Below are 68898 nucleotides of genomic sequence, written 5' to 3' on the forward strand. Positions count from 1 at the left end.
GCTCCGGGCCATCCCCTGGCAGGGGGACAGCAGGCCTGGCAGAAGAACACAAGGGAATTAGCAGGGTTAAGAGGCTGTGCTGGAAAAGCCTCAGTGCCAAGGAGCCAGAGCCTGCTGCTTGCACAAGCTGAGCCAGGTTGGGAGGTGAGGGATGCCGGCTACTGCCTGGTGGCAGCAGTTGCTCACCTTTCCTCCCTGTGGCTTGGGCACAGTTCAGCCTAAAGCATGCCAAGGGTTTGATCGAAGCCGGCACCTTCGTCCCCTCTCTGTGTTTGACCAGAGGGAGCCGTCGCTCCGGCACACGGCAACATCCTGCGCCTTGGGTGGGTCTGACGGGAAAACACAGACCAGAGAGAAGCCTTGAAGGTGGAATGGGTCACTGCATCCTAATTCTCTCTTCCATGCTCAAAGGCTTGGGCTCCTCATCACCACAGCAAGGTCCCAACTTCATTCCCCACCCAGAAAAATCCCTGTTGGAGATCCCATTCTTGTTTAAGACCCTGGCAAACAGACATTTAGCCTCAAGCTCCTGCACCATCTCAAACTGAAGCTTACAAAGCTGGCAGAGGGAATTTGGATGATGCCAGAAGGAGGGTCAAGAAAGAAGCCCTCGCTCCGGCAGCGATATCCATCAGCAGCAGCGTTGGAAGAGTTTTCCCCGAGGGAATGGGGGAGGTGGAAGCGCTTGCCGGGGGTAGCTGGGAGCGTAACCAGCTCATGTGCTGGCATTCCCCAGTTCCGCGACGTATTGGGGTAGGACACGTGTGTGTGTATGTGTATATTTGGGTGCCCTCACACTCAGGCAAGAGTTCCCTCCTGGCTACATGCTGCTCTGGCAGGATTCTGAAGCAGCTGGCTGCACGGTACATCCCTGGATCACCGGGCACAGCCGGCAGCTACTCCACAACTCCTCCCGTGTGTTGTACAACCCCCGCCTGCTCCGAGTGTTCATCTGCATGAACCAGACCCCCCACCCCGTGCCTGTTCAGCTCTGCTTGCACCTTTTAGGGACGCTGGAAAAACAGACAGCCCTCACCCGTACCCATCTAATATTAAATCAGCTCCTGCTTTCCGTGGCTGCTGCTCCAGCAGCCCCTGCCCCACTCAACCTGCAGGAAGGGGGTGAGCCTGACTGCACACCTGGGAGCCAGCCCCGCAAAAGCTCCCTGCTACAGACCCTGTGCCCTGCTGTGAGCATCTTCCAGGGAGCTGCCCACAGAGCAGCAGCCTCAGCTTCCCCACAGCTCTCCAAAGCCAGGTGAGTGCTCCCAGGGCTGCCCTGTTCCACACTGGGGTGCTGAGCACAGCCACAGCTCCCCAATTTACTGGTTGCACCCATAGCAGCAGGGGAGCCAGAAGTGACAGAGCATCACAGGGGCTGTGGGTGTTCCCCCCAAATCTCCCAGGTCATGTGCCAAGAGGTCCAGGCTGTGTCCCTGCACTTCTGCTGCTGCCAGGTGGGCAAGTGCCAGGATCTCCCAGGCAGAAATTTCCACCTGACAGACAATTCATATTTTGCTTCTTCCACCCAAAGACCAGGCCCAGCCTGAGCCCTCTGCATCTTTTGAGGGATGGATGGCAGAAACATGCAGCTGCTTATTCCTTCAGCTCCCAGCTCTGCAGGAGCAGGATGTGAACAGCCCAACTCCAGTGGGATCCCAGGGGCAGCTGCATCACTGGGTTTGCTCAGGTCCTCAAGGATGGACCACAGAGTCACCGGAGCATGGACCACGTCCCCCCCTGCCCCATGTCCCCATGCCATCTGTCCCTGGGCAGGCTGCAGAGGCAGCTTGCTGTGGGGTTTGTCCCAGTTGTCTTGCTCCCGTGACAGCCACCGCTGTGGGACCAGCGGCTCTGTAGCTGCTGGGAGTCCATGCAGGCTCCAGTGGATCTACAGGCAGCTGTGGGCTCTGAAAGACCTTCCAGGACTTCTTGGCCCCCCAAACTGCCGAGGAGTTTGGCGACTTGCAGGGTCACCAGTGGAATATGTCTGGTGGGAAGGGACACAGCCTTCCTCTCACTGGGAATACACACACCAATCCCTGAATGCACATCTCCACTCTGATCTTCTCCAAGCCATTCACAGGTCCCAGACCCTTTCTCTACCTTGTTCACTGCCTGCACATCCAAGTGACACCAAACACAGGCACTTACCTGCTGCTTGCCCCATTGGAACTGGAAGGACAGTGGGACAAAGCCCTTAGGACAGGGCAGAGCTGGTCTTTCTTCCCCAACAAGGTGAGGAGGACAGCTCCTCTCCTCTTGCCCGCTCCCTCAGCATGCACTGTGGCTCCTGGCATCACTCAGGGCCCCTCAGGGCTTGGTCGTGGTGGGTTTTGGGTGCATGACATGGCACCATCTCTCAGGGTCCCCCTGATGAGGACCACAGCAAGGACAAGGTTTATTCCAGGGAGCTGGCATAGAAGGAAGGCAGATGCCCAGTGGTGGGCATCTTCTGAGGTGGTCTGGGAATGCCAGCTGGCAAGGGATGAAGATGCTGTAGACCCCCACATCTCCCAGGCAGGAGCATCCCAGCCCCTTCATGCAAGGAGGGACCTGCCACCTCAGGGGGTTTGTTGTCCCAGGGATCGTTCTGTTGTTCTGTCCAAGCTGGGGGCACCCTTCCAGGCTTTGGATTTCCAGGGGTCCCTTCAGGCTGCAGCCCTGAATACTGCCAGCAGCATTTGGGGCTGCAGCCCACCGGGGTCCCCAGAGGGACGGGGGGGCACGGAGCGCAGCCTTACCTTGGAGGAGCCGCTACAGGGAAGGGATACGGGACCCAGCTTGGGACACCCCGGTCCCGGGAGAGCTGCAGTGCTGGAGGCAGGGGATGCAGGGATGAGGTGAGACGGACGGGATGGGATGCGGTGGGTGGATGGATGGGTGGGTGGGTGGATGGATGGATGGGTGGATGGATGGTTCGGGGGCTGCAGGTTTCCCCGCTCTCAGGTGCGGAGACAATAGCCAGGGCTCCTGTTGCAGCTGCAGACTGTCTCTTTAAACCCCTCACCAGCCCACAGGTGGCCCTGTCACCACCGTGGTCATCCATGACGTCATCGGGAGGGAGGGAAGGGGAGGAGGAGGAGGAGGGGGGAGAAACGCGATTCCCCTCCACAGCAAAAGTCCCCGAGCGCCCATGGCAACAGATTGCAAATGTCACTGCGCATCAGCCGGGAGGAGGCTGCCGGGCTGCCCCCCCACGGGGGACACGGCGGGGGGACGGGGCTGTCACGCCACGGGAGACACGGGGCTGTCACCCCCTCGGATGGCACGGGGGTGGGCAGAGCTGTCACGCCGTGATGGGTGTGTTGTAGGGGACAGGGTTGTCACCCCGCGGTGGCACGGCGGGGACAGGATGTCTCTCCCGTGGCTGGTGTATGGCAGGGGACAGGGCTGTTCCCCACGCAGGGACCTGGCTCTGGGTTAAGCAGGTGGACAGCTCCAGCTCTCACCACGGGGTGTGGAGCACCTGGGGGCCTCCCCAGCCCGGACACCCTGCAGCAGGGGTAGGTGCTGCTGTGCTCCTGCCCAGCAGGTGCTGGCCACGGCTTGTCCCCTGATCCCCTGAGATCCTGATCCCTCATCCCCAGCAGTGACACCCACCCCCAGCCATCCCCTGGGCACCCCGAGAGGACCAGACATCCCAGTGAGCCCCCATCTCCTGCCCCTCTGGTCCTGCCTGTGCTCTGCCCCTGCAAGGAGCTGTTTTGCAAAAGCCAGGAAAATTTTGGAAGGTTTTTCAAGCAGATCTTGCCTTCAGGCAGAGACAAGACAACTGGTGTGTTGGAGCAAGAAAAGGGGGCCCAGCCCTGAACCCACAGACCCCAGACTCGTGGACCACATCCCAGTGGTGGTGATTCCATTAACAGCCTCTAAAATTTGTCCCATTTCACTCCAAAATGAGCCTCTGACACCAGTTAAAACCAGAGGGCCAAGGGACGTTTTGATGACAAAGGAAGGTTTCCTTAGAGCTGTGAAGCTCCACCAGAGCTGCGTCCTGCAATCTTGGCTTTGGTGGAGCCTCGTCCCACTGAGACCTGCCCAGTGTGGGGAGAGGGGCTGCAGCTCCCATGGGCAGGGGGAGCCCTGGCTGTGCTGGATAGGACCTGTTCACCCCTTCATGAAAATGTGTGAATGTGCACATGAATCCCCCTGCAACGGGAGCCCCAAACTCTGCAAATGTGCATAAAGCCACTCCTCAGGCTTGGGGAAGAATCAAATATTTAATTACAGCCTTGTTTTTTGGGAGAGATGAGGTACACCCAAGGACTCCATTTCCTTTGGTCTTTTCTCCAGATGGTTTCTGTAATGATCTTGAGGATGCTACACCCTAAAAAGGAGCCCATGGAGGCAGCCAGTTCCCACAGAACAGCCTCACTTGTCCCTGCATACCCTGGGGTCTGGGGAGCACCTCAGGGCTGCAGCATTCCTTCTTCACACCAGGATCCTGTAAAAACTTTACCCTCTTATTTCACATATTACAAAATAAAAAAAAAAAAAGAGGTCATTTTCTTTTCCCCTGCCCTCAGCTGGTTGAAGAAGTCGGCAGCCACCAAGCCCAGTGGCCATGAGAGGTGGTTGGCTCAGGACCTGGAGTGTTTTCTTCTTCCACAAGCATCCCTGTGAGGAGATGGAACATATTTTCCCACAGGAATTTTGTGCTGGGGGTTGTATCTGGCTGGGGGCAGCCAGGATGGGAGCAGCCCACCCCTGTGACATCCCCAGCGCTGTTCTCCTCACACGCCCTCTCCAATCCTGGGAAAGCAGCCGCGGGATCCAGGGCTGGGAAGCTCTTGATAAACAGCCAAAGCAACAACAGCAGAAGGGTCCTTGCTTCAGGAACAGGAAAAAAACATCCAAAGCAGCCCAAATGAGCTGCATTATATTCTTTTCTTCTTTTTTTAACCCATCAGCTGGCTCTGGAGAAACCAGCTGGAGGTGGATGTGGCACTGGCAGGGCGCTGGTGAGGCTGGTGATGGCACAAAGGCAGGGAGCATCTCTTTCCTTGGCACACTGCTGAAGGGACTTCCACCAAAACCAGCCAGTGGCATCCAAAGCCATGGACCCACAGTGACTCTGCAATGCTGGAGGAGCCCTGCAGCCCCCTGGGCCAGCCCCAGGAATACCCATATGAGTACCAGTAACCCTCAAGCCACCAGCAGCATCCATGCCAGCCCCAGGATCAGAGCTCTGGGCGTCAGGCTGGGCTTGCCCTGTTCCTCTGGCCAGGGAAGTGCAGAGGGACACCCCACCTGTGTCCCAGCACATGAGGATGGGGACAGCCATGTGACCCCTGTTCTGGACCACAAGGGGCGGCACAGAATGCTGTGGGAGGTGGGAAATGTCCCAGGAGTCCTGAGCCCTCAGCAACCACCTGGGGGTCTGGCACTGTGACCCCACATCTCCTGCCTACCCCCAGGCCAAGATAAACCCGGACTAAATTTGTCCCCAGCCTTGTGCCTGCGCTGAGATTTACTGCACAAGATTCAAACCCCTGCCAGTGGCTGGAACCGCCCCAGTGAGGGTCTTCTGACCCCTGCCCAGCTGTGAGCAGGTTGCTGGGATGAAGTTCTTTGCTCTGGGAGCACCAATTGCTGCTGTAGTAGCGGCTCCTTTGTCCGGTGAGCTGCCTTTTGGTGGTGCCTGTGTGCCAGGCCAGTTGTTTTCATGCCAGCTGCTGTGTGCTTGGATGTTCTTCGGTATTTAGCTTGATCCTATTAAGGTGGATCCCAATTAATTAGGCAGGAGGCAGAGAGACAAAGAGGGATGCCGGGGCCATTCATTTTAGTCTTGTCATCACGCCTTCCGCACTGGGCAGGCAGTGGGAGAGCGGGAAGGGACAGGGTAAGGCTGCTGGGCACGAAACCACTGGGAGATGGGAACAGGGAACAGTGGGGTGGCAGTGGGGTCATCCAGAGGGTCCCCCAGGATCCCTTGCCTGCTGCTCAGGGATACCAGGCAGGCTGACATCCCCCATCCCCACAAGAAGGCACCTGGGGCCACACATTGCCCCCGGGGCAGTGGGGTCCTACTCTGTCCCACTGCTAGTGGGACCCTAAAGCATCCCACAAAACACATGAAGGATCCCTGGGGATTCAGCGATGTGAGCTTTGGGGCAGCAGGAGCATCCCCCTTCCATCCAGATGACACTGGCTGGGTGCTGCTGTCGCATCCCTGTGGTTCCACCTGCCCCGCAGGCATTGGGAACGCCCCGTGGGCTCTCCAGCACCCCGGTCTGAGCATCCTGCCCTGCGCCCCCGCTCCCAGCTCCCACGCCTGCCGGTGGAGTGGCTCCAAGAGCCGGTGTGTCGGCTCAGCCTCGGCAAGAGGCCAGCAAATGGATCTCAAGGGCCCCCTGACATTCCTCCTTCCCTCCCTTTGAAGGAGAAGTGCCCCTCAGAGCTGCCCTCGACGCTAATGCACGGGGAGGGAGGGGGTGCTGCTAAAAGCCAAGGCGAGCAAAAGGCTTTCAAACTCCTTGTAAAGGCCAAAGAGGTGCCCGGGGGTGACCCCAATCTCTGCTGTTGGTGTTGGGGTGTACCCCAAAATGCTGGAGGGAGGTGGGGTGGCCCCTGCCGAGTCCTCGTGCTGGGACTCGGGGTACAGGGGGTGCAGGGAGTGATGGGGCCATGCCAGACCCTTCCTGGGGATGGAGGAGCCTGGGATGCTGCAGGCAGGGAGGGGTTCAGGGGGCGGTCAGGTGCAGGGAGGAGGTGAGGGTTACTGTAGGGAACTTGGGGATGGCTGGATGGGGTTTGCAGAGCATGCTGGGATGAGATGGCTGGGGTGGAAGAGGGGTGCAGGACGGGCCTAGGGTGGGTACAGGATGGGTGCAGGGCGGGTTCTGGGGTGCAGAGGGGGTGCTCGGGATCCGGGATGGGCGCGGGGCGGTGCGGGGGTTCTCCCCGCCGCCAGGGGGCGCGCTAGGCCGTTGTGGGCGGTCTGGCCCGTCCGGCCCCGTCTCGCTGCTCCGGCGGCCGGAAGCGGAAGTGCGGTGCCGCCCTCGCGCCGCTGTGCCGTGGCGGAAAGATGGCGGCGGCCATGGCAGGAACGGGACCCGGCGCGGCCCCAGCGATCAGCGCGGCCGCGACCCCTCCCCGGTCCTAAAGCGGCGCGGAGACCACTGCGGCCCCCGGTGCCCCGTGTCCCTTCACCCCTCGGGCCAGCGGGAGAGTATCTGGGCTCCCCGATACCTTTGGCGGGCGGGCCCTCAGCTGTCCCCGGGCTTCCCTGGAGCTCAGTCCCTCCTTAGCCCGGGGGAGCGGAGCTCTTCGTTTCCCTCTCGGCAGGTGGGCCCGGATACATTGCAGGCGATCCCTCCTGTGCTCCCTCGCCCTCAGCTCTCTCCGTTATTTCCAGGCTGTACCCTGTGCCTGCTGCTTGTCAGGTCTGCATTTATCCCTGGCTTCCTGCACTCCCTTCCCCGTGTATGGAGGCTCCCTTTATTCCTTTGGTGTCCACCTGTGCCTGCCCCACTTCCTGGCTCCCTGCTTACCCTCCTGGGGCCCCGCTGTCTCTGTTCAGCAGGCAAGACTGCTCTGGATGCGTCTCTGGACTGCCCTTGTTTTCCTGGTGCATCCCACTGAGTTCTTCCTCCCAGTCTCTCCACCTGCTCCCCGTGTCCTCCCTTGTTATTTTCCCCACTTCTTCTGCCCCCTTTAGCCAGCACCCTGGGGTGTTGTGGGTCCATGTGAGCAGGTTCCCTGCACCCTGAATTCCACCCCGGTCCCAGGGCATGTGTGCTCTCCCCGCAGGATGAAGATGAAGTAGAGCTCTGACCATGGACCATGAGGCCCCCACCATCAGGCCCCGGCGCATCCAGAACCAGAACGTCATCCACCGCCTGGAGCGCCGCCGCATCAGCTCGGGCAAGGCCGGCACCCACTGGCACCAAGTCCGAGTCTTCCACCAGAATGTCTTCCCCAACTTCACCGTGGTCAACGTGGAGAAGCCGCCCTGCTTCCTGCGCAAGTTCTCCCCCGACGGCCGCTACTTCATCGCCTTCTCCTCCGACCAGACCTCGCTGGAGATCTACGAGTACCAGGGCTGCCAGGCGGCCGAGGACCTCCTGCAGGGCTACGAGGGGGAGATCCTGGCCAACGGCAACGACCAGAGGTCAGTCAACATCCGGGGGCGGCTCTTTGAGCGCTTCTTCGTGCTGCTGCACATCACCAACGTGGCCTCCAACGGGGAGCACCTGAACCGGGAGTGCAGCCTGTTCACGGACGACTGCCGCTACGTGATCGTGGGCTCGGCCGCGTACCTGCCCGAGGAGCCGCACCCGCCCTTCTTCGAGGTGTACCGCAACAGCGAGTCCGTGACCCCCAACCCCCGCTCCCCGCTGGAGGACTACTCCCTGCACATCATAGACCTCCACACGGGCAGGCTGTGCGACACGCGGACCTTCAAGTGCGACAAAGTCATCCTGTCTCACAACCAGGGGCTGTACCTGTACAAGAACATCCTGGCCATTCTCTCCGTGCAGCAGCAGACCATTCACGTCTTTCAGGTGACGCCCGAGGGGACGTTCATCGACGTGCGGACCATCGGCCGCTTCTGCTACGAGGACGATCTCCTGACGCTGTCTGCCGTGTACCCCGAGGTGCAGCGGGACACTCAGACAGGAATGGCCAACCCTTACAAAGAGCCCTTCATAAACTCCCTGAAGCACAGGCTGCTGGTGTACCTGTGGAGAAGGGCCGAGCAGGATGGAAGTGCTATAGCAAAAAGAAGGTTCTTCCAGTACTTTGACCAGCTGAGGCAGCTCCGCATGTGGAAGATGCAGCTCTTGGATGAGAACCATCTGTTTATCAAATACACAAGTGAGGATGTGGTCACACTGCGGGTGACAGATCCTTCCCAGGTATAGAATCATGGAATGCTTTGGGTTGGAAGGGGCCTTAAATATCACCTAATTCCAACTGGCCTGCTAGGGGTCCACTAGACCAGGTGGCTCAGATACTGCCTCCCTCTTGAGGCTGCTTGTTGCTTTGGGACCGGTGCTAAAGCATTGCAGTGCTGTGAGCTGTTCCTTAAGGAGCCTGTAAAGATTGTTTAGGATCTGCAGTACCTGAGTCTTGTGTGAACATTTGATGTCTCTGATATTGGATAACTATTGTATCTTTTGTTTTAATTTCATTGCTTCCTTCCTTCTCACCTGCACAATGAGAAAGATCTGATGTAAGTCCCTTTCTCCAGGGATTGTTCCCCATGCTCACAGATGCTGTTCAGTCCTCTTTCCCTCCCCAGATCCCCAGCTGAATTTATTTTCAGCTGATACTTTATATAGTCCATTTAAGTTATAGAGGTAGTCTCTCTCTTTTCTCATGTATCTTCAAGCATGTTTTTCAAATATAATCGTCTTCATTTTCCCTGGTACAATTACCATTTCTGTTCTGCCTACATACTTAGTCTTTCAAGCTTCAGTAAGAGGTAGTATTTATGATCTCTCCAAATTGGAGTAGCAGCTTTTAGATCAGACTAATGGGCCAATTGCTTCTCTTTTCAATTTAGTACTAAAGAAGTGGAATTAGAGCAAATGTAGTCAGTTCTGGGTCCCTCCAGATGTTTCACAACCCTGCATGTTGATCATCTCTTTTTACTGCTCTTAGAGTGGTTGGTCACGTTTTGAGCCCTGTGAAACTAAGAGATTTTCTTTTAGTTAATTTTTATTCTTTTAATCAGCTTGGTTTTATTCTGTTGAAACTATTTAGCAAGAATTTGTACTAAATCTCCAATGCAGCATGTAGGTCTGATTGTTCCCCAGAGGTTTGTTTTCTCTCACGCACTTCTCTTCCCCACATATTTGCCAGATCCAGGACTTAGGCCCTCAAAGAAATAGACAGTAGCTCTTCTCTTGTTGCCTTTGTCCAGTTCTTCCTGGGAGATGTCTCTGTTTTGTCTTGTTTTACTTTCCTCTTCTGTGGCATTTGTTTGGGGGAGTTGCTTTGGGAAAAATAGGTACGGCTTTATCTAATCCATTTTCCCCATTGGTGTAAAGCTGAATGTCTGTCTCAGAAATATAAAGGCTCTGTGAAAGTGGCCTGCAGGGTTCTGCTCGTTGCTGGTGCCTGGAATGAGCTCCTGACCCTGATGTAAACGTTTGTGGCAGGCTCAGCTCTGCTCTCTGCTGTGGTTAGTAGGGCTTTTGTGCCTGGTTTGCTGCAGGGAGCTCTCGACTCTCTTCACTCCAGGGTTACTTTAAGATGCAGTTTGTGGTTTGTTTGCAGTGTGCCTCGGGCACTGGGTTTTGTGCTGGAGGAAAAGCATCTCATTTCTCAGTTCTTCCAGAAGATAATTCCAGATGTGGAGCAGTCTCCACAGACCTGTCTGAAGGTAGGCGTTGTGTCAGGACTTCCTGAATAAAACTTGGCTCTCAAAATAACTACAGGTCCCATTTCTCTTCAGTCTGTCAGATAAGGAACATGAGGTTTCATCCAATTTCAGGCTTCTCTCTCCCCTCTGACTTCTCTACCAAGAAGGTTGAGGAGTTGGTGTTCATGGCTGTGGATTGTGTTTTTTGTCTGGGTCTGCAGCGTATCCTTTGAGATCTTTAAGAGATCTATGAGATCTCAGATCTATGCTCTGCATAGGTAGCTTAGGGTTTGTTGCTGTTGTAGGCTTGTGCTGATGGGCTTGACAGCATTGCTGTGTGATTTTTGTGGCACTCAGCTGCTGCCTTCCATGATGTGATGATGTTTTGGTGGTGTTACAGGTGCTGCAAAAGCAGCAAGGGTTTCCCTGCTCAGGGACATCCTGTAGATGTGTCTCAGTGTTAACCTGGCAAAGGAATTTTTTTTATTTAAAGTTGGAGGATACTCCCTGCAATCTTCAGTGATTTAAATAGTTTCTCCTTCTGCTGTCTTCTCTTATTTTCTCTCTGCTCCAACCCTTTATTTCAGAAGGGCTTCCCTTTCCTCAGGCAGTAGTCCAGTGAGTAACCTTATCTAGAGTGCTTCCTTTGGACATGTGGGGGCTGGATTGTATTATCACAGTTTATTTTGGGGCTGTAAAACAAACAAACCTTGTGATATTTGCAGGTGGGTGAGGTGGGCAGAGTGCCTGCCGTCATCCCTGAGAATTGTTTGGGAGCAGGAGTTGGAGCATTTAGGAATTGCCTCTATTGGCAGAAGATTTAATCAGATACATGCCTATACCACAGGAATTAGTTCCCTTTGAAGTGGGGACAGGTTTACTTTGGGGTGCCAGCACTCCTGTCTTTAATGAAAGCTACTTTTAATGACCAAGAATTAAATATGCCCTTCCCAATGGGATGGGAATGTCATCTCCCTTTGATGTAGCTGTCCTGACACAATGGCATCTTTTTTCCCAATTTCTTGCCAGGATTGATTGCCACTGCCAATCCACAGCATGATACAAGGACCATCTTGAACAAGAATGTCAGCATTAAGAAAAAGTCATTAATATATTTCAGATTTTCATTTCTGTGTTGGCAGGGTACCTGGAGGGCACAGCTTTTTGTGGGCAATGATGTAGTGCACAGTACACTAAAAAGCCTCGTCTCTGTGTGATGCAGATATTAAAGAGGGGAAGAAAATAATATATCTATGCAGAGGTAAAAATAGTTTAAGGTCAGCTAGCACTGGATCTGAAGTCATTTTGTCAGCAGGAATGAAAATTAAATTTGGCACTTGAGTGAGTGTTTTGGATTTAGTGGAGGACAAAGAAGAGAAAACAGTACAGTTGCATCTACAGTTGAGGTTGAAAAATTGGAAGCCCATTAAGTTTTCTTAAATAATCGCTGCTGAGAGGTGGATAATTTGGTATGTGTTGAGGCATTTCAATAGAAGAGATTAGAGTGAGGATGTAGGATTCTCCTGTGCTGTGGAGGAACTTGGATAGGGCCTGTGGTGTGATGTGGGGAGAAGGAAGGGACAGCTTCCCCAGCTGTGCTCTCCCGGGTAACCTCTGCCTCTCTCCCCAGCCATCGTTCTTCGTCGTGTACAACATGGTGACCACGGAGGTCATTGCTGTGTTTGAGAACACATCTGATGAGCTGCTGGAGCTGTTTGAGAACTTCTGTGACCTCTTCAGGAATGCCACCCTGCACAGTGAGGCTGTCCAGTTCCCCTGCTCAGCTTCCAGCAACAACTTTGCGAGGCAGATCCAGCGCCGGTGAGCCATTTGGAGCATGCTTTATTCCATATAGACACACGCTCACCCCCGTCTGCTGAAGGCCAGTATCAAATACCAACCCTGAGAAAACTCCTTTGGTCCCCTTTGGCAGGTGGTGCAAGGGTCAGGACTGTATATGGTTCATCTTGCAGCCTGATGCATCTGATTTTAAATGCTGCAGCATTTACCTTGTTAGATGAAGGAACAAAGCAGTTGCAAACTGCTGCTTAGAAGAAAGGAAAGGAATTTTGAGGGAAAGATGTTTCCGACTCTCCTTGAGCAGAAACTCTGTTGGAGGTTATTAAAGATTACTGCCCAGTAGCTTTTATGATTTGTCAAGATGCTGGCATGATCCAGTTGGGTGTACTTTGCCGAGTGATATTCTCTGAATTTAGTGTGTACCAAACTGTGTTCTGTAGCATTTCCTCAACATCACTCACCAGCTCGTGGTTCTCATCACTGTACTAGGAGAAAGCAAACTCATCTGCTTAGATCTGTTGTGAAAGCTGAGCAAAACACCAAAATAACCTGGGTTTCTAGAATATGCTTTAACAGTCAGATGTGGTTTTAATGAGGCAGAGTGTGTTATTTCTCTAGGAAAATTTTATTGTGACTCAGGGTGTTTTGTTCTTTCAGTGAGTTGTTTCTCATCATCCAAAGTACTTGGCATCCACTTATGGGCATCAAGCTTCTGTTGACTTTAGGCTGATGTCACATAAGTGTGACGAAGTTGTCTATGTCTGTAACTTTCTAGAGCATCCTGTCAGGAAATCCATAATGCTTAATGGGAGAGAGAATGAGAGAACTCACTGAAGACTCATGAAGAACAACTCCTGCCTTTTGTTAAAGTAGAAAGGAGAGTCTTTTCATCCCCTTGCTACAAGGGCCTGTAACAAGAGTGTTGTGACTTCCACAGCAAAGTACCATAGATCATAGTCCACAGTGAGCTGGCTTCTGGCTGAGTGTTTACCCTCCTTACTGTATGACGTCCCTGCAGCTGATCTGACTGTTCTTGCACATGTAAAGTTTCAAATTTTACTTGGAAAGAGAAATCCAGCCTGTGTTAATCTCTCCACCAGGAAGAACTTTAAGTTCACTGTAGTTTCTGGAGTGCTTTATGTTTCTCATCAAGGTTCTTCATCTAAGGTTTCTCCCTTTATGCATTTAAGACAATGGTTGGAGAGAGGAGGATTGTCAAGTCAATATTAAGGTCTCAACTGTTACTGTGAAAGCCCCCTGGCTTTTGCTCATGCTGTTTCCAGGCTTCATGGTAAAGCTTGGATTGACTGATAAACTGCTAATCCATCTCTCCCTGTTTCTGATCCTGTTCATTTCCTGTACTGCAGAGCAGTGGGGTCCAGACCTTATGGGTAGGCACATTCTTCTCTTTCTGTCGCTCTGGACATTCTGAGTGAGACAGTAATGATGAGGGAGGACGTAAAGGACAGCAGAACTGGTTGATGCTTGAATCACCGTGATACATCTTTGGAAATGAGTTGTTTTAGTTCTTACACTGAAGCTGTTTTCTTTCCCTGTCAGTTTTCCTGGTTAGTTTATTTAAGATGTGCTGTTCACCTGTGGTCTTTGTGAACAAAAGGTGTCTCTTGGTTTGCTGCAGGTTCAAAGACACAATTGTGAACGCCAAGTACGGAGGGCACACGGAGGCCGTGCGGCGGCTGCTGGGGCAGCTCCCCATCAGCGCCCAGTCCTACAGCGGCAGCCCCTACCTCGACCTGTCCCTTTTCAGCTACGATGACAAGTGGGTGTCAGTCATGGAGCGGCCCAAGACCTGTGGTGATCACCCCATAAGGTATGGGATGGGACAGTGGGCTGTATGTGAGGAGAGAGTGCAAGGAGTCACTGTAAATTGCCTCTGCCATGTGACAGCAAGTGTGCAGGATAGGGAGTAGATGGAAGGCTTTCTCTTAGGAAATCCTTTCACCAGGAGATTTATTTCAGCAGTCCCACAAAACTTGGCCTCTCTCCTTTACAGTAATGTGAATGTGTGGGAGGGCTCTTCATGTTTTCTTGCTGAGCTGCTCTGCTCTGGGGAAGGTTCGGGTGGTGAAGCCTCAGCCTTTTCCATATGAATGGTCTTGTTTCTCCTCCTCTTCTTGCAGTGCTGCCGTTGTGTTTGGGTTGCAGAGTGATACAGCTCTGATGTCTGCTTTCCTGTGCTGGAAGGATCCTCTCTGAGCATGTGGGTTTAGTTGGCAAGAATTGTCTGGTTTGTCTTGTGAATAAAATAGTATCTGGGCTAGGTGTTACTCAGAAAGCTTGTGGTATTGACTGAGCTGTTTTCAGACTTTCCTTGTTTACTGTTCTCACCCTGGGAGCTGTACTCCTTTCCATATTCCCTTCTCTCTGTAATCTGTAAGAAATTTCTATCTGTAGGAATTTTAGCCAGGTGTCAGGGCCATTCTGTGCCTCTGCTGTCTGAGTCTCCAGTGCTGGCAAAGGGAGTAAATCTGAGCTTGAGAATGAGGAGGTTTGCAATGCGTCTTGATGAAACATCAGGACTGTTTATTTGTTTTTGTTGGCTGCAGCCATGGCTGCAAGAGGTAGTGGTTAAAAATCCAACATCTCCAGCTTGAAAGGCTCAAAGAGCCCGAGTTATCCAGGCAGAATAGTCTTTCTGCTCGTAGTACTGCAGAAGCAAACCTATGCTCTGCAAACAAAGAGAGCCTTCAGTGCCTGAGTGCTTTGTTTAGTGACTGCACACATGTTGGGGGCTCAGGCAGCCTAGGGAGATCATTCTGGATGGCTTCCCAACTTTATTTTCATCAATGCATTCTCAAAAAGTGGTTTCATATCTCCCCTGGCCCCGACTCAGGTGGCGGGGAACTTCTGATTATTCCTGCGCTCTCAATTCCCAAATTATGTATATTTAATTGATTCTTCTGCCTGTATGATTTGGTTTGATCTCCAGCTTCCATGTTATCTGTAAAGAAAGCCTGCCCTTTTCCCCCTTGTCATGCTTGACGTTGGGAAAACTTGCAGGGTGGCAGTTGTCTGCCAGCTCCAACCTGCGCCCGGCTCCCGCGGACAAAAGGCAGCAGAACCGCAGTCATTTGCTGCGGTGGAGTCTTTGTAGTAAACAAAGCCAAGTGCCACCTTCCCTCCCTCCCCTGAGCGAACCAGCGTTTCGGAGCCAGAGCTTTTAAAGCTCAAAGCTGTGCAGAGTCAATTAGGACTTGAATAGAGCCTAGGAGCAGTGGGGCTCCTGGTTTTTGGAAAGTAAGCAGAAGATGAGGCGCTAACCTTAACCATTCAGTAGCTGAAACAGTGCTGCTGTGGTTCTCACATGCAAAACAAAGGGATTAATAAAATAATGCCAGCTGCCTGTTGGGGTTAGAGGGCTTGGAAATGAGGGAGTATGGAATCTGTAAGTCCTGTAATTGTCTGGAATGGAAAACCCTTCAGTAGTTAAGGGTGTTATAATCTGTGTGCAGTTTCCTGGCACACGATGTGTGAGCTAGGAAGGCTTCCAGACCTTTTCCACATCAATTTAATATTTCTGTGCTCTCTGTTCTTTTAACCCTTAGTGTTTTTCTGCATCCCAGAAGGTTCAATTCTGCCTACTTAAGAGACCAGTGGTTGTTTGCTGTCAGGTGGAAAGGACTTTAGGTTCCCCATCACCACCACATTCCAGTCTCTTTTCAGGAGGCTTGAAGATACGTTCAGTGGGTGAAATGATGGCACTTGAGGGAAGAGGCTCTAACACAGCTCTACCTATAGCAGGGGGTCTCTAAAATCCATCTATATGGCTAATAAGGAGCCATTTAACCAAGGAATTAGTCTGCAGATAAATCTTTGATTTTCCTACGGTTTGAAAAGGCTGGTCTTGCTGTTTCTGTTGACATACAATTTTATATTGCAGTGCCTAATTTATCCCCAGAATGAGAGCCCATGGAAATGGCCTCTGATTGCAGAGCACTTTTAAAAATACCTTTAAAAATACCAAACTGAGCACATCTTTAAGATTACAGGGAGCTTCATCTTGAGTAGTAAATTGTTGTGAATTGGGGGAGAGAGGAACAGATGGGAGACTGTGCTTTATTTAAAGAATGACCCTCTGCATACTCAGCCTTTGTGTAGGAGGGAAAGGGCTTTTTGAAAAGCCAAATACCAAGATTGTGACTCTCTTGCTGGGTTCTTGTGTGCAATTTTCAGGCAGGGCTGGCTGGCACTTTGATTCAGAGGAAGGGAGAGGAGAGTGGCCCTCCAGGAAGAACATGAGGTTCTCAATAGGCTGTGTTGTTAAAATGTGGAGTATGTCTGCTCCTGAAACAGCATCGCTGGTATCTGTCATCATTCATTCTTCCAGGCTGAGAGCTGAGTGCATCGTATTGCTGGCAGGGGGGAGATGTGCTCCGACATTAAAAGCATTCTTGGAGTTAAAATCAGAGGAAAATGCAAAATACCCGCATGCACTAAGTGTTGGTAGAAAAGAAAACAGCTGGGAGGCATAATGGCAATTCTGTGCCCAAAGCTGGAAGAACTCTAATGAAAATGGTCTAACCAACAGAGACAACTTCAGGGTGAGGACTTGAGTTAGAGCCCAGCTACTTGGTGAAGGTACCCCATCCAGAAACCTCTACCACTACATCTCAGAAGCCTTCTCCAAGGTCTCGGGGAGGGTGGGATCCTTGCAGAGAGTCCTGTGTTGTGACAGCAGCAGAGGACAGTGCTGTTACTTGGGCTTATGTCAGCTACACTGAGTGTGCAGGGGAGGCTCAAGAAGCAAAGAGCTTCCTGGGACTCACCTGTCTCTTCAGTGCTGTTTGTCTCATCCCCCTGAAAATGTTCCCTCTGTGCTGGAGCTGTATTCCAGAGCTCACCTGTTTGGAGATGCACATGAGCTTGACCCACAGGCAGGTGTGTCAAACAGAAGGTCATAAGGTTTTCCTTGACCTCTGTCCTTGCTGTGGATATTGAATCCAATTTATCAGGATTCAATAATCTCCTGCACAGCCTATTTCATTAATGTTTTCTTGGTGGCAATCTAAAAGGAATTGAACTGTACAGTACAACGTGGCAACCTTGAGCAGGATTTGGATCGACTTCCTTGATTGAGCAGGGAGGTAGCAGGTGCAAGGACAGCAGTGTAAAGCCTCCCCTGGCAGTACCAGGGGGAGGAAAGGGTGGCCTGACCCTCTCAGTGAAGGCCATTGCTAAGGGAGAGGAGCTCTGTTCTGTACAGTATATCTGCCTTAGGGATCAAGGGGAGCAGCTTGCATTAAGAGAGGATGGAGGGCCAGCACAGGTGGGGTCTGAACGAAACTGAATCCCTCTTGTGAAGTCAGCCCTGTCCATCAATGTGACAAGCAGAGTTCTCTCATTGCTAATGATAAAATAAAGTGGTGCTTTTCTAGACAGTGGAAAACAACTGCCCTGAGAGGGACTTTCCTGCAAAGCCAAGAGCCAGACACCCAGCTAAGGACCTTCTGCCGCTCAGGGAGCACCAGAGCTCAAACGAGGCACTCATCTCTGTGTGCAAAGAGCCCAGATGGCAAAGTCAATAGTCAGGAACAGCCATAATTGACTTTCTCTTCCTTTCAGATTTTACGCTCGTGATTCTGGCCTGCTGAAGTTTGAGATCCAGGCGGGACTCCTGGGGCGCCCCATCAATCACACAGTGCGGCGCCTGGTCGCCTTCACCTTCCACCCCTTCGAGCCCTTCGCCATCTCGGTGCAGCGCACGAACGCCGAGTACGTGGTGAACTTCCACATGAGGCACAGCTGCACCTAGAGGCACCTGGGGCTGTCTCCTTGGCTCTGGGCCTCTGCCACAGCTGCACCAAAGCCAGACACTCGTGTCTTCTGGAAAACCAAACCATCGCTCGTGGAAAGAAGCCTCACCTGGGAGCTCCTACCAGTGGCATCTCGAGTGCCCTCAGCCTCAGCTGGGGAAGGCTGATCCACCCCAGTTACGGGGGGTGGATGATTCTCCTGAGCCTGTTTGTACTGCAGAGATCCCCCTGCATTAAGTGCTGCTGTCCTTCCCTGTTCCTGTTGATGAACACAGCATAGCTGAGGTTCCTGTCCTGGTTTCCCAGAGGCATGGCTGTTTTCTGTCCTGCTGTGGGTCTTAAGAGGGCACAGATGGAGCTTTGCATCACACTTGTGGAGCGCTCCCTTCTGCACTGGTGCTCTCCTACCTTGTTGGACAAATGACCTGTCACAGAGGGAAGGGATGGGAGCCAAGGGGAGGGTTTGGACACAGCTACTCCTGTTTGTATCTTCAGAATTGCTAGGGAAATGAGATCCTGCTCTCATCCACACAATCTACTCACGTCATTTTAATATGCAAGAGGTCAGGAAAAAAAAGGTGTGAGAAATCACTACAGTTGAGAGACATGAGGTATGTTCCTGACTCTTATGCAAGTCACTTAATCTTTGTGCCTTAGTATTGTAAAAGCTCCTAAGTGAGAGTTGGTGTTCATCCAGCAGGCCAGGGCAGCTGGTTGTGTCTGTAGTGCACGAGGAGGTGGGTGCAGGAGGGGGATGGATGTCTGGGAAGGGTGTGGGGGGCAACAGCAGCTCCTTGGTCATGTAAGAAGGACTTTTCTGTAGCATGGTGGTTAATCCTCATGGCCATCTGCAGGTTCTGCTGCTGAGAAGAGGGAGACCCAGCTGCTGGCACTCTCCTGTGTGTTGGAGTACCAGTGTGGAAAATTAGTAGGATTTGCCCAGGAAGAAGGGTGAGGACCTGAATTCATGTTCACTGCTGTGGGTGGGCAGTTTGGAGATGAACTTGTTGACTTAGGTTGCTTACCTCTGTCTGTTTGATACTCTGTTCTCTGTGAGAACCCAGATGCTGTTTCCAGGCTTCAGAGCACAGCTGGCCAGTGTGTCAGTGTTGGCTGGAACATGGCAGTGTTTGTGCTGCTGATAATTTAAGCTCCTGGGTGTAATTACCTGCCACTGTGGGCTGGTGAGGATGCTGGCCTGCCCTTCTCTCTTAAAAATGGAGTTTTTGATTGTAGGCCAGCATTTAGGGGTTTTTACATGAGGGCTGGTTTATGACTGCTGCCAGGCAGCACAACCATCCCAGCATCACAATGTGCTCCATCAAAAGCTGGAGCCTGTTCTTGTCCCATTCCTTTAGGAGGCACAGTGGGGGCAATAGAAAATTGGTGCTAATACACAGGAGACCCTCTCCATTAAAGGACCCTGTGGGTGTCTTGATTGGACCAAAATGAGCTGTGGGCGATGTGTTGTGGCCACGTGGCTGTGAAGAGGAGTGCTGGAGTCATGCGTTCATTTTGCTGGTGATGCACTGGAGAGGAGCTCTGTGGGTGGTGGTGCCTGCTCATGGTATGAGCAGTGGACCTCAAAATTAAGGGTGTCCTGGGGTCCTTGGATCAGCCTTTGCTCTCTGCCTCACTGTACTTCTCTCCTGGCCTTTCTAAACCTATTTCTAGGGAAGACATTGCATTTCACTGCTCTTTTCCTGGTGTTTGCACTGTTGGTGCCTCAGGTCTGTCAGGAGTGCCAACGGGTCAGGAGACTGCTAACAGAGGAGGTGTCAAGTGCTTTAACTGCAGGATCCTCTCATCTAATAACACTATTTGTCAAGGTTTTAGGGTTTTATCCTGTGATCTGTTCCTCAAACATTCAATTAAAGCTCCAAGTGGAGAATCATTTGCACACTGCAGATCATGGATTTACCTCCCTCTGCACCTCTCTCACAGCTGTTCACACTTCAATATGAGACTTTTTTTTCCCCCCCAAGCTTCCAGCAGCTCCATATGAGACTGTGTTTACTCCTTGGTGTCACAGCCTCAGGAAGTCAGCACTTACTAAATTAGCTTTCAGATCTCCATTGAGACTCTTTTTTCAGCAGTAAAAATATAAACTTCTGCATTTCTGTAGTAGGAGCTTTTGCCAAATTCAGGCTGCTCTGTGTGAAGCTGAGAGTGTGGCATGGATTGTTGGACTTGGGGCTGAGAAAAAGATCTGTTCTTAGCTCTGCTATTAAATTCTGAGGCTGGGGGCAAATATCTTCCTTCTCCAGCTGGTGTTTTCTTCTCCATAAATGAGGCCAAAAACATATTTTCAGCTTTTGTAAAACACTTTGAGATTCATGGATAAAAAGTGCTGGATAAGTGCTAAGTATTTTCTTACTATGTTTGCAGACAAACTGATCATACTGGGTACTAATTGCCTTGGAGTAGCATAGCAGATCCTCTGGTCTTGGCTGCTGCATTTTATATCAACAACAGAGTTAATTTTATTACAGAAATGTATGGAAAGAAAAGTCTCATGCTTGAAATTTTGATGCTTTTATTTAAGAAACAATAAGTGTGGTGGGGAGGGTGGGAGAAAAGGGGAGATATTTTCTACCTGATATTTTTCCTAGTTAGGGTAAAGATTTGTTAGCAACACAAGATGAAAACAGAATAAACAGAATTTGCTTTAATAGTCTGATTTATTGTCTTTGTCTTCCAAAAATCTGAATGGTATAGATGGGAATTTCTTCACTAAGAAGAGATGGCAGGGGTGTGCCTTGGATTGTGCAGATATATCACATGGGAGCTTGCTGCCTCTTCCTGGCACTTGGAGTATAAGTGTGCTTAAGAATGTTCCCACCTGAGGCATTTCTGTAGTTCCTGCAGATTTCTCAAGTTATTGTCTACATGAATTAATGCTGCCAGGAGAGGAATTCTTGGTTACATTTTTCCCTTTGTATATTACTAGCCCAGCTTGTAGTCAGGGACTCTTTGTTTATTCCATTTACAGTATTTATCTAACCTTTTGGTCATTTTCTGCACAATCAAAGGATGAAAGCTGCTTGTGGCTTAACCCCAGCTGGCAACTCAGCCCCACAGAGCCACTTGCTCCCTCCCTCACCAATGGGAGGAACTGGGGAGGGAATCAGGAGAGTAAAAGTGAGAAGACTTGTGGGTTGAGATAAACACTGCTTAATGGCTAAAGCAAAACCACATGGAAGCAAAGCAAAACAAGGAATTAATTCCCACTTCACATGGCAGGTGTTCAGCCATCTCCAGAAAGCAGGGCTCCATCCCTTGTAACTGCCCCAGCCAAAACCAGCACAGAGCTGAACACACCTTCCTTGGGAGAGCAGCCTGTCCATTGATTTTAGGTTGGGCTGAGGCACTCAGATTTTCCATGTGCTGCTCCCTGCCTCTGTGCAGAACAGTCTGGCTGAGAACTCTACAGCATCCCTGTTTGTGTTAGTCCCTCTAACCATCTGCATCTTGAGCATGAAAGTGATTTTCCTTTGAACCTTTCCTCATTTCTCAGATACTTTCCTGTGCAGACCTTGAGCACATCAGAAAGCTCTTGAGCCCGTGGCTTTTCAGATAGGCACTAAGTGACAAGGAGATGCTTGAGCTGTAAACTGTGTTTGACTGGCAGCAAAATCCCATCTTTTTGTTACTTCTTGTGCTGCCTTTGCTTTAAGAAAAAAAAAGTAGTGGAAGCAAGACAGTTGCATTATTTCTTATATAAAAGACATTAGACAGCAAGGCACAGAAATCCCACTAGAGTCAAACATATGGATACGTTTAAGATGTGTCCCTACTAAAGACTGCTATCAATTAACCCTACGGTGCTCATGGCTGGCCTTGATTTAACTGCCTGTGAGTACTGGCAGGACCTTCCTTTAGCTCAGGTGTTGCATCTATTAAGCTCTTCCCTTGGTCATTTTGACACAGCTAGAAGAATCTGATTTCTGATGCTTTAAGAAGTCTGTTTTTCTTCTTTATGATCTGTCTTGCTGCTTTTCTGCCAGCTTTTCCTGCAAGGGTCTCTCAGGGCTGTGGGCAGAGAGGTGGTAAAGGGATAGCAATGAGACATGTGGCCCTCTCACAGCTGTTGTCCTGTGAGCCTTTATCAGATAGGTGCACACTGCAGAGCAAATGGATGTCCTGTGGACAACGGGACAGGATTTTGTGGCTTTACTTCATCCTTGCTATGTGACTTCCAGAGTCTGTGTCATTGATGTGCCTGAATCTTGTGCTGCCCTGTATTGTTACATGGTTGTAAAAGCTTTTCTGGCCAAATACTTCTCAGGAGGAGGGAATGGTGAACTGGCTTTTTATTTTTTTATTGTTTTCCTTGCTCCAGGGCTGTGGGGGCTGTGGGCTGAGCTGTGCAGTGCAGTGCCACCCTGGTGCTGGCTCAGGCAGCCCCAGCCCCTGCTAGAGCTGTTTGCTGGTCAAGGTCTGATTTGACTTTGTTTCTCTTGGGGAAGAGCTGTACTTACTGTGTAAGGAAATGAGTTCTCAGAAAAATACTGATGTGGAAAAAACACTGAATGGCAGTTTTGTTTTTTTTTTCTTTAATGATGTTTTGACATAAAAATACTGCAGTTTTAAACTAGCAATCTGGAAACTGGTAATTCGTGGCCGACTGCTGTGATCCTGCATGTGAGGAGAACTGGAAAGAGACACGTTGCCCTTGTTTCTAGCCACGAAGGGCTGTGCTGCAGCATCTGGGTAACATGTGGGTACTCACTTGATTAATGGGTTGAGGGCAGTTATGGAGGAATGTGATGGGATGGCTGATAGATGCCCACAGCCCTTGGGTAACACTACCAAGTCCCCAGCATTTGCTGCATCCTGCTCTGTATGAACTAGAGCCTTTGAAGGGGTTTATTTTCTGGAGGTGACAAAACTAGTTTGAGTTCAGTCTTTTTAAAGCCAGGAACGTGTTATTTCTACTTTCCATGGTTGTCTTCTTTCCTCTGCCTTTGCAAAATGCCAAATGTAGTCCAGAACAGCCCTGGCTTTGCCCAGAGGACTTCCTAAGCCCCTGTTTTTGGCAGTGAATCGTTCCCTTTGGAAGCTACTCTTGCACAAGTTCATCCTTCCCTCTGCCAGTGTCCTTCCTCTTTCCAGGTGTGTTGCAACAGCATCAGGCAGGGAGGCAGAAGTGTAAGACAGAAAGTTGGGTGGGTGAGCACACTGTCACTGTCCCAGTGCCTGACTGGGCAGCGCCTTCTGGTTACCTTGGATGGGGCAGGTGAGGGTGCGCTGGCAGCACTGACATCCTGCCCTGGGCCAGAGCCCTGCCAGCCTGGGGTGCTGGAGCTGGGATGTGTGGGACCAGTTGCTTTAGGGGTTTGGAGGGGTAGGAACCAGGCAGGTGGCAGGGAAGCCCTGCCAGGGCCATCTGGCTGCTGCTGGACGTGATTTTAGGGTGTTGTTAAGAGCAGTGGGCAGCACTACATGCCTGTGAGTGCCTGCTCGCTGCCGCTGAGCTGGTCATTTGATAGCTCCTCGATGCTCCTCGGAGGCCTAAAATGGAGCAGTGCTGGATTAGATGTACCCAGTGCCCTTGGTGAGCTCTGGGGAGATACGATCCTCGCCCTCCCGCCTCCGACCTGCTGGCGCCCAGTGCCGTCACCACAGCAACGGGGAGAAACAGCCCATCCGCATGGAAACGGCCTTGCTGTGCCCGCCAGCCCGCTCGGGAACGCGGTTCAAGTGGAGAGCTTGGAAAGGTGAGGGGCACCAGCACCTCTGTGGTGACCAGCAGGGAGCCTTGGCCCGAGCTTGCTGTGGGTTTCCACTGGCACTGTCCCATCCCAAAACACTGGCATTGCCCCCCGTGCAGAGCCAGCACGTGCTCCGTTGTCTCTGACTGTGAGGGATAATTTTCATTACTGCTGCCCTATTTTTTGGGGGCTGGTCCTGAAGTCAGGGTAAGGTCCATATTATCTGTGCTGATACTGCAGCAGCGTAGGTAGGTCACTGGTTCACCTCTGACTGGTTAGTACTTAATGCTTGTAAAATCCCTCTTTGTAAGGAAGAAGGAGCAACTGGCAGCTAAACAGGGTCTCCTGTAACATAGGACAGACAAATGTCATCTCAACAGCATGATTGTGCAGTGCAGCCTGTCTGGCTTTGGGCAGCAAAGTCCGAGTTAATCTCTCCTCATCCTGCCTCCTACCCCTTAAATCCCCCATCGGCTGCTTCCCCAGAGGGCTCAGCTTTGAAGGTGATGTTGGTACTGATCTGCTGGGTCTGATAAAGGCTGGGGAGAGCAGCTCTGCTGTGCAGCTGCTTGTGGCCAAGAAGGGTTTGTTCCAGTTTTACACTGGCCCTTTGGTGATCTTGGCTGCAGGATCACTTGGACAGGGATCTCTCCAGCCAGCATCACTTCTTCTTTGGATGGATTTTGGTAAACAGGGCTGGTTTGTAACCGTGTCCAGGGACAGATTGTCCCAGAGCATCTCCCAGCGCTGGAGAAAGCTGCTTTCTAGCCATCAGCCTTACTAAGAAGTCCACAGGGCTGGCCAGTCTAAAGTAATTTGCATGTCTTGGTCAGTATGACCCTGGCAGCTCAGGAAATTGCTATTTCTGTGGATTTGGCAGGAACAAAATGAAAGGCAGCTCCCAGATCTTGCCAAGGGGCTGTGTGAGAGCCTGGCTGGCAATTAAGAGAGCAAGTTGTGTGCCTGCATCTCTGGTGCATGAAGACATGAGTCCTATTTCACCTCACCTTGGGACCTGCAGAAGGGGCAGAGCATGGGAGACTGGTGGGTGAAATACATCATTCTCTTGCCTGGGGCCCCAAGTTTTATTTTTGTGGGTGGCAAGGCTGGCCTGCTGCAGTGCAGAGGAGCCTCTTGTGCTCAATCCTTTCTCCCTTCTGCTTACTTTTTTTTTTAGAAAAACAAGTGGTGAGGTTGCTGCTGGAAGCAGCTCCCCCAAGCAATGGCTTTTAGGGCTCTGAGATGTTTGGGTCCAGGTGCACAGCCTCCACTCTCAGTAGATATGGGTATATGAGGAGGGTTATGGACTCTGGAGAAATTAGAGGACTTTGCCAAGTGGCACTAGTGCAGGGGAAGCTTGGAGAACTCAGAAGAGGAAGTGTGAGTGGTTTCAAAAAAACAAAATAGCATCGAGGCTTGGCTCCCCTCTACATCTCCCCAAGAGCACCATGCAGCCCCGCTCCACCATCAGTGTGGGGACTTGGATGCTCTTAGGCTGTTCATTAGTAAAATCTCTGAGCAGCTCCTACTGCCATGGAGTACCCATTAATGCCTCTTCAGGGAGAGGAGAGCATTGGGAAAGCACAAAAACAATCTGAGGGCCCTTCATCTCTTTTTGGTTTGAGAGGTCATGGGCTGAGGTTGGAGGGGAAGAGGGGCTAGGTGGGGATGCCAGGCATGAAAGCAGCACCGTGATTATCGGCCGAAGTCTGAGTGCAAAAACATAACCTGATTTGAACTGTTACTTCTTCAACACTCCTGGGAGTGCTTTAGGGTTATAAACACCTACTCAGTGACCTGCTTTGTGCACATCTCGAGCCAGGTATTCCCACACCAGAGGGAAAGCCAGCAAAACCTGCACAGATGTCTTTAACAGCTGCAGCTGGGCTGCTGTAAGCCACCCCTGCTGCTCCAGTTTATTAGCACTGCAGGGTCTGTCCCCTTCTCCCTGGCTGCTTGTGTGTACAGTCAGCTGTTAAAGGACACTGACATCACTTAACGCTTTAATTGAATCTCACAAAGGAATCCAAATTGGCTGCCTGACTCTTGTCACTGAGATGCTCATGGAAGAAATAGTAAATCACCAATTCAGCAGATAAAGCTGCAGCTCTGGGTAGGCTTGTTGCTAGGGATAGGGAAGTAATTCCTCTTTGCAGAATAATACACTATTAGGGAGATGGCTGAGGGCTATTTTTCCAGGCCACCAGGTGCCATCCCTGTCCAAGGGAAGGGTAACCGAGTTAGTCTAACTCCCCAAGGTAGTGTGGCACTCAGTAAGGGGTAAACAGACCTGAGGCAGCATTTTATCTGTAAGTCAGGAGACTGTTCTGTGTTTTACAGAGGGATTTACAGGGATACAATGGAGAGAGGTCCACGTGACCATTTATTTAGAACAGAAGGCAAAATCCCAGGAAAGGCCAGGATTGAACCAGGATGAAGCTTTGCAGCCAGCAGCAATTTCTGAGATTGTTTCACAGAAAAAGTCATTGTTGAGTGTGGGGAATCAAAAGTTAGGAGGGAATGGAGAGAAAAATGTCCAAGAGCAATAGGGAAGCCCAGAGGGAGAGGATATGACCCTAATGAGAGTGCTAATGCTGTGGCCATACTACTGACAAATAAAGTAATTGCTGCTCAGGAGGAATGCAAGCCAGCAGAAAACAGCTTTCCACCCAGACGCCAAGAAAAGCAATTAGAACTCGTAAACACCAGCGGCTGACTAAAACCAGGCCTTTAATTAATAGTTTCATTTAAAGGGTAAGGAAATCGTTAAGCACTATTGGTGTCTCTTAATTCCCTGCAACATGAACCACAATAGTTTCAAGCCTTCTTCCACTGTAGTGTGTGCAGGAAGGAGCACCCGAGCCCTCTCTTTGTGCAGCCGTGCTCCCTCACCTCACTGACTGCCCCGGAGCCCTGGCATGTGCTGCAGGATAAACAGCTCAGACTGTGCACTAAGCTAGGACGTGGTTTTGGGAGCACTCTATCAGGCCAAGGTGGATGGAAAATGTGATCTCAGTAAAAAGCTGTAGAAGTTAAGTACTGTGTCGAGGAGCTCGGAGTACAGGGAGCTGGGGGTCTGGAAGATTTGCATCATTGTGTACAGATCCCAGCCACTGAGCCATGGAGAACAGTGTCACCCTCTTCTGTCCAGCATGGAGGGTGTTACAGGACTGTCAAAGGAAGAAGTAGGGGTAGGGGTAGCTACCAGAAATAGGCAGGGCAGGGAGGGACATAAAACTTCTCACTGTACAAGAAGTGGTGATGCACTGCCAGACTTCTGAAACCTTCATGAACACCCAGAAAACAAGAGTGTTAAGGAGTGGCCTTTACAGAGGACACAGCCTTGCTTTTACATATGGGTAAGATGAAGATTAATTCTTGTTGTTTTCTGACTCGATTCACCCACATACTCTTTCCTGAATTCCAGGACCACAGATCTCTTCACAATCTTACTTTTCAATTTGTTCTACCATCTTCATGTGACGTGGGCACCTCTGCATTGATGCAATGAACAGGCTGTAATACAGAACAGCGGTGTTCAGTTTTGTTTGTTAGACAAACCTGCCAGCACAGCCTGGTGCCCCTCCTTTGTCAGGTTGGTTGCTGTGCTGGGCACAGAGACCAGCCCAGCCTCGCTGTAAGCTCATCACCCACCCCTTCCCCAGCCAGCTGCCTGCATACTCAGAAAGTTCATCCTGGCAGTTTATGGCTGACCTGCTATCTTCTTCCTAAGAAGACTTACTAAGTCCCTAGTGCAGCTGTATTTCTGGAGTGAGGGGGGAACTCTTCTAGTGTGTCAAACTTCTATGGAAGAGCCTCTCTTCCTCACTGTCAAATCTGTGACAGCTCAAGGAACTTCCTTTAAGATCACCTACCCTCCCTTCAAATTCAGAAAAGTAGTTTTGTCTGAATCTTGTTTTCTCCTGTCAAATGTAACTCAACAGGCTTTTCTAAGCAGAGTGATTTCTTTCAAAACCTGCTGTATGCCATTCAGCCCCATGAAGGAGGTTCACTGCTTTGTTGCTATGGTACCCTTTCTCTAACGAGGAAGAAAATAGTTAACTATGCAATTTAAGAAACTACAGAGGAATGACAGAATGAGAAATAATAGAAAGGAAGATTCTGCATTTGCAATAGAACTGCTGGCTGCTCTAAAATACACCATGTTTACAGGTGAAATACTTGCCCAGAGCACGTTGTATAGGGCCAGGGCTTCTCTGGCAGCAGGGATTCCAATGAGATGCCCTTTGCTAGGCACTGTGCCTCTGCCATCCAGGAAATCAATCCTGAAGTCAGTTACTGCTGTTACCTTCCCTGTTTAATGCTCCTGACATATTTCCTTGGCAGGAATTCTGGATGGAGCTGGGACAGCGATAATACATCACAGACCCACAACAAGCTCCTGCTGCTTGTGGATACACAGAGGTACGGTTCAAGATTTAAGTGCTTTGTATCTCCTTGGCAGCATTTCATTATTCCTTGGGCCTACTAACCCCTGCCTGCTTTCCCCAGGACCCTGGAAAATCCAGTTTGTGGCGCACAAGGCAGGGCAAAAGAGACTGCAAGCATCAAACCTGGCACGATCCCAGCAGCCCCTTTAGAAAGAGCGGTGCTTTCCTTTGCCAAGAGCAGTGGCAGGTCAGTACAGCCTGGGTGAAACAAAGCACTGCAACAGATCTTTGCCAGGAATGGATCCAGGCTGGTGCTCTGTCAACAGGGAGAGCTGCATCTCAGAGAGCACACGTAGCTCTGTGAGCCAGGGGGAAGGAAAGAGTTACCCCATGCCTTGTTTCCCAATGTGAACAGTGAGACAAAGAGGGAAGGAAAATGACCTGACCCCGTGCAGTTGTTTACTACAAATGACTACAAGGAGATCGAGATCTCAGGCTCTCCTTCTGCCTGACAAGGGCACTAATGGCATGGAGGGCTAGACAAGAGCCACATATGGTGGTAAGAGGAAGAGAGCAGTCGAAAGGCAATAATAAGCCAAAATACTTCTGCAAACACAGCTGGAGTGGCTGTCAAAAGACCAACATTTTAATCAACAAACTTTGTAGACAAGAGGCTTCCCACTAAGGGAATACACAGATTCCTGCTTTCACCAGCAGCTTCTACCTCCTGCATTTTTAAGGCTCAGCATGGTCTCTCCAAGCTTCCCTTAACAAGTATTTCCAGGGAGAGTGGCCTTGCAGTATCTGTCACAGAAGCAACACTCAACTCAGTCCCTGATGAACTGATGTTGAAAGCTGTGTGTCCCTTGCTCTGCCCCTCACACTCTCCTGGCTTTCCGTGGGCGGCAGCCGTTGTGGGGGACCGGGCTGTTGTCGGTGATGGAGATGACCTCCAAACCTCCCATCGTCAGCCCCTTGATGGCAGCCTGCAACGAGACAGCAGGTGACAGTTATCAACACACAGAACAGCGGAGAAGGGAAAAAATTCAGGGCAAAACTGTTTTGTCCTCCATCTGAAAACCAACTTCCAATGTTCCAATGCTTTTCATTTTGTAATTCTTAAAAATAAGTAATTCATATCAGAAAACCAAGTTTAAACTTAACTGTTCTAGTCTTTTCTTGAACATTCCCACTGATTTTCCTACTTTAACCATAAGAAGTGCCAAATACAACTTTTATTCTAGCTACAAAATGGTATTACTCTAAAATTCTAATGACTCTGAAAATTCTTTACTGGGCACTTCGGTGAGGAATCCTTTTTATCAACTTCAGAAAAACCAAGTGAGACCAGCCTGAGTTTAGAAAACATGCATGATAGCTGAGAAAATAAAGTATGGAAAAGAAACTCCGACACCTACTTTGCGTCCTGGTCCCAGTCCTTTCACCATCACTCTCACGTGCAATACACCCTTTCCACGTGCTTTCTGTGAAAAGAACAACTGGTTAGTGTTCTCTCTGACATAAACTCTGGCTCCCCTGGTGTCTTTCATTTTCATAATAGTATTTAAGTAAAAATAGAGACTAAGTAGTAACAGATTTAGAAGACATATATGGGGATTACTGCAGACACTAAGAGCGAAGGAAGCTGGGGTATGGCCATGGCAGTTCCAGAGAACTTCTGTGCTAGACTGTCAGCTCTGCACACAGGGAAAGCTCTCAAATCAAACTATCTGTGACCTAAAGCCAGAGCAGAAAAGGACATATCCATGGATACATGACCAAAGTGGCAAGGGACTAACAAGGACTAACTCTAAGCTGTTTTCTCTAATGTGGTGACTTCTCCCCTGTGAGCAGTGGATTCTTTCTGGAGGGTAAATGAGAAGAGCAGGCAAGCTTTAGATTTGCTGTGCAGGAGTCCGCACCTTCAGTGCAAAAATTCTAGGGGCTTGCAAATTGGAAATGAAGAACTGCTGTACAGCACAGCCCTGCTGCCACCACGTGGAGGGAACTCCTCTGGCTCTCTTTCTCATTGTGTTCTGGTTCAATTAACGTACTAACTACTTCAACAGTGACAGAATAAATCTGTCCAAGCACAGCTACGCAGCTATTATCAGGCTCCAACTAGCACAGATTAATAGTGAAGATGTTCTTATATCCCTCTGAGGCAACCACAATAAGCTGTTGGCCAGCAGTGGTACCCAACTCCTCTGGCATTAAAGGCTGGAGTGAGTTCCACCTAATTTAGGATAAGGATTTTCAGTTTAACCTTGCCTCATTCTGCTGTAATGAGGACTGTGACACAGCCAGCTTCATCTCTTCCACCTGGACGCCCACATGGCTTTTTCTAGAGTTACAATAAACCATATGCAGCTGGAAACTACAGGTGCAAGAACATCACTTTCTCTGACTGGAACTGCTGGCTGGAGCTCAGTTCTGTAGCAGTGTAGGTATGAAATATCCAGACAGTAACTACAGCTACTTCTCAGTCCCCTTTGGTGCAAAAGTTGAACTGCTGCTGATTCAGGGGCTACATTCCCCAAATGACTGAGAAATGTTCATTACTTAGGAAAAGAGGAGGCTGTGCAGACCAGCGTTAGGAAAGGACAGGCTCAGAGTTACAATCACACATTTCCAATCACAACCTGCACAGCTCAGCTCACGCTCGGGGCATTTCTAACAGTTCTTTCAAACACACTTTGTGTGCAAATGAAACTTGGGACGCTCCTCCAGCATCAAAGAGCAGCTCTGGAGGGCTGCCTGCGAGCCAGGCCTGTGCCCAGGTATGGGGGCAGGCAGTCAGTGCTCCCCTCTGGAGGTGGGAATCACGGCTGGGGACTCACCACTGCCGCTGCCATGGCTGCGGTCTGTGCTGCGATGGCAGTGCCCTTCTTGGCGTTCTGGAAGCCTTCTGTGCCGCAGGATGTGCGGGAAAATGGCTGGTTGTCAAAGCTGACCACCTGGATGTGGGTGCTGCAGAAGGACAGGGGAAAAGGGAAGAAGAAGCAAACTGGAACAGATCTTTATTCTCCAGTTTCTCACTCACCTTACAGGCGTAGCTGACTGCAGGGCTTCTGTCTCCCTTCCAAAGTATCCCACTTAAACCCACTGCAGAGACCACCCAGCAGGGACTCTCTGGTCATCTTACAGACCCAGGCAGAACCTTTCTGGAGAGGGTGTGCTTTATTTAAGTACACCTCAGATCCCACTCGGCCCTTTCACAACTACCTCTCACTGCATTTTATATCTTCTATTGAGAAAAAAAAGTGCACAAAACACTTCTAGAACTTGGAAGAGCCTTAAGCATACCATATCACAGGAGGAATCATTGATGAAACATGACTGTCTCTCACGAAGAACAGGATAATTCTTTCAACACATGTACAGAAACAGTGCTAGAGCAGTGGGCTATAAGTAACCTGCTGTTAAAACTATCAGCATCTGATTATTCATATCAGAATGTAATCAAAATGCATAAAAACAATCTCATTGCTTTTAAGACACTCCAAGGACAGTTATGCTCCCTGAACAGAGGTTTAAATCAGTATAATTTTCACAGCCATGAACACCGCTCCCCTGGCTGCCTTTCTTTGAGCCTTTAGATCAAAATGATGACAGACCAAACCCCGGGTTCTAAGCTTTCATTTCATACGAGAGCAGGAATGGAGCAGCTCATTTGCTTACTTGTTGTAAGTTGCTTTGATGTGAGCTATCGGGACCTCTTCATAAACCTTGCCATCCCATCTCATGGAGTTCCTCTGCAGGATTAAAGAGCTGAGGAGCAAAACAAGAGTTATCAGGCCTCGCTCTTTAAATATTACGAAGTTTCATTTCAAATCGGGAAATAAAGAAAGAAGGGATCAAGCCTCCGAAAAACACAAGCTGAGTTTCTGATTGAGTGAAGTGGCTCCCTCCCCTCCCTCGGCTGAAAACCCACCGAAGGCGATAAAACCTCGCAGCAAGCGGCAGATGGCAGCGGCCTCCCGGCGCGGCCTGGCCTCGGCTCTCACCTCTGCTCGGTCGCGCTCTGCTCCTCCGTCTCCTTGGCAGCCGCCCCCGCCACGTCCCGCAGCCTCGGGGGGCCGGTGCGGAGCCCGCGGCACAGGGCGGCGGCGCGGCCCCTGAGGGAGACAGCGGCCGGTGAGCGCGGGGGGCGAGGGGGTCGGCTCTAGCGACAGAGGCCCCAGCGGCCACCCCGCAGCGAGGGGAGCCCTCCCCGCCGTCCCCTCGCTGTCCCCCCGCTCCCCACAGCCCATCCCGCCCTCTCCGCTCACCCCCAGCCCAGCACGCGTTGCCCGGCGACCGCCAGGGCCGCGTTCATGGCGGCGGCTCCGACCCGCGGCGGGGAGCGGCGGGCGCGGAGCACGACGGGAGCGAGGAGGGGACATGGCGGGGCATTGTGGGGCGCGGGCTATGGCGGCGCGCCTGGGGCCGCGGGCGGCGGGCAGCGCTCGGGGGGTTTGTAGCGCAGCCGCGCGGCGCCCCTGGAGGCTTTTTGGGGCGATGTGCTTGTTGAGGCTCCCCCGAATCACGCAGCCTCTGGAGAAGGAGGAGGAAGAGATGGTGGCGCTCATGGAGCAGGTAGAGGGATGTGTGTGTGTGTGTGTGTGTCTGCCTGGGGGTGTTGGTGGGGAAATGGCGCCCTCAGGCATGAGGGGAGAAGAACATCAGGGGCTGGTGGCCTTGCGGACACCGTGGGTGATGCTGCTCCCCGAACGCTCTGCATGCGATTTGTGCCTCATCTCGTGGGTGTTGGTGGTGTTCCCATAGAGTTCCTCCCTGCTGTTGGTGTGCCTGTAACACGCTCCTGCTGCAAGCACGGACGCCCTGCTCAGCCTCGGGAAATTCCCATTGCTTTACGTCTGCTGAGTTGGGAATGATTTAATTGTGCTTGCTAATACCTGTAGTGCTTGTGGCTTAAGAATTCTTTATGTTGCTATTCTAGATAGAGCTGGAGAAGAGCTGCTATTCAGATCATGAAATCCGTAAGCTGGAGGAGGAGGAGCAGCTCAAGAGGAAGAGGGAGAGCTTGTATGATGAGGATGAAGCACGTGGCAAAACTGTCATCATGGCTCAAGACCTGGAGGAGAAGTGGGAGCAGAAGTTTCTGCAATTCAAAGCTGCCCCGCGGGTAACAGGTACAGCCTGGACCTCATGGTGGGTGAGAACTCTCAGATTGTTCGCCAGAGTGCAAGTCAGTAGAAGGAAGGCATTTTGGGGTCTGTTTTTCATTTGTTTTAAAGAGAGTCTTAACTCTGTGGCAGCACATGTGCAGTTAACTGCCTGATAGGGAAATCTATGTTCCCATGCTGCAAAAATGTGTGTTCACCAGGGCAAAATGATGAAAATATATGTGGTTTCCAGTTTTGGTCATTTGGTTTCCACGCTCTGCTTAGTGCTGTTGTTGATTTTTGTGAAGGTGGAGATCCAGGCTGCTTAGTATAGAGTCCTTCTGGAAAGGAAAACAGCAGCTGACTCCTTCAATGACTTCCAGAGTGACTGAGAGCATTCCTGTCTAGATTTTTGTCTTATTCTATGTATCCACATTTGTGTATTGTTGCTGTGTGTGAGGCATAGAGGGTTGATAATCAAGGGGGTCAAAGCATAATGCCAGGAGACTTTGTTTCCAGCATGTGTTGGTTTTTGGCAGATGCTGATAAAAGCAACGATCGAACGTCATTGAACAGGAAGCTGGACAGCAACCTGATGCTTCTGGTGAAACAGAAAATTGGTAACCAGGAGCTGTGGCTCCTGCCTCAAGTGGAGTGGCAGCCTGGAGAGACACTGCGGAGCACAGCTGAGCGAGCCATGGCTACGTTTTTGGGTGTGTAGCTTGACTCTCCCTCTTGTTTGTCCCAGTGGTTTTCTTCCAGTGCCCTGTCTAAGGGATATTTGCCATCTGCTGTAGTGAAATCATCTCCCATCTGCTGGGAAAAGGCATGTCATGGCAAAGGGCTGGCACACTGTCAGCTGGGATCTCTGCCTGCCAGCAGCAGCAGCGCCATGTCTGGCCATCATGGCTTGATTTTGGGGTATCACAATACACCCCTGAATGTCTGGGATTGTTTTGGGCTTGTCTTTTCCTCTTGTTGCCCTGTAGTAGCTTTTGTGGCAGATGGGTGATGATGGCAAGCATGTGTTCTTGCTTTTCACTCAAGATTGGCAAAGCTGGATACCCTCTCCTTCCCTTCCTTCCTTTCCCACTCTGAGAGGACTCCCTGGTCTCCAAATGAACTGTTTTTTCATGAGAAAAAAAACCACAGTTTTTTCACAGTAGTCAGTATTTCTGCCAAAGAGGGAACAATCAGTCTGAACCACTTACAAGGAATCGTTTATGCTGTGTTTTTGTTATACAGGGAAGCAGTTATTGTTGCTCTGTGTTCTTATGCCTTGCTGTCTTTCTCTTGCATTGCTGTCTTCTTGCAGGAGATCACATTCAAGCCAAAGTGTTGGGGAATGCACCATATGGGATTTACAAGTATAAATTCCCCAGGGCCATCAGAACGGAGAATAACATGGGAGCCAAAGTCTTCTTCTTCAAAGCCTTCCTCCAAAGCAGTGATTTGTCCCAGGCAGAGCTGAAGGCAGATTACCTGTGGGTCACAAAGAAGGAGCTAGGAGAATACCTGAAGACAGAATACCTGAGAAAAGTCAATCGATTCCTCCTGGACTTGTAAGCAGTGGCCTGTGTTCCAGCAGATGGAGAAGATATGGGACGTGGCTCCAGGGAGGAGCACAGCTGCTGCTTTGCATGGTCTGTGTGTATGAGATGTTCACTTGGGCTCTGGAGGATAATTTGCCTTTGCCTTATTTCCCAGTTCTCTTCACTGGCCCTGTACTGAATAAATATTAAAATCTATACTCGGAAATGAAGCCTTCCTGTGGGAGTTCTTTGCTCTTGTTGAATTCTCCTCCTCCACCTCTTCTGGAAATGCATGTTGTGATCCATTCCTCTCCCAAGAGTGTGGTTCCCTGGGGCTGTGGTACCCAGAAGGTTTGCTTTCCTCTCCAGACTCCTGTCACAGGCTCAGCCTCAAAGAGTTTCTCCTTGCTATAGCAAATTCTTATCACTGGTATCTGCTCTCTGATAAGAGCAGCACTGAAGGGTTATCTGTGTGTCCAGGTGGAAACAGACCCTCCTCAACACCAGCCAGGACAAGGTGGGTTTCTGGGCAGATGTAAGTAGGGATATTCCCAGCTTATTAACTTTTAGTGTTAGCTGCCTCTGGCTTGGAGTCTGTGATGCACAGTGGCTGTGGAGGACAAGGATCCATGAGGAATAGGCAGCTGCCTTCCCACTCACACTGCCTCCCTTTGAGCCTCAGGTTACAGCAACAGACCCTGAGGAAGGATAACAGCAACAGCAGCTGCTCTCTGGGCTGTGAGGCTCACTTTTCCTGGGAGGGGAAGGTGCTTTAGCATTGCTGCCTCGTGGGAGCAGCCTCAGGTGTCTCTAAGGAGTTCGTGGCTCCTATTCCCACTGCATCAGGCCAGCACTTCTAACCAGCACTGCTGGGTCTGCCTCAGGTAACCTGACCTTATTATACCAATTTCTTTATTAGAAGATCTATCCTGGGCTTATGTATCTTAGCCCTCTGTGGCTGGTTCTATTGTTGGAGGTTTTTCTGATTGTAAATGTTGCTGTTCAGCAGTCAAGACTGCTGCTGGAGCTCACAGGGAATGAGTTTCCTCCAGCAGCAGGGAGAGAGGGAGGAAATAACTGTCGTTAATCATCCAGAGAGAGTTCAGCCTCCAGAGGTGGAACTGGAGATTGCTGTATGTATTTTATCAATCCTTTGAGAGCTGTTGAGCTCCAGGCCTCAAATTAAAGTTATCCTTAATCACTGTGCAAGCCATTGGGGTGGACGGTAGCACAGCAACCTTCTATTTTCTGATGCAGGACAGTTTGGGAGCTGCAGGTTTGCCACAAATTACCAACAACACTTGGTTCCTGGAAGCATCCTCACAGGCCTGGCAAGGAGCCTGAGTCTGCAGCAGAGAGCAGTGGCAAAGAGGAAGTAAATGTGGAGCAGAGCATGTGCCTGAAAGACTGCAGGTTTTTGGCTGCTCTCTGAGGTCAGCACTGCTCAAGGGAGGCCTGTTGCCTTCTCCAGGACTGGAAGCTCCTGCAGCAGCGGGAGGTGAGTCCTTCCCCTCAGGCTGTGCCCCTGCTGTTGGGGGGCATGGGTGCAGTCAGTGCAGGTTTTCTCTGCCACTCTTGTTTCAGGCTGTCACTGACTCCAGAAGATGCAGCAGAGCCCTTGTGGCCACAGGCTTAAGGCACACCCTTAGCTAAGGAATCTGCCCTGTTTGTCCACACCAAGGCAGGTTTTGTATTGCTGGAACAGAACTTTGAAAGTGTAGAAAATGCTGTTTAATCTGTGCTTGCTCCCAAAAGACAGAGCACAAGTGAAAGAAAAGGCTGTACTGAAACCTTGCTGATCTTCAGACTCAGGCAACTCCTATTTCTGGATTACTCAAGCTTGCAAGTCTTTGGGCATTGTCTGTGCTGAGAGATGTGTAGTTCCTTCAGCAGTGGAAAGGTCAGAATCAACAGCATCCTTCATTTTTTAATATGTTTTCCCTTGTCCTCAGACCTTCTTAGAGGAGAAGCTTGGTCTTTTCTGAAAGCTGAAGCTGTTGTTTCCTCATCACCTGAAACAAAAATTCATGATTGCAGCCTGTGTGGCAACAGCACCTTTTAAAATTTTATTTATTTATTTATTTAAATTATTTCCATTTTTTGTGTTGTTGATTTTATTTAAAGCCACTCAGCCAGTTGATGCAATCACAGACACTGCAACTCAGGGGCTCAGTTCTATGTGGTCTCTCTTCTTCCCCAGCCTTGGGGAGAGGGAAGGCAGGAGGATCCTGGAGGATGGTTTGAGTCTTCTCATTTCCTCCACTCCCAAACTCCTGCAGCAGGTCACTGAGGCTGTTCTTTTGCTTTGGGAACTTGGTTGCTGCAGGCTGTCTTTCCACTCAGTGTGAACCTGTTCCCATACTCAGAGCTGCAGAAGTCTGAGCAGGCTGGTGGGATGTATTTTGCTGGTAACTGCTGAAAGGGCAGCACAAAGCCTGAGAGCATTTTCTGAGAGAGTAGAAGAAGCCTGTGGAGTGGTGGCTGTGTGAGAGCTGCTGCAGCCAGGTGTGCCTCCTGCTGTCCAGCACTAAGAGCAGGGGGAACATTTTACTGTTGCTAAACATGAAACACAAAACTCCCCTTGCAAACGTGATGGAGAATCACCAGAGTGTTTGTCTGGGTGTTGAAGGAGGCTGGAGCTTGTTTGCCCCCAAACCCTGGAGGGTTTTTCTCACCTTGACAAAGGCAAGACATGAGATCTCTTCCAGAACCTGAGGCTGCAGCAGGCGCCTGGGAAAGAAACTGAGTTTGTTGTGGCTCTTCAGTGCAAGGCACTGTGAGATCAGTTGAAGAGCTCTCCTGTGAAGTGTGCACTGGAGAGATGAGTTTTGGAAAGGACCTGTAACTCCTCACTTTGAGAGCAGCAATGTGAGGCTTATCCAAGCAGTCCAAGGTAAGATCAGTGCTGCTGTTATTCGCTCCTGACTGCGCACACCGGAGAGGAGGCTGCTGACTGCTCAGCCTGCAGAGGCTTTCTGCTCCTCAAAGCCAATTTTGGCATAAAATGCTTCCATTCTTGAGAGTCGTACACAAAAAGCTTTATCCTTTCCCTCTCCAAGGGTGAAGGAAGCATCTCAAGATGTCCTGACCCTGGTGTGATGCAGTCCAGCAGCTGTTGCTAAAAGTCTCCAGTAGCAGACACAAATGGAAGGAGTAGTTGCATTCTAAAGCACTGGCATCTAAGCCATTGCATAAGCCACCATGTTAGAAGAGAGAGCTGAATGTTTCCTTTGTGGCAAGTTGATACTAGCACTCCCCTCCAGTGGAGGAGAAAGAACAAGTCCTAATAAAAACACTTTTTAGCTTCACAGATAGTTTTCCTTCACTGTTACAAAATTGTTCCCTAGCTGATATCCCTCCTTGCCTGTGTAAATTTTGGGGGTTGATGCTCTCTAAGCAGCACCCTGCTTACAAATTTTGTGATGCATGAACTGTTCAGAACCTCACACTTTCTCACATAATGGGAAGCTGCTGTCTTGCTTCTCCTGGCTGGCCCCAAGCAATGAAAGGCTTCAAAACTGGGAAGATAAACACACATGGAGCCAGGAGAGGCCTTTGGGGCCACAGGCTACACCTCTTGCTCTCTGAAAACCTGTAGGAGGAGAGATGCTGTTCTCCCAAATACAACCATGAGCAGGGGGAGCTGCTGGGGTTCAGGTAGCATCCTGAGGCATCCCTGACTGCCAGGGCAAGGCAGTCAGTGAGCTGGCTCAGGGAGGATGGGAATTGTGCTGTACCAGGGAGCAGCCTTTGAGCTCACTCCCTGTCCTGGAGGATGAAGGCTCTCCAGCAGCATCAGTCCCTTTGCCTTTATGTTCAAGTTCCCATTCTTGTGTTGGAAGGGATCTGTTTCTTTGGAATTTTCTGCAGGTACTGCCCTTTCCTGTTGTGCTCTGCTGCCTGCAGGGGATGCAGTGTGGGCTGCTCTGCTCATGGCAGCCCAGAAACCCAGCAGAAAGTTGTGTGGGAAATCTGCTTGAGGTCACCAGTGACACCAGTGGACTAGATCCCATCCTTTTGTTTTGGAGGACACCTTTTTCCTCCCTTTGCTTGTGAAACCGCTGTGGGTTGGTATAACCAGCACGTTGGAAAGACACAGAGTGGGGCAGTTAGGAGGCAAGGCTTGAGTGAATCTCTGCAAAAGTAAGAACGGATATAAAAGAAGGGGTGCTTCTGGGAAACTTGTGCTCAGGGTCAAATTTCCCCAGAAGCTTTGTTGATACTATCCAATCCTTGACATCAATCCCTCATAAAGGAAAGCCAGGAATTTTTGAGGTGAGTGTGAAATACTGACAGCAGGAACCCCCTTCAGGTAGTTCCAGCTACAGCCTTGCTGTCAAGGCTACTTTTCCCTAACAGATCTTGTGGGGTATAAAATCCTTTGTCATGACTTCATAGGCAATGCTTGAAGACCTAGGGGCATTTCTCAATCAAATTAGGAAGGGTCTTTCAGCAATATTAAAACGAAGCTTCAAAAACAAGGCACAGCAATGAAGCCTTTATGGAGAGAAGGCAAGGCTTTAGGACTCACCATCACAGCCCACTCCAGGAGCAGGACTGTGTGCTGCCAGCACCTGGCTCTTTACCTGGCTGCTGAACATCCAATTTCATAATTAACTGATGCAAAAGTTCAGGAAAAGATTTTTCAGTTAACAGTTTGAAGTTTAAGCTGAACTCTGTTGGAGCTTAAGGTGAGAACTAATTTTGAAGGCAGATCGTCTTCTGAGGGGCTGCTCTTCCTCTCAAGCATCTGGGCAGAGGGAGACTGGGGACATCATGACATGAGGCATGGGCCAGCACTGCTGCTGCCTGCCTGATTTCTGCTGTCTCTCATCTATCAAAGTAATTATACCATTACATTTCTCCTTTCAGGTTTTACCCTCCCAAATGGTATTCCTCAGCATTAAACCTGTGGGGTGAGTGAATTATTGGGGAAAAAAAATATAGATATAATCCAGGTTTAATGGGCACATAGAAAAACTACACTGGGTTTGGAGGGTGGCTCAGCCAGTGTCCTGCTTCTGCAGGCAAATAGAAATTTATCTTGATGTGTGTATATATCTAGTTTCATGAACTGTGAGCTCTTAATAATTGGTTTGGTGACCTGCTGGCAGTGTTCTCTCTCTGTAGAGCTTTCCTCAGTCCCCAGTTAATATAATGGGTCACAAATCCCATTTGCTTTTGAATTCTGAGTAATCCTTTTGTTAATGTTGCCTATTGCTTTTCTGGAAGCATTGGGGGAAATCGGAGCCGTGTGCTAATCAGTAAATCTGGTTCTGCATGTTCAGAAGCTGCTGCCCTGCCCTCTCCAAATGCCCGGTGCAGCCCATCTGTGTCAGACCCAAAGCTCCCCTCTGCAGAGCAGCAATTGCTTCCCAAGCTGTGCTGCTACTGAGTGGTACGGGCTGCAAATGTTGGATGAGCTTGAGGAAAGAGGGATCTGACAGGGAGTGGGCAGCCAAGCCATAAGGGGTTTGGAGAGGAGGGAAATTGGGCATTCAAGGTGTCTGATCCCTGTGTAGAGGGACAGTGAGTGCTCCATTTCATGGGGTGGGACAGGCAACTGCTGGGGGTGGCACCCATTGGGACCCACTTTTCAGCCTCTGCACCAGCAGCACTCAGAGCTCAACAGCCAGTCTTGTCCCTCCTTAGGGAATGTGGTGCAGCAGACCACCGGAATGCTGGAAGCTCCTGGGCTGGCAGAGGCAGGAGGCAGTGAGCAAAGTGCACATTACCTGTCCCAGATGTTTCTGGATTTCATATCTCTTAATTTTCTCTGCCTGCAAATAGGATTATGGTGAGCTGTACCTGTCTTGCCTGTTCTCTCCTGCCCTTGTGGGGAGGTAGTTATCTGAGCCCTTTCAGAGGAACAGGAAGCTGCCAGACACCCCCTAAGGTGATACCAGGAACATCCCTGCTGAAGGAAGGAAGGGAGGGCATCAGCTCCCGAGGTTGTTTGAAGACAAAGTCAAAATCACAGGCTACAAGGGGTTGGCAGTGACTGTGTTCCTGCTGCAGTGGTTGCCCTTGGATTGAACTGGGTGGGAAACTTCAGAGGTGTGTCCAAGCACCAGAATATTCCAAGTCACAAAGTCGATGTTTCTTGATTACTTTTGTTTGTTTCCTGATTTTCTCTAAGTTTTCAGTCTGCACAGCTGATAAGCCTCACCCTTCACCCCTTTCCCTCCTGCTTCCATTTGTCTCCCTATTTTTAGCTTGTCTGTGGCACTCTTCACACAATGCCTGTGTGCAGTGCTTTGATCGGAGCTGCTGACGACGATGACATGACCTTGAAGGCAGCAGCTTGCAGCAAGTCAAGCTGTGTTGTATTTAGTTAGCTTCTTGTAGCTGGGCATTGTGTCACAACCCAGGCAGGCACACAGCATCGCCTCTCCTCACTCCCATGCTGTTTTCCCTGATAGGTCCCACCAGGATTTCGGCTATTTGACTCCAAACCCATTCCCTGGCTCTGGCCCAGAGTGAAGAGCATGGTGGGGAATTATCAGTGCTGGGAGCTTGATGCTCAAATGTTGCTGGCTCTAATCTAAGAGCTAAATTTCCCCGAGGATGGAGATGGATGCTGCCTGTGAAGCAGCTCAGTGCTAGTCACTAGATGGCAGGCAGTGACTGGGAAATCCTTTCAGGGGATTTTTATTCCCTTTTAAAGAACCTCCTGCTCTAGCTCTCTCATGCTACAGCGTGGGAACTTGGAGCATGGAATAAGGATCAACAATTTTTAACTGCAGCGTTCAAGCTTGCACCTCGTATGTTGAAGGATCCCAGTGATTGGCAGATGGTTGTCTTTGCTGCACTGAGGCTTGACAAGTAGCAGGAGAGTCCGAGGAGCTCCTAGTGCAGGGAAAAGAGGCAGGGAGCAGGCAGGCAGCATCCGAGGATAGAGAGTGGATGGAAGGCAGGTGCTGAGGTCTGCCCAGGGCACTGTGCAGGGGTTAGGGAGGGATAGGGGCACATCCATATGGAATAGGGATAGAGGCAAAAATGATTGTGTGTGTTTGACGCAAACAAGGAGAAGTCAGGAAATCCCTCAGGACAGATCTCCTATTAGCCTAGTTGTGCAGCAGTTGCTTTGGAGAGGGTGGTGGTGAGGTTTCAGCCACATGCTGTCCCTCACCTTGCGAGGGGGAGGGTGCTCACCAGACTCTGGCTGAGGGGCTTTGTCACTAGGGAGGGCCTGATCCTCTCTCCAGATTGGCATAGCATGCCTTTGATTTACTTGGGTTGGGCTCTGAGGCTTATCCCCAAAAGTCCACATAAAAGTGGACTCACCTAGAAGAATGTATGTATACTCTACTCTACTCTACCCCAGTGATGCAGCAGCATGTGCTCCCATGCACTGTTAGGAGGTGGGAATGGCAAAATCACTTCTTTATTGGCCAGGGGTCTATATTCAGCATGTCCCTGGACCCTGCTGTGTGCTGCTCCCACCTCTAAGAAGCTCAGGACAAGACAGCACCCATTGTGCTGGGTAGAGTGCTGTCCTATTCCCAGGCACCAGCACAGAGCCACAGCCCCTGTGCCACACTCTGGGTGTTGTAGGTCCTCTGTAAGCACCTTCCAACAAAAAGGGGATTATCTTTAGCTTGTTAGAGTCCTTGCAGGGAGGGAGAATAAGGCTCTTTGCTCTGAAACATTCTCTTCCCTGGGATTACAAGATAATGCATATGAAACGACATTAGCTCAGCCAGGTTTATGGATTATTTGAAAATCAAATTCTTTTAATCTCATCCACCATCTGGCACCAGCGTAACAGCCAGCAGCCAGCTCGCTGCCGCTTCCACCCTGACTGTGTCGGAGTGACTCAAGTGTCACAGCCAGTGAGGGGACACCAGCATCCCTGGCTGTCACTGTGCATCCTGGCAGCAGCACCCAGGCCTGCCTTGTCCTGATTTCTTCCCCAGACAGCGTGGAGGTAACGTGTCTCTGAGGAGCTGGAGCCCGTCCTTGGCACGCACTGGGAATGAGCAGACGGACGAGGAACATTTCATTGCCTGTGCCTGTGTGACCACGAGACTCAAAGCCAGAGGGGTTCCCTGGCCTTGGATAAAGGTTAAGATCAGAGCAGGGGAGCTGCCAGTTTTTTGGCAGTGATTTGCAGTGATCTCCTGGCTGGGCCGGGAGGGATGAGGGTGCAGGATGCTGATGCAGAGTTTTCCAGGGAGGTTTTGTTTCCCTGTGAATATTAATTGGGAGCTGCCAGGCTGCATCAGAGCTCAGTGGTGGGGCTGGAGGCTCCCTGGGTACCAGAGCTGTTTGCCAGGGGCAGCACGAGCAGCAGTGCTGTCTCTGAGGGGCAGAGCAGGGTGGGACAGCCCTCGGAGGTGCAGCATGGAGCACCTGAGAGCCATCCCCATGGCTCACAGGTCAGGGAACAGATGGGGCTGGAGGGTGGTGAGGGATCCTCATGTATGTGCTGGCCACTGTTGTCCCCAACTCCGACCCCACATCTGATTTTTCAGATGCCAAGCCAGCTGGGCTGCAGAGCCCCTTGGTTCTCCTGGTTTTGGCTTCTGTGCTGAGCCTCAATACAACCATCCATCTTCTCCTGTCTCCTCCAGAACACTTCTGTACCTACTACCAAGGAGCACTCTAATCTCAGTACCCATTTAACATGAATAAAAAGCCTTCTGGGACAATAGGTCACGGTTATACAATTTAGCTCAAGTAGAGAAAAGGCCTTTATGGCTGTGAATACATGAATACTTAAAATATATATATAACATTGGTTAACATCAGGACTTATAAGCATAATATATATATATAGCACTGGGCTAACAGTCTGACTCCCTCCACAGAAAGCTGTTCTGCTGTCAGCTCTGGCCCAGTGGCTCTTCATGGCTGGAGTCACAATTTGCTCTGCTGCCCATGTTTTTGCAGGACTTTTGGTGTGGAGAGCAGTTGTTACAGGCAGAGGGAAAGCAGGGAGGGAGTTCTGTGACTGCTGCTCCATGGGGATCAGGATGGGAAAGGTGAGAATACAGCACAGGTAAAAATGCACAGAACCAGGATGGTAGCTGCTGTGCCATGCACCATTTTTTTCCCCATGATTTGTGTGCCCTGAAGACAGTAGCATGCAAATAAAAAAATAGAAAAGAAAAAAAAGAAAAGCAAGAAAAAGAAAAATTAATAGCTTTAAAGAAAAGAAAGTGTAATTTCTGTAGGTAATTAATTACTAATTATACAATCTCAGCATTGTCTGTATCATTGCAATTACTTGGTTTTTCAATACATTGTAGCTTTAATTCAATAAATCCTTAGATTCTTCTTTTTTTCTCATCCTTTGTAACACCAAATAATTTTTTTTTATTAGTGCCAAAGAATAAATTAATTGTGTAATTAGCGACTATTACTTTGTCATTCCTGGAAAGGTTATTTCCAGGTTGTTTGTAGGAAGGGGCTGGAGGATGGTTGTGAAATGTTGTTTGATACCAAGACTCCTGGGAAGCAGCTGTCTGTGGCTGGGGATGCTGGTGGAGATGGGGATTTGCCAGTGCTGGGACACAAATGGCAAGAAGGGGATGCTAGGACTGGGTGGCAGAAGCTGTCAAGCGCTGCTGGTTATCCCCTTGTTTGTTTGCATGCCTTTGGATAAATATATTTCATTTTGATGCAGAAATCCCCCCTAGAAGGCATCCTCAGACCCTCCAGAAAGGAGGTGAATGGCAGTAAAGCTGTGGCTGCTTCCACGTGCTCCCCCTGGTCCAGGGGAAGGAAAAACCCCAGGGTGCTGTGAGCTGGTGGGGATGGCACGTCACCCCCTGCCCACCACGTGCAGGGGACACTGCAGATTCCAGGCAGGAAGAGGGGAATTTAGCATGCAGCTAGTGATAGGGTCTTAATAGATCTGCACTTATTATTTGGAAAAGAAAATCAGGATTACAGGCTTATGAAGGATTAGCAAGCATGAATGTGTATTTCTGCATATACTGCTCCTTTTGTAAACCCATTGTGCCATTAGGCTGATATAGAGTTATACCATTACCAGCATGACATCACTGTATCAGATAGTCTTGATTAGGAGACCCAGCAGCTGTACAAAGGAAAACAGGGCATTCCTACAGGCCTGCTGATCCTCTCCTGTTTGTACCTCGTGGTTTGCCTCAAAAACACGTTGATTTTCTGACAGCATCAACACCACCAGTAGGACAGACACCCTGTGAGCACTGGCCCACCTCCTGGGCCTGTCAAAGTGATCACATTGAGGCTTTTAGTGTTTCAGCTGCCCTATCCTGTGGATTTTAAAGTAGCAGCAGCAAAGTGGATGCTCTCAGCTGTAATGGTGGAGGGAGATCTTGGATTGCTCAGAAGAGGCTGGGTCACTCATGGATATATGTGCAGGAGTCTTTCAGTGTGGCTGAAACTGCATTTCTGGTTTTAGCTGAAATACAAAAAGATCCTCATAAAGGTGGTGTGTCTGCTGGCTTCAAGTACTGCATGTCCTCAAGGACAGCAGCTGCCAGGTCTTAGCTCTGGGAGCCCTGGAGGTGTGTGAGCTACCTGGAGGTGTAAAGAATTTGATGCAAATGTGGAAAGCTTCAAGAGTCTGCCTGTACCTCATAGCCTGCAAGCCTTGACTGTCAGTGTGTGGATAACCTTAGCAAACCCAAGCACTTGGCTGTAAGCTTCCCTAGAGGTGGTCTTTGTAAGTGGAGTTGTGCTGAGCAGGAAACTTGGATGGAGGAGGGGGGAATTGAGTGGTTATGAGATTTCAGAGCCTCTATGTGTACAAGTTTTGATTTTTACTGAATATTTTCCCTTTAGTTAATCCATTGTTTTTGTTTTTTTTTCCCAGGGAAACACAATAAGACCCCATGTGTTTCTAACTAAATGGCAGCCTGTGCTTAGTAAACAACCCAGGGTCCAGTTTGGATGGGATCCTTGCATTGATGTTTCTGGAAATCAAATAACAATTGAACTAAGGCAGCTTGTTCCTGGAGCTGCCCAGAGCTATTTGTTTATTGGGCCAAAGGGAGTGAAGAGCCCCTGGAGCATCCAGGTCTGCAGAAAGGTCTGTGGGACAGCAGGATGTCCCTGTTCTGCTCTGATGTGGTCCTTTCCCAGCTGTCACAGCACCCCAGCAATGATCCCAGTGTTGGGGGCAGCCAGCACCATCCATGGGCTCCCCTTAGAACTCCTGCCTCTCCCTTTGTGGGTGATTTCAGCAAGAAAATTTGAGTTTTTCTACCTCTGTGGTCCACAAAATTCATGCACCATGGGATATCCCACCTCTGCACTGGGATGGAGAGCATCCCTTCAGAGCAAGTGCTCTCCTCACCTGCTGCTGCCAGATGTGCTGGTCCCTTGGGCAGCCACTTCCACTTCACCTCCTCTTCTTGCTGCAGGTTCCCTCCCCTCTCATTCACTGATCTCCTGCAACACCACTTTGCTGGCACTTTAGGTTTGAACTGGGGCTGGTTTCCTATTTGTCCTGTTGGGGTCCTGGTGCCTTTAGAGCTCAGATCACTTTTGAGTGTTTTTTTCCTCTCCATTGGAGTGTATGTCTGCGGGGGTTTTGTTATTTTTTCCTTGAACATGTTTAAAGTTTCTTTTGGCCATAATTTCTTCTTGTGATGTAAGTGTTCTGACAAACTTGACCCTGTGCTGCAAAACAGTTCTGCATGAATGATCCAAGTAGGTCAAACAATCTTCCTTTCTGCTTCTTTCCCCTGAAGTAAAAAATGACCCTGCAGCCACAAACCCAGTGTGTAGAACCCAGTGCACACCAGAGACCCTACAACAACAAACCAGTGTGCACACAGCCTGCTGTTGATGTGCTCTGATACAGCTTCAGAGGTTCTGATGCTCCTGCTGACGTGTCCTTTCTGAGGCCATCAGTGTCAGCAGCCCTGTTAGCTGTGAAATGAGGAGGGTGACTCATGAACTGCACCCACACAGGCAGTGTCAGTACCTCGATGGGCCATCAGGTCTCCAACCTGCGTCAGCAAAATAAGGGGGGAAGAGAGGAAAGGAGAATGACAACCCAACCTGAATCTGAGGGGCAGGGAGCAAGTGAGGTGGAAAGTGCAGCTCCCCCTGAGCCTGTGTCCCCACATCTGGCCAGGCACAAGCTGCAGGGAGACCCAGCTGTACAGACTGAGATGTGAAATGCTGTTATTTACAGATGCTGGAAACAGTGAGTGGATATGTTCTCCAACAGGCTCCAACTTTCTTACTGTGCTGAGAGCCTTGGAGCATCTTCCTCACCTCTCTCTGCAGAGGCTTTTGAGGGGCTGATTCTTGTGGGTTGGCACCTCTGTCCTCCTGGTTTTGCCATAAATATTTTGTTTGCTATTGCAGCAAACCCTGCTTAGTTCAAAACTGCAGAGGGAAGCAGATGAGAAGTGTTTAACAGTCCTGAAGCTGAGCAAGCAGCTGAGAAGGCTGGTCAAAGTGAAATTAAGATGCTGTGAACCTCATTGCAATGATTAATGGCTCTTTTTATATGAAGATGTTCAGAAACTGACATTTAGTGAAGAAATGAGAATGAGGTCTTTGGAATAAACTAGGAAGCATTGTTTAGGTTTTTTTTAAATAAAAAGAGGTGTTCCAGCCAATTCAAGCAATTAAGCATTCCCAGGTGTTTCTCCCTGCTTGCAGTCTGTAACAAAAGAAAAAACACAGAGACAAATAACTTAGTTTGGATCATGGGACAAGCAGACTGGAGCATGACCTGCAGCTCCTGTGGCTTTCAGGAACTGCTGAATGGAGGTGAGGAACCACCCCACCCTCACCTCAGAGTGCTGCTCTAGTGTCCTTGAGAGCTCTCTGAGCTTCCCACAGCTGCAGGGACAGGAGATGGCAGGAGACCATCGCAGTGACCACCCCTACCAGCAGTCTGGCAGCAGCTGCCAGCCCAGCCCAGCCTCACCAGCAAGCAGAGCAGTCAGCAGCAGCCTCCTCAGCACTCATCTCTGTACCTGCGTTCTTTCAGCCTTTCCCCATCACCACACAAACATGGAAAGCAGCCTGGAGAGATTGGGGGGGGTCATATCTCCCTAGATGCTCTCAACAGTGCTGCCCCAAGAGCAAATCTGATATCACAAGTCAGTAATGAATTGGAGCTGGGCTGTAATGATTTCCAAAAACGTTTTCTAAGGCTGGCTGTCGATGCCACAGCTCAATCTTAAAAAGGATTTCACTGTTCCTAGAGCAGAATCCAAGACAGCACTCTGCATCTGTTTACCATGTAGAAAAGTCAAAAATGGCTCTGCTCCCTCCTGAGTCCCTGCAGCTTCTCTGGCAGAATTAAAAGGCACATGTGGAGCTTCAGTGCTGGGGTGAAGAAGAGTGGGAACAGAAAAGAAGAATCCTCTGTTTCATCCCACCTGCTCTGTGATGGTGACTTGCCCCGAACAGTCTCAGGAAAATCCTGTGTAAATGGAACATAAATGTTTTATGAATTCAGCCCTGGTGGAGTAAATTAAAGGGTCATTAATGGCCTCATTAAAGAGCTTTGCACTTTGTTCTGAATTATGAAAGCTATCATACAATGTTAAACTAAATGGAGTTTTCAGCGAGATTTTAAAACTCTTTAACTAGTTCCCTCTCCCCCTCTGTCTCTCTATTATTTTCTTCCCCCTTTTTTTGGTCTCTGAGAAATGTCTTTCGAGGGAGCTGCCTGTAGTGCTACAAACTAGATTTCAATTATAAATCTTCTTATGCTCCACTAATTGCCCAGAATTTTTCTCGAGAGCTGCCTGAGGTTAATGCTGATGAAGAAAGAGCCCTTTTGTCTTTTCTTGAAATGGTGCCTCCCTCCCCCACCTCTGACGAGACATCAAGCAGGGAATTACCTATAATGACACCCAAATTGGATGCAGAGAGCTGCCATGGGGGAAGAAAAGCAAATTTGCTGTGGCTTTGCCTTCCATGGTTGGGGAAAATCCTTTGGCTCCTCCAGTATCTCCCAGTGTGGCTCTTGGTGGATCACAGGAGCCTTCTCTGTCTCTGATTCCATCAGCAGCTCAGCACTGGCCCTTGCCCTTGGCAGGATATCAGTTGGTGCTCAGTGGGTCAAGAGAGAGCTCACCCTCAACAAGATGCAGCAGAAACCAGGGCTGTAAGGACACTCCTGACAGCTGTACCTCCTGCAGCATCCTGGCTGCCACCACAGCATCCTCATCCCCCACCCCAGCTTTGGGGATGTGGAATGCTGAAGCCTCTTCTGCAGCATGTCAGTGACTCCATAGAAAGATCCATTTTATGCCTTTGTGAATGTTGCTGTGGATAAACAATTGCCAGGTTGTTCTGGATCAGGCAGGAGTTTGCTGAGACAGTTGCTGAGGTGTTGGGGGGCCAGGTCCTGCCTCTGCAGCTGGGACGGGGGCACAGGAGATAAGGGCTGTGTTCACAGATGTGCAAGCCCAGAGAATTTGGAGAGAGAGACTCTGGAATCCATATTCAGGAGCCAATGTCTTTCCTACTGTTTGGTTTGAGTGTGTGGGAATAAAGAGCCATCCTCTGGTCACCTTCCTGCCCTTCCTGAGGAAAGGGGAAATCACAGGGGGATGCTGAGAACCCCACACCTCCATGCAGAGAAGGGAAGCCCCCCATGTCTGGGGGCAGCAGACTCTTGCTTAAGATCCATCTGCACTGCTAACATGGCAAAACAATAAACACTGATTTGCCACAACTTTTCCCCCTGGACACAGCTAGTTCACCACCAAGAGAAGATCCTCAGTCCTGGCCTGGAAATTCTTGTGATGCTGGAGGCAGAGCTGGATCTCCAAGCAGGACATGGTCGGTCACAGCTGGGGCACTTTCTCCTCCCCAGCCAACCTCTAAGGCTCGTTGCTTGGTCTTAGTGACTCAGCTTGCCCTCTGCAAGTTCTTCACACAGCTACACAACAAATTAAACCCCTTATTAACTAATTAAGCTATTTCTCCAACCAAGCAGGAAAGAGAGGAGGTTGTTATTATTTCTATTTTTAAATATCTGTGAGAGGCACATGTGCTTGAGCGGAGGCTCAGCGCAGGTGGGACACAAGGGGTGGACAGGGCCAGCTTAGGGGCCCTGCTACAGCAATGAGGTCCCTTTGCTGGCTTAGCTGTTTAGTTTGCCACATCTGGGACAGATTTTGGGAGTGAAGGTGGCAGGCTCTGGGCAATGCAGGCTGTGATGGGAGCAGCACAGAGGACTCCAGGGGATGCTGAGCTCCATCAGTGTGCGACTCCAGCGGGGAGGATGCAGGAGCCCAGGGGACCCCACCGCCTCTGCCAGCGAGTGCCAGCTGAGCAGTGGGTTTTACCCCCCACACACGAGTCTCTGGAGGCTCAGACCCTCAGGCAGTGAGCTGCCATCCCACGCTTCCCCACGTGGATTCATTCCAGCCACATTTCCCCAGCGCCCCGCTCCCCAGAGCCCCCATCATCCTCACTGTCTCCTGGGACCACTCACACTTTTTGGGGGGAGGGGAGCCTCCTTAGAGATCCAGAGTCACCCCAGAGCAGCCATTGGTGGGACTGGTCCAGCTCTGGGACACCCTGGTGTCTCTCCTGGCCATCAGCCCTCCCAGTGGGAATCACAGCCAAGGCTTTGCAGCCACACCAGGCTCCACGTTAGCGAGGCTTGCTGGATGCTCCTCAGGAGTGTCCTGGCTGGCTCCTGGCAGCCTGCACTGCAGTTCTGCATGGCCCAGAGACTCTGTCTGCCTCCTGGCTCCTGCCCTGCGAGGTGGGGGTGCTGTGGCTGCTTCTGCTGCCCATCTTGTGGGAAAGGGTGGGAGTGTTGCAAGAGCTCTGCTCAGAAATGCTGCTGCTTGCTGGCAAGCTCTGGCCTCCTTCCCCATGTGGGGATGTGTGGTGCTGGGACAGGGAGATGCCTAAGAGCAGGGCCAGATGAAAACCTCTGCAGATGAAACCACTGTCCCTCAGGCTTTTTGGGCCTGGTGTGGGGGTCAGGAACCACTGGTGCTTTGTGTCTAGCTTGATGTGGGCTCAAGCTCAAATAACGTTGTTTTCCCTAAGGCTAGGAGCAGGTACTAGGTATGTCCTGGGGTAACTGGGCAGAGTATTAACAACAAAACAAAACCAAAACAAAACAAACCCCCAAAACAAAATAAAACAAATATCAAAACCACCACCACCAAAATGCTCACAGATGGGGGCTACTGGCAGCAGTTGGGTTGGTGGGGAGCTTGCTCTGTGGCTATTCTGTTTTTTTACTTCATAGGGCTGTGTAGCTTGTATTTTCTTTCTTCTGAGGGCTTTGTTTACTTGCTTGTTTGATTTTATTTTCCCCTTAATGCTTCCCTGCAGGTTGTGCTCCAGGGGTGTGGAGGGGCTGATCTGCTCTCTGGCTGGTGTGGAGGTTTCCTTGCTGGAGGCTTCTCTTGATGCTTCCAGCCTGTCACAAACTTCCCTTTGGTGCTGTTTGCTGCTGAGGGGGATCTCTGAGCATCTCTGACCTCAGGAGAGGGGCTGGGGCTCTGGTGAGGGTTGGAGACCATTGCACAGGGTGATTTAGAAAAGCTGACAGGCTGCAGTGGCAGCCCTATAAACCATGTTTATGCTGATAGAATTAGCGGAGCCACGGCCGTGCCGTGCTGGAGCCCTGCAGCTGGAACGAGCATCACAAGGGGCAAAGCCCTGCAGCTGCTGCCCTCAGCTGCCACACCCCACTGAGGGGGGGCTGCAGGCAGTGAATGCCTGCTGACTTGCAAAGAGGGGTGCAGTGGGGCAGTGGAGCTTTTGGGGAAGGTGGGAGGAGGATGTGATGGGCTCTGCTGGTGTCTGTGGACCAGGCTCTGCGTGGCCCCAGTTCCCAGCACCCGCTGGGCTGTGGGCACAGACTCCCCTACAGCCCAGTGCCACCATCCCTGGGGACACGTGGAGTGCTGGGGCTCGAGAAGGCTGTGGCACTTGTGGGGAGGGACCTGTGGAAGGTTTGGGGTCAGTACTGTGGTGTGAGTGCCTGCAGAGTGTGCTGTGGCTTCAGGGATGCTGCAATGACCCACATCCCTGTCCAGTGCCAGGGACAGCAGGATCCTCCTATGTGTTTGCCATGACAGCTTCCTGCAGGTGCCATAAAGGGATGCTGGGCTCTGCTGCCTGCAACATTCTTGGGATTTGGGGGGCTCTGTTTGCCCCCAGGTGGGAAGGTGGCACTGGAGGAAGACCAGGGGTGCCATGCCATGGATGAAGCAGCGATACTGGGATGGAAAACATAGAAATGCCAAAGCTGGTGGGAAAATCCAGGGGTTAATGCCACATATGCTGCCCTTTTCCCTTCCACAGTCCCTGCAGGGCTGCTGGTGGTGCAGCGCAGCCCTGCTAAGAGCAGGGAGGTGGGAAGGATGTGGCTGGGATGCAGAGAGTGTCCTGTGCCATTCCTGGCCTGCACAAATGGAAGATGGAAGGGCAAAGGGAGTTTGACAGTTCTTCAGGCAGGGAGGTGGCTGCAGGCACAGCTGAGGAGCTGCAGAAACACTTTGCACTGTTTCCAGCAAAGTGACTGATGGCGACTGGGGAAGAGGGAAGGATATGGGTGAGGAGCAGACTTAGCAAATGACTTCACTGTTGGTTAAATTTCTTCCACACTAAAACATTACAGAATTTGGGGAAAGATGCACAAGTCTGCCATGAAAAGAATCTCAGGTCCAGCTGTGGCCAGATGGTGAGGGGAAGGTGCTTGCAAAGTCATTGATGATGCAAAGCCACAGCAGGAAAACGTGGGACAGGTCATGGTAAATACCACCCTGTGCACACGCCTGAAAGAGAAATATCTTTCCCTGTCTAATCCATTACCACATGCTTATTCCTATAACAAATACCTGAGTCATTGGGAGACAACCAAATTCAATTTGTATCTCAATCCAAGCAAATATGAAAAGGCTGCCAAATCTGACAATAAAACTGCAGTGATCTCAGATGTTTTCCTTCTATATATTAAGAGAAAAGGGAGCAGAGGAGCTTTTGGCCCTGTGGCCATAGGATGGGTGCAGAGGGACTGGTGGGACACCTCAGTCTGTCCTCAGGTGATGAGCACAGCTTTTGCTCTGAGGGACACCTGCCAGATGTGCTGGTACAGATGTGGCTCCAGAGCTACCTTGGGGACAGCAAGAGGCTGGGAGCAGGCAGGCATGCCACCTTTTTGAAATTGTCTGAATAATCTCTGGTGGAAAAAATGGAGGCTTCCCACATCGTGTTGTTCCTACTGTGTCACTGTGGGATTCCCAGAGGCATCCCCCTTCCCGCTTTGCAAGCACTACAGCTGTCTCTGCAGCCTGAGGGCATGAGGATTTTTCGCCAAAGTTTGTCAAGTTTGCCAGCCTTTCAATGAAAGCAGAGCCATGCAGTGAAGCACTCTGTGCCGGGGGATGCTCTTTCCCAGGCAGGGTGGCAGCAGCACGTTGCCCTGCGTGCCCAGGGCCTCCCCTCTCTGCACTGCCCAGTGTGTGATGAATGGGTGCAGTCAGCTAAAACATTGCTGTCCCTCTTGCAGGGAGAGTGCATTGTCTGTTCTCCAGCCAGGCCTGCTCCACGTGACTGGGATTTCTCTTGGAGTAAGGCAAACCTCTCTTTGCAAGTCCCTTTATTCCCATTTGGGCTGCCCCATGGGTGGGCTGCTCAGCTCTGCTAGTCCCGGCTTGGCTGGAGCCTGGCTTAGCTCCCTGCTGTACCCAGGTGTGCAGTGGCAGCGAGGACATTTTGCTGTGCAGTGGCACTGCAGGGATGTCCCCAAAGCCAGAGGCAGAGCTGGTACTCACACGTGCTGCTCCTTCCTAAGCCACAGCTCCCCAAACTGAGCCGTGCACCCCTGTCTGTTCTCACTCAGGTGGTGCCCAGCTTCCAGCAGGAGCAGATGGGAAAGGGAGAATAAACAAAGTCAAAATAGACTGTCTGATTAACTATTTTCCTAGAAGAAGGCATTTAGCAAGCTCAGCTGAGCTATAAATATCCTATAATGTTCCTCTAATATGTGAGGAGAGCTGGGGAATGGGAAAGGGGGGGATTTTCTTCATGTAAACAAATGCAGAGAAAATAGTGGCAAGAGGAACAAAAGGAACTAATGAATTCAAGTCAAACACCCTGGTTTGGCTCAAAGTTGAGGCATTTCTTGGGCAGCCTGTGACCACATCCAGGCGGTTCATTAGCCTCTCCAGAACCTAAACTTAAGACTCTTTAGACTCTTTGTTCCCAAATGCTGGGGTTTTGGTGCTTGCCATTGTTCTTCCTTTTTTTTTAAAAAAAAAATTTCATTTAGCATAAAACACAAGTTAAGTAATGTGGGAATGAAATCAAACATTTAATGTTGAACTAGAATGAGTTTGTTTGGTTTTCAGCCTGAAAAGTTCCCACTTTGTGAGCATTGCACATGAATTCAGCACTGGATTCAGTCCATGAAGAACAGAGGATGGGGGAATCCATGCAAGGAGCAAGTGGGGACACAGATACCTGGGACAAGCTCTCTGTTAGACCTGTACTTTGCTCAGGAAAACCTTATGCCTCCCCCAATCTAATTTGGTTTTTACCCACTCAAACCATAGAAGAGCAAAAGGGTGGGGAAGGAATTGCTGTTCCTAGGCTATGCTAGGAACAGTTTTGTCTCATTAAAATCTGCTTTCACCTGCTACTAATTTTCCTCTCATTACAAAGGCCTGGAATGATTTGTTTGTTTGTTTGTTTGTTTGTTAGTCTGAATGAAGAGTAAAAAAGAGCTGTTAGAGGTTCATGATGAGGAAATGACAGCCTGTGCTGGTGGAGGCACGCTGGGTGCTTAGACAGTGATGGGCACAGAGAGAAAATTGCAGCAATGAGATCCTTCCTGGGCTTTCACAGCAGCCTGAGAAAGGCAGGAGAAAGTTTCAGAGGGAGCTGTGCTGCTTCCTCTGCCCATGCAGGCAGAGATGTGGGCAGTGGCTGCTCCCTGCGGCATGTAGGGGCTGCTGTGGCATGACTTCAGTCCCATGGGTGGTTTGCATAGAGAAAAATGTGCTGCTGGAGGATCCAAAATAGGACCTGCTTGCTGCTGCTGTCCTGCCTTTCCCCAGCTGTCTGTAGCAAGCACTAGTGGCTCAGGGCTGGGGACATCTCTCTGTCCCAGGGATGGGACATTTCTGATCCTGAAGCACTGCTGAAACACTGCTCCCATCCCTGCAGCTGGCAAAGGCTTCCAGCAGCAACACAACCCCGGCAGGAGGGGCCCTCCCGAGGTGTTTGTGCATTGCTTTGGGGAGCAGCGATGAGGAAATGGGAACCAGCAGGTGCACGGGGAAATGAGCTCAGAGGCTGAGGGGTGGGGATGCACGGCGCCAAGTCTCCCTCCTCCCTGCAGGCTCATGCATCCCACTGTCTCTCCCTCCGGCTGTGCCTGCCCCTGCCTGGGCCAGGGAGCACACCACACGAGGGCTGTGCCTCGTTACTGTGACGAGTAATTAGGGTGACGCAAGATGCTCAAAAATTACTTTATTAGGCAAAGGCAGCCTATAAAACTCCCGGAACAACCAAGTGCTTTAAACATCTTCAACCCGTGTGTGCAGGCAGCTGCTCTCCCTCCCACTCTGGTTCTGCTCATCCAGACCAAAGTAAGATCTGGGACCCAGAGAGTCATTCCCCTGCTTTGCCTCAGCATCCTACCAGCTGGTGACATCCCCTAAAACAGGAAACTCAAATTGTAGCAATGGCCAGGGATGGGTTCAGCCTGTTTTCCCCCTGATTGCCCTTTGTTTGACATCATCCCTTCCCTAGGAGCTCCCCAAAATCTCTCCTTTGGGAGGGATGGAGCATTGTGGTGGCCTGGACAGAGCTGGCAAAGCACCTCTCCTGCCTGCTCTTGGCATTGGCCAGTGCCTGTCTGGGATGGGCTCGGTGTTAATAGATCCACAGCGTCTGTACTGCTTCAGTGTTGCTCTAATTGGAGCTATAAAGTTAAACTCAGCCTCTTAGGGTTCTGCTGGGAGCTGGGGCTTCCATTTGCAGGTTCCCCCGTGCCGTTAAAGGGCACCGTGCCGGCTAATAGGTGTTAAATTGGTGCATCACTTTTTAATAAGCCTCTTAATGGCATCGTGCAGATCCTTGGCAGCCTCAGGATGAGGCTGTGTTAGGATACCTGCATGCAGGGAAGTGTTGGGAACAGGGGCTGGGGAGACATGAGAGATGTGGGAAGCACTGGGGTGACCCACATCCTGCTCTGCTGCATCAATCCAGGTCACTTCAGGAAATCCAGAGGGTGGCCTGGTCTGAAATCTGGGGCACAGGGACAGGCCAGGAGATTGCAGTGCCCACAGCCCATGGCACAGCACAGGAGGCATGTCTGGTCCTACAGAGTCTGCTTTTGGGTGACTGGGAGGTCAGGTGACATTGCCTGGAGCTGGACACAGCAATGGCACTGCCCTGTGTGATTTGTCCCTTAGGCTCATGCCACTGCCACCAGCTGCACCAGTCCTTCATCAGGACTTTCCTTATGGGTTGCTTCTGCTGAGGTGTCACCTCCAGGTGATGCTTGCTGCCCCGCACCCCATGAGGGATCATCAGGGATCATGGTCTCTGTTTCAGTACTCCCACAGCAATCTCACTGCAGTGTTTCTCATTTACTGATAAAGTTTCATAATTTCCCAAACCCCAATCTCCCCCTTGCCCCTGCCCCAAGACAAAGAGGTTTCTCTCTTCCCTCTGTGTGGTTGCCCACCTAGAAGTGACATCGTGGATGCAATCAGGAACTGTCCTGCAAAACAGACACTGAAGCCATCCAGACTGCTTTCACTTGGATAATGCTTAGAGAAAGGACTAAGATCCCAAGAAACAAGCACACTATTTTTATCTAATCCCTCTGCTTTAATAACTGAGAGTTGGAGGGCTTTCATTATTCGTAATTCAGATGAGGCTGTTTTGAAAAGTCCCTGGTGGGTTCTGTCTTCTGCCTCCAGCTCTGCTCATGCCTCGGTCTCCTCCCGCCATGTGGGACATGAGGAAGCATTTGCTGAGCTCATGATCACATCCAAACAGCTCCCCACTGCCCAAGAGCTTGGTATGTAACCCCACACTCGCTCTCCAGGCTCATCAAGGTCCAACTAAGAAACGCCCACCGACAGAAAACACTTTGTCAAACTCAGCTCCTCACAGCATCATCCCCCCGGCACAGGGTGGGATGGATTCACTGTGCTCCAGAAGGGAGGCAGGGTGGGATTTGTCACCTCCAGGACAGGCAAATTTGAGGCCAAAGCAGTGGAAGAGAATGAATACAATTTTTGTCAGCTCCATCCGTGCCGGCAAATGCAGATCATGAATTACACACCCGCCAGATGACAGGCTGACATTTTAGCTCCAAACATTCTCCTATAATTAGAGAATCTAATGCAATACAGGGAATGGCTCCATTTTACACACACATTATCGTAATGCCTTTAAATAAGATAATTGATTATGCCTCTGCATAAAAAAGTAAAATATTCGGTGTAATTAAAACCGACATTCAGATTTTGGCATGCTGACAGGTGAGGCCATGTGTCATTTTATAAATCCTTAAAGTGATATTCACACCCACATCCGAGTTCCCAAAGTTTGGAGAGAAGAAAAAAAGAAGCCCTTGTCGCTGGGTTGCTTTTTATCCTGCATTCAAATGTGTTTTGAGAAGGGATTTCTCTTCTTCTTTTGCTCTCATTTATCTTCATTTCAGCCTCGTATCATCAGCTGACAAAAAAACCTGAAGTGGTTCTGCTGTGATCAGGGATGTTGGTAGATCAGATAAGCAGGACTTGGCCAGCTCTCTGTTGCAGCAGCCCCCTCTGATGCACTCACACTGCTGAATTGGCAGGCAGCGCCTTGCAGCGCGCGTCCGCCCCAACGCCGAAACCGCTGCCGGCTGTTTGTGGGCTCTCCTGGAATGGAGACGTTCACACTGAAGGAAAATGCTCCACGGTGCAGCAGCTGCCAAAAACCTTGAGGTCCTTCCAGATGAGGGCTGCCTGGGAAATGTGTCCCTGTTGTGATGGGTGGATGTGTGTGGTGGGGGGCTCGGCTGAGGGGACAGGCTGTGGTGAGCCCAGGGACCTGTGCTGGAGGGTTCAGTAGATGCTCTGTCCTTGCCAGCTGGGCTGAGGGGCTCTTCTTCCTCTATCTGTGCTTTTATGCCAAAGACTGAGGAGCACTAATTGCTTCTCCCATCCATTTTTATGGTTGGAGCTGCCTGTGAGGACTGTGTTTCTGATCCAAAAAGCAGGTGCCAAAACCTGCTTAGAGCCCTCTTTAAAAACTCCTGTTTGGGACTCCATCCTGCCGCTAATGGATGAGGTTTATGTGACAAATCACCACTGCTGCTAGGTAGTGGAACCTGCCAGTGCTGGTCATGGTGTCAGCAATGGGATTTGAGGTCTGGGGGCTTTTGAGGGGATTTTTTAGGCCTTGAGAAATCCTCTAAGCCAACATGGATGCTGCTCTGCAGCCTTGACATTTGCTGACTGTTCTGCCTTGAATCTTTGCAAACAGTCTTGAGCACCTTCAACATCCCTAAATTTGTCCCTGTTGTCCCATAGCACGTTTCTGGTGAGATCTGGGCAGGATTTGGGTGAGGGATCCCTATTTCTGCCTTCTGTGCTCTGGATCCTTCCCCATCCCCATTCCCTATGAAGACAAAGCTCCTCTAATAAATGGGAGGGCCATGGCTGCTACCACTGAATCCACCTGCCTGGTAACATGAACTTGAAATATAGAATTGTTTAGGTTGAAAAAGATCTCCAAGACCTTCAAGTCCAACAATTAACTCAGCTCTGCCAAGTCCACCAGTAAACCATGTCCCTAAACACTACACCTACACGTCTTCCTGCCCTCAGTTGCCAACAGCTGCCACTCCCATTCCCTTCCAAACAAGCAGAAGTGTTTCTGCCTCTCCAGCCCAAGTTATCTGTCAGTGAGCTGATTCTGGCATCTCCATTCAGTCTTCAAAGAAATCTGCCCAGGAAATCTGCCAGGATGATCATGGTGGTGCTTCCAGCCTCATGTAGGGTCTGCCTGGTGAGGTCTGCAGAAGGAAAGGTGCAAGAGGGTCCCATTTGATGGTTCATACCTTCCTGTGGATGCACAGTGTGCAGAATGGCCCATGTCAGGTGCATTTCAGTGACACTCTAAAATATTGTTCCCAAAACCTTCAGCAATGACCTTCCCTGTTCAGTACCTGCTGGTCCAGCCGCCTGCCTATCACACTTTTCCCCATGGGCTCTACCCAGTGCACAGGTAATTAAAATCCTCAGTCAATTAAGTGGCTCCCAGCCTCCAAGCTGGCTGAGGAGGCCTGGTCCTGCTGCTTTCCTCTCTGCTGCGGGGATGGTGTCCCTGAGTGGGGCTCGGACCCAGCCAGCAGGGCAGGGGCAGGGAAGAGAACAGCTCTGCTGGAGCAACCACCGATGGAATGCAGGGAGGGATAGGTTTTCCCTGGCCTGATCCTGGCGCTGTCTACCCCTCCAGGGTCTCAGGGACTGTGGTCTCCCTGAGGAAGAGAGAAAACCAGGCGCTCCCAGCTCCCCGTGTGGGCTCGGCTGTGGCGATGGGAGGAGCGCAGCGCTCGCAGCCAGCTCGGCTCGCATTATCGGGCTGCTGTGCTCTCCGAGCCGCTCTCCAGCCCATTACTGCCGGCTCGCCGGGATGCGGCCGGCAGCTCGCCCCTTCCTCCGCTCTTAAATGGGCTCGTAAAAACAGCCACGTGCCTGGAAAACAGAGGAATGCTTAACCTGGTTAAGGTTAAGTGCTGGTTAAGGGACTGCCCGGCACCACGGGACAACCGGCTGGGTGACAAGGAGGTGCATGGGAGTGACAAGAGGGACAAGGGCTGCCCTGGCCATGTGCGGATGGCAGGAGCACGGCAGGATGGGAAAAAGCGGGCAGATGCGGCACATGAACCCCCGGTACCATCCACGGCTGCCAGAAATGATACGAGGTACCAGCATGAGGGGAGAGCAGATCCCACAAGCGTCTCAGCTGTTCTGCCTGGCCTCCTGCTGTAAGAGAATCCCCATCTTCCCAGTGAGCCTAGAGCTGGAAGCACTCCAGATCTGTGCCCGCACTGGCTCTGGGTGAGCTCTGGGAACAACATCCCACTGGGAAGTGTCACCTGGACATCCCTTTGCATCCCTCTCTCTTGCTGTGCCCGGAGAGGCAGCCGGGATGCCCTCCGGGTGGCCGGGCTGTCCCCGCCTCCCAGTGTGACAGGCAGGCTCCTGCAGCCCGTGTCTCACCCCGGCACTTGCGTTCTCCCAGCTCCGTGCGCTCTCCCTCGCCCTCGCCCTCCCCCGGGCGCCGGGCGGCTGCGTGCGGAGCCATCGGCGTTAGTCACCGCTCCCGGAGGAGGAGGGCTGCGAGCAGGGCAGGAGGAGCAGAGCCGCAATGTGGAGCGGGACCGCGGTCCTAGGGACAGCCATCGGCTTGGCACGGTGTCACCGCTGGCTGTCCCGCTCCTTGTGTCAGGAGCCAGAGGGGACAGGGAGCTGCCCGGCTGGGGACTCTGAGCCCTCCGTTATAGGGCACCGATGATGGCACGGCTCCTATGGAGTAGAAAAAGCACCCTGGGAGCATTGCAGCTGCCCAGGAGGGAAGGGCCAGGTCATGAACGGAGTTGCTGATGTATATCTGGGATATGGATGGAAAGGGAAAAGCAGAGCACCCCGGCAGGGCTTGGCTTAGTGACGTGGGTGAGAAAGCAGGGCAGAGGCAAAGCAAGGCTGTTGTAGGAGCCTGAGAACCAGATGTGTGTGTGTGTCTGCATCAGAGCCTGTTCCTGCCTTGCCCAGTGTTCACTGGGACACTCTGCACACATTGCTCTGTGCCTATTTATATTTTACATTAGTCATGTTCTACATCTGGACTTCTCTGTTTACAGCTGTGAGCTTTGCTTTCATCCTATACATCATCAGGTTCTTGGGATTACTTTCCCCATGGTGGGCTGGATCATGGTGGGATTAAAAAGATCATCCAGAGTGAGGGAAAGAAACTATGTTTTGAGGATTAGCTGTTGCACCAAACTCCAGCTCTGTTTTATTTCCCACCAGGGTGTGGTTGCCAGTTTCCAGCTGGCCTTTTTCTTCCTGAGCACCCCCAATTTGCCACCAGATGAACAGAGGGCAGCACTGGCTTTCAGTAAGTGCTGTGGACCCTGGAACTCCAATACATCCATAGATGACTAATGAATCACAACATCACTTATGCATTAACTTCTTTGAAATGCAAAGCACTCCCTTGATATTTCAGCATTTTCCACCTAGTCCAAAGCAAAACCCAACAGGCAGAGAGGAGACAAGTGGGAAGCTGAGCAAGGTAATGTTTCCACCTTGTGTCTGTTACAGTGATTGCATCAGCTTTAATTACAAAGGGACTTTCTGCCCTTTAAAGCAGCACGGCACACATCATCTTCTCAGCTTTCCTGCCTCTGGCTGGCTCCAGCTCTGAAATAGTTTCTTTCATGCATTCTAAACAGTTTGTAATTAACAATTACATTGTTTTCCTTTGGATATCGATGGAGATACAGAAAACAGAGACTGGGAGCTGAGGTGCTGATATGACTGAGTATTATTTTTCTTCCATGAAATAACTTTTCTCATTTTACAGCAAATTTTATGCTGACAAAAGATTCAGGGTAGTGAAGAGACTTTGCTCATCAGTTGGCCTTGAAGCTTAGGAAGCTGGCTCAGACATCTGGAAAATTTTCTGCCATGTCTATGGGGAAAAAATTATATTCTGGGTCTGCTGCCCTGTAATCTTTGGCCTATGTTCAGTGTGTGCCTATGAGGAAAAAAATCCCTGACACCATTGCTGGTTTTAGAAAATATCCCTTAATGGGAAACCAGCAGAAACAAGTAAGTAAAACCAGGAGAATCACAGGTCCATGGCTCCCTGAGCTACTCAGTCAGACCAGAGGGGGCTTAATTTGAAACCTTGGCTCTGTAAACAAGAACCAGATTACAAACTTCTTCAGTTCTGGTGCAAAGCTTGGATGGGAGGATTGTTCCCTCCATCTGTTCTTCTCATTGACAATCTGCCTTTAAAGCCATCGCTGCATAAATCTGGAGGAAGCGTAAATGCAGAAGCACCTGAATATTGTTTAACAGATGGGGACACACATTTTTCAAGCAGAGATTTCCCTTACATTACCCCATTTATTATAGAGGGTGTTTTTCAGTACCATCCTTGCAATGCCATGTCTGCCTGGGAATAAGCTGGCATCCCAGTCTGAGGCTTGTGGCTAGCCAAATTGATTTTCAGGACGAAACTTAACTGCATGAACACTGCTGTGACATTTCTGGTTTGCTTTCACCCCTTTCAGTGTAAATCCCTTCTGACCAAACTCACATTTCCCATCCAAGCCTTTCAAGAGCACTGTTAACTGCGAGCACTCCTTGTTTTCTTCTCCCACCCTGGAAAAGCTTGAGGAGATCATCCACGCACCTCACTTGAAACTCATTCTGGCATAAACAAACAAAAGCCCGCAGGAATAAACACAAAGTCAAGTTTTGAACCCTGTGGATCCCTGCTTCACGTATCCTTCTCCTCTTTCCCTGACAGGCAGTCTGGCAGCTCCCATCCTGTTGACAGCGCTCTCTCTTGTTCTTCCACCTTCCCTCCCACAGGATCCCTAATGCATTTAGCACCGTGGCTTTCAGCTTTGTTAAGCTTAAGGGCCACTACAAGTTTTCTGGCAGCAACACAGACGTGGACTGTTGAATGTCACAGAGGAAATTACTTTTCTTTGCAACCTTTTCACAACTCCCTGCGGTCACTGGACCTCTGGGTCTCAAGGACCGTGGATTGAAAGCCACTGACTTACCAGGCAGTTCACATCAGGTAATGTCTGTGAGGGAACAGACTAGCCATCAAATTTAGCAGGCAGCAGCCTTTCGTGCAGATACAGGAGGGAATAAGAAAGCAACTAAAATTGCAGCAGGACTTTGGGTATTCCTGATGGACTCTGCCCTGCTACACTGTCCATCCTTGTAGTGAGCAGAGTCCTGGCTGGGAGACACAAAGATCTGCCTGAGGAGATGAGCCTGAGTCCTTCACCTGCTCTCCAGCACAGAGGCACAACAGATGCTGCACTGCTGACCCCAGACACTCAGAGTTTGCCAGTCTGGTCTCCGAATTCAAACAAAGATATTAAGTGCTGTTTTCTTTTCACTTGCCTTCTGGCTCTGTAACCAGTAGGTTGTACTCAAATAGCACTCACAGCTTTTATTTATTTTTCCCCAACCACAAGAACTAGAACTTTTTCTTTTTTTTTTTTTTTTCTCAGTGTAAGCCAAAAGCTGAGTCTTGCTGAATCACTTGTCTCCATGAACTGGGGCTTTAAGGGAAGCATCCAGTGTTGGGAAGTGTGCAGTGTATGCATGAGACTTGGCAATGCCACCAGGAGACAAAACCCAAAGATGATGTCATCCAGCCACTGGGGGAAGGACAACATGAGGATTGTGTTTGCCTGTGCTGGCCTCCCCCTCCACTACCCCTGCTCCTGCCAGGGGAGTCAAGGTACAGATCACATCTTCTAGGAGAGATGGGCAGTGCTGTGGGGCGCTGGACCAGCGGCAAGGAGATGTAGGACAGAAGGTGGATGGTGCAGGAAGGAAAAGAAGACGAGGGAAGAAGGGATAAGGCTTGGAAGTGGGAGAAACTCATGTGGAACAGGCAGGTTGTCCTCAAGAAAACCTAAGTTGGAAGTGAACACCTGCTTGTTGTCTCACTGACCGTCATTCCTGCTGATCCCCTGGACTTGAACTGGATCCTGGACTTGGGGAAATGCAGCAGGAAATACAAGGCAGCTTCCTGTGGTTGGTTACATGGTACATCATGCCAAGGGCAGAGTCCTGTTCTTCCTGGGCCATTAGATCTCAAAATCCAGCTACCAGGAGGAGTCTCAGCCTAAGAAGAAGGGGAAAAAAAAGAGAAAATATGGTCATAGATGATGGACCCCCAGTTTCTCAGCTTTCATATCACTTCTCCTTCTCCCTCCTTCTCCCTTCCTCAGTCGTATTCTTCTTGGGAGAAAGTGTCTGTTGGAAAACAGAGAGAGAAAATGACAAACACTGCTGTGGAATTATTTAACGAGCCAGAATGAATTGCATTTGAAATCATTTAAATGGGATCTGGGAGTATTTAACTGCAGCACAGGAACTTAACAAGAGTGGGAAAGGATTTTGTGCTAATTGCTGGCAATGATATACCTACGGAGAGAGAACATGCAGCAATTAGCAAGCAAGGCTGTAATTTCAACCTAAGGTCCCTGTCTGCCCTGGAATATGGCACGGATTATCTGCTGGAAGGAAGACAGGGGCTCTGATCCACAGGTGACAAGAGAAAGGAGCAGATGAGATTCTCATTAAGTGGTCATTAACCAAGTTTTAACAACACTGGGATGCAGGAGATGGGTTTGGTCAGACCCAGAGGTCCCTTTGCCTCCCCCAAGGTTTTAGTCCTGAGCTCCTGCTCTCCACCCTGATTGGTAAAGCCAAAATGGATCACAAATCCTGTTCCCATCCCACCTGCTCTTGCCCACCCAGAGGTGGCAGGGACTGACCCTACACTCAATGCCTGCATAGGGGGTACAGCTCCCAGGGTGGGCACCATTTAGATCATTCCTTGCTGAGAACTTGGCAGCTTCAGGGCATCCTGCTAGATTTGGGGAACCAGCAGGACAAGACCAGAGAGCTGGGGTCAGGATGTAGCCTTGTTCATAGCCTGCATGAGGGCAGAGTTTGAGGTGAAGAACCACGTGCTGGGGGCATGTGGTGATGGTGAGGTGAGATAGGATGAGGGGTAAGGAAACAAGGCAGGATGAGATGGGAAACTTTTGCAGGTGCAATGGCAAGATGACAGGAACCTGCACCCACCAGACACACCCCAGATGGCCCCAAGTGTCCTGCCCTTCCTATAGTGATGCCCATATAGGAGAGACCCTGTGGTCCCACTCTGCCAAGTCCACAAAATGGGAGTACCATTGATGCCCAGCATTCAAGGCTCAACTCAGAGATGAGCTGCCATGGCTCTAGAAGGGACAGCCCTTGCTGGCAGCAGCCCTGGGAGGGTGTCCTCACTGCAGGGGAAGGCAGACAGCCCGCAGCTCTTGTGCTGATGCCCAGCAGCTGCAGGCAGCCTCTGCTCATTGTTCCCTGGTCCTGCCGCTCCCCATCTCCATTCTCTCCCTGTGATGTGTCTGTCTGTGACTTTTTGTCTTTCAATCAGTTTTCATCTCAGTAATTCCCATTCAATGGTTAGTCCCTGATCTTTCTAATTGAGATCAGAGCTTCATATAATAGGAATGGGGGGAGGGAAACTATTTTTAATTTGCTACGTTCCCATTAATAACAAGTTCTAATTAAAAACCCTCCATCTTCCATCCTCCCAAGTTCAGAGGAAAACTCTCTACGACTTCTGTTGGAATCTTCTCCTGATAAATTGGTACCACAGCCTCCTAGAACAGCTGGTCCTCTTTAGCAGGCATAGTAATTAATGGGAATAATAAATGCATTCAAAGCAGGTTCATAACCCTCCTTTCTGTGCACTCAGACATCTCTTCACATTGCAAGAGACACACATCAACATTTCCACTTACAAAACAGGCCCAAAAGATCTGCCTACATCTAACAAGCCTGGGTTTCATTAGTCCTCTCTGTCCCATGGTAAACCTTGTGATACAAAGGTTCCCCCTGGACAGGGATGTTCCCTCCTGACTGGGAATGGGGTGGATGCAGAGCAGGAGACATGCTTGTGTAGCATCTCTGCGTCTCTCCAGGACTTTTTGCCAATCCTGACTTTTGTATCACAGCTCCCCAGGGTCTGTGGGGAGGAAAGCCATGTTCTGCCCTTCCCAGGGAGCCTGCCCAGTGGGGAAGGGTCTCAGTTTTACAGGGCATAGACCCCTCTCAGATGGGTGGGGTCAACCTGGGGAGAACTCACCTTGCCTGTGCCCCTGGGCAGTGCTGGCCTTGAGGCTACGGCAGGGGAAGGCAAAATGAAAAGGGATCTCAGTCTGCTTTGCCACTTGCACAAGGAGATGGGAGATGAGGATTTCCCCTTTTCTCCAGCTCCTGTTCTGCTCTGCTGTGTCCATCTTCCTGCCTGCCCTGTGTTGGGGTGGGCAGATATTATTGCCTTGCAACATCCACACAGTGAGACTGAGAGAGAAGGTGGAGCAGATGCCAAGTGAAGGCTGAGGTCACTCCAGAAGCTGAGATGACACCCTAATGTTCTGATTTCCCTTCCTAGTCACCAGACCAACATATAGGGACAATCCTGTCCAGCGAAGGAGATGTGGCCATATCTACCTGGGGTCAGCAGACACAGGGAAGCAGAAGCACAAGTTGTAATGAGCTGGACACCCCCTTCTCCCTTTGTGCAGGTCTCCATTTACACCAGCTGCTGATCTGGGCTTCCTTGCATGTGCAGATCAGCTCTGCTGGGGATGGATGCCCCTCACTGTCCTTTTCTCTTGCTTTTGTTCACTGCTGCCGAGTTAATGGACTCATCTCGGGAGTGGCCAAACCAGGAGCCATCAGTGCAGATATCCCTGAGCTGAACAATCTGTCCTGAGCACTGATTTCAATTAAAGGGTCATTAGTGTGAAATCTTATCCAGCCCAGCTCCCATTTGCCAGCAGGAGGTCCTTCTCCTCCCCATCCCAAGCCCTGCTCTGCGGTTAGAGCACGCTGCTCCTGCTGGAGTCCTCCCGTTTGGCTAAAACACAGCAGCTGCTGCTAATAAACAAACATATTGATCATAGAGATATGGGCTGTCAGGGACTTAATTCATGAATGAAATGGGCTTAAGAGCGCCCGGTAGGCAATGGCTCTGCTTAAAGAGCTACTCATCAAGATGGTGCTTGGAGCTGGGAACTGAGAATCCCAGCAGCTACTCAGCACTGGGATGTCAAAGTCTGGGGCTGGTGGAAGGATCTGGGGATGAAATTTCTTCTTGGGACTGAAAGGAGCAGAGCAAGTTTTCCCCTTTATTCTTGTAGGCCATTGCTAACAGGGGTGTGAAGGGCTCTGCGCTTCTCTCCAACTGTGAGCAAGAGGCTCCTGGTTCTGCTCCATCCTGCAGGGACCATCTGGGCAACCCAAAAATTCAGGGCTTTTGAGGAGAAGCCTGTCAAATATCCCCCCAAAACTAGTCCCACTAGTCTCCTGTGAGTCTGGAATTTGTAGAAAAAACAGAGCAGTACCCATGCCTGCCCACTGGAGTTTGTGATACCCGTTTCAGGGGGCAGATGCAGCTGCAGCATCACTTAGAAACTATATCAGAGCCAAGAAGGGGAGAGTATCAGAGCTCCAAATTGCCAGCATTTCTATTCTCCTGACAGCAAACAGGTTTTCCTAGTTTTTGATAAAATTTTCCTTCCACAAACAGACAGTAAAACTCTTTCTGCACATAAGACCAAGGCTGTTTACATCACTAATGTGGCCATTGTTTCTGAATTGTCATCATTGTGTGGAATCAGACTTAAACAAGGTAAAATCAGCTCAGAAATGGATCCTGCACAGCCAGGGACTATAATTAAAACAGAAGCATATTTGAATATAGTCTTTATAGGTGCAGTAAATTACACCACAGTCCATGAGGATATAGGTTGATCTGTAACTGATTTCAATCCTTTGGTATTGGCCATGATGAAAGCAGCTGTTAAAATAGGTCTTAGTATTTATGGTCCTGGGATGTGAAGGCCTTGCTGAGAGTTTGATGGATGAACTTTCAAGGACAGGAATAGTTGTCAGCCTGAAATATTTATCAGTCTGAAATCTCCCTGCGACTCATGCCATAGTTTCATACTTCCATTTTTTCTTCCCATTTTCTAGCTGAGGTTTGTAGCTGAGGTTCCCTGGACAGAAGAAGTGTTTCTGCTGTGGGGTAACAAACCCCACTCTGGTGATGTTATCTGTTCTTCCCATGCAGCAGTGGCTGCTGTTTTAACCAGCTGTGGTACCCTGCATGAGTCATCCTGTGCTGCCAGCTCCCGGGCTGCTCCAGCTGCCCTGTGCCCCAGGGGCTGTGTTCTGGGGCTTGCCAAAGAGATTCCTGCTCCTTGCACAGCAGGACATGGAGACTATGTCTGGACAAACTGAATGCCTCCCCTCGTGTGTGTTTAGACACTCCTGCTGTAATGCCTTTGCCATGGGCCTCCCCATCCCTCTGGCCAAGGAGAGTCCAGGGGAACGCAAGGCCAAAGGGATAAAATGGGATCTCCATCACTCTGCAGCTCACTTCTCCCTGAGAACATCACAGCCCCATTTGCTGCCTGATCTCCAGTGTCCCCTTGGCCCCTGGCTTCAGCAGCATGCTTTGGAATACTGCCTTCTCTGAGGGGAAAGGCAGCCTGGATACCGCGCTCCTCATGGCTGTGGGAGGGGAGGAGGTTTTACACCAGCACAGATGAACTTTCCTCTTCTCTCTTGCAAACACAAACCCAAACTCAGTGGAATGTGTTTCATTTCTGGCCCATCTTTCCGTGCTGCTTTAACAAGTCTGCTGGGTTTTCCAGCTAAAGCCTGAAGACCACAAGAAGTGCACGAGGCTGCTGCAGAACCACGTCCCACTGCAGGGCCCTGCTGAGGGTGAGAGGGGCTGCTGAGCAGGGAAAATGCTGCTTCCATACAGATCCACTGCTTGAGAAAACACCAAGGACCCTGACTTCAGGTTTCTAGACTCCTCAGGTCTCCGAGGCACCCAGAACCTGCAAGTTAATAAATGTCTAGACATTATCCCCTGAGAGAAGGGATGAAAACTCCCTATGATTCACCTGCAGCAAATGCCAGCAAAGCACATTTGCTTGAGGTTTCTTGGAGCTACCACTGAAAGGTCAGATCTCTCAGTGAGACGAAAAGCCCTCTTCTTCCTTCTAGCTCTTCCATCAATACTTGTTTTTCCTCTCCATTTACTTTTACCTTCCTGTTCAGAAAAAACACACACCAAGAGGGGAAAGAATTCTGCTTCCCATGTCAGCAGCATCTTCTGCCAGTGGCCAGAAAGAAGACCTCAGTACACTTTGGGGACAATGCTGGAAACCAGGGCTGACCAGGGCCAGTGCAAATGCTGGTGTGAAGCTGAGGTGCAGAGAGCACATCTGATCTTTTCCAGCCAGAAGTGAGGCATGGTCCCTGTCCTTTGTGTGCTCCCTTCAGCCTGGCTGGCTCCAGGGTCCTTTTTGAGTCCTGGGGCAGGAGGATGCTGTGCACAGGGAGAAGGGAAGGTGGGAACAATGGGAAGCCCATGTGCATCTTGCCTCCCATGGTTTTATGACAGTCATTGCTTTAGGCCTTGAAGAGAGGCAGCAGGTAGGAAC

At 50.4% G+C, this 68898-nt stretch overlaps 3 protein-coding genes across 7 annotated transcripts; 2 read left to right on the plus strand and 1 right to left on the minus strand.

Annotated features, from left to right (window-relative positions):
• Positions 1-7000: 7000 nt before the first annotated feature.
• On the plus strand, positions 7001-29411 carry DET1 (DET1 partner of COP1 E3 ubiquitin ligase). 5 transcript variants are annotated; one of them, XM_033516939.1, is made up of 8 exons: positions 7001-7290; positions 7756-8864; positions 11946-12136; positions 13755-13946; positions 17699-18500; positions 18744-26962; positions 27951-28028; positions 28116-29411. In XM_033516939.1, exons 2-5 carry the CDS (start codon positions 7782-7784, stop codon positions 17886-17888), a joined length of 1656 nt encoding a protein of 551 aa, XP_033372830.1. In that variant the 5' UTR covers positions 7001-7290; positions 7756-7781; the 3' UTR covers positions 17889-18500; positions 18744-26962; positions 27951-28028; positions 28116-29411. The 5 variants fall into 5 exon arrangements, with proteins under 5 accessions (XP_033372830.1, XP_033372828.1, XP_033372829.1 ...); XM_033516937.1 differs by having other exon boundaries at positions 17699-26962; XM_033516938.1 differs by having other exon boundaries at positions 17699-18840.
• Positions 28614-32362, minus strand: MRPS11 (mitochondrial ribosomal protein S11). The gene is made up of 6 exons (XM_015639239.3): positions 32266-32362; positions 32002-32112; positions 31676-31765; positions 30835-30964; positions 29413-29478; positions 28614-28980 (listed from the first exon to the last, which is right to left on the minus strand). Exons 1-6 carry the CDS (start codon positions 32310-32312, stop codon positions 28873-28875), a joined length of 552 nt encoding a protein of 183 aa, XP_015494725.1. The 5' UTR covers positions 32313-32362; the 3' UTR covers positions 28614-28872.
• A 27-nt stretch (positions 32363-32389) lies between these two features.
• On the plus strand, positions 32390-34864 carry MRPL46 (mitochondrial ribosomal protein L46). The gene is made up of 4 exons (XM_015639238.3): positions 32390-32572; positions 32937-33129; positions 33642-33815; positions 34418-34864. The coding sequence occupies exons 1-4, from the start codon at positions 32405-32407 to the stop codon at positions 34666-34668; spliced, it is 786 nt and encodes a 261-aa protein (XP_015494724.1). The 5' UTR covers positions 32390-32404; the 3' UTR covers positions 34669-34864.
• The last annotated feature ends 34034 nt before the right edge of the window (positions 34865-68898 follow it).

Source organism: Parus major, chromosome 10 (assembly GCF_001522545.3).
Source record: "Parus major isolate Abel chromosome 10, Parus_major1.1, whole genome shotgun sequence".
Classification (NCBI taxonomy): domain Eukaryota; kingdom Metazoa; phylum Chordata; class Aves; order Passeriformes; family Paridae; genus Parus; species Parus major.

What these genes read in the sequence shown, in the direction of transcription:
- DET1 (XM_033516937.1), top strand. Translation starts at nt 7,782, where the DNA reads ATGGACCATGAGGCCCCCACCATCAGGCCCCGGCGCATCCAGAACCAG. An exon ending in GCGAGGCAGATCCAGCGCCG is followed by an intron (nt 12,137 to 13,754) that starts GTGAGCCATTTG and finishes GGTTTGCTGCAG; the next exon opens with GTTCAAAGACACAATTGTGA. An exon ending in TGTGGTGATCACCCCATAAG is followed by an intron (nt 13,947 to 17,698) that starts GTATGGGATGGG and finishes TCTTCCTTTCAG; the next exon opens with ATTTTACGCTCGTGATTCTG.
- MRPS11 (XM_015639239.3), bottom strand. Translation starts at nt 32,312, where the DNA reads ATGAACGCGGCCCTGGCGGTCGCCGGGCAACGCGTGCTGGGCTGGGG. An exon ending in CAACGCGTGCTGGGCTGGGG is followed by an intron (nt 32,113 to 32,265) that starts GTGAGCGGAGAG and finishes TGTCTCCCTCAG; the next exon opens with GGGCCGCGCCGCCGCCCTGT. An exon ending in GACTGGGACCAGGACGCAAA is followed by an intron (nt 28,981 to 29,412) that starts GTAGGTGTCGGA and finishes GTCTCGTTGCAG; the next exon opens with GCTGCCATCAAGGGGCTGAC.
- MRPL46 (XM_015639238.3), top strand. Translation starts at nt 32,405, where the DNA reads ATGGCGGCGCGCCTGGGGCCGCGGGCGGCGGGCAGCGCTCGGGGGGTT. An exon ending in TGGTGGCGCTCATGGAGCAG is followed by an intron (nt 32,573 to 32,936) that starts GTAGAGGGATGT and finishes TTGCTATTCTAG; the next exon opens with ATAGAGCTGGAGAAGAGCTG. An exon ending in AGCTGCCCCGCGGGTAACAG is followed by an intron (nt 33,130 to 33,641) that starts GTACAGCCTGGA and finishes GGTTTTTGGCAG; the next exon opens with ATGCTGATAAAAGCAACGAT.